General features: G+C 34.2%; 1 protein-coding gene across 1 annotated transcript; it reads right to left on the bottom strand.

The window, feature by feature from the left end:
- Positions 1-56211: 56211 nt before the first annotated feature.
- On the bottom strand, positions 56212-56700 carry LOC105786942 (uncharacterized). The gene has a single exon (XM_012613410.1). The coding sequence runs from the start codon at positions 56698-56700 to the stop codon at positions 56212-56214; it is 489 nt and encodes a 162-aa protein (XP_012468864.1).
- Between the last annotated feature and the right edge of the window lie 15389 nt (positions 56701-72089).

Raw genomic sequence — 72089 nt, 5'->3', positions numbered from 1 at the left:
AGCCAAGGCTTGAACCCCCTGACTTCTCAGACACTTCCAAACACTCCTAAATCACTTAACCACTAAAGCAGACATTCATTTATGTCACTTCCTTGCACAACTAAGTATTTATGTGCAGTTCCTAACCATTCCCTTGCTCAAAACCTATTTCTTCTAGGCCCAAAATTCGGGGTGTTACATTTTTGCTATCTTTCCCCTTCATCATCCTTGCATAAGGATTTTAGCAATTAAGTCTCTTAAAGAACCCTTGGTCGGCCACCTTGGAAAGCCATCATCAAAGGAGCAAAGCAAAGAAGCGAAGAAGCCTCGTCAGTCAGAGTCTTGGGTGACAGCCACTCTGAATTGGGTTTAATCTTTATTTTCTTTAATTTAATATAAAGATGTTTGCTGTGTGTTCTTTGTTCTTGTTTACAACAATGATAGCTTAATTTTATTTAAGCTAGGATGATTATTTTGATTAAATAATATTTATTTGATTCATGCTTATAATGTTTGTGCCTTAATCAATCATGTTTTCAACTAAAATCAAGTCTGTATTTCGTTCATACGTGATTGAAATGCACCTGAATTAGCTGAGCGATCCTAACCAGACGACGGCTAATGGACACATAATTGAAATGTGCATGCTCAATTTAGATTCTAACCCGATTAAATTGTAGGTTGCATAACAAATCTAACCAAGCTCTGTTATCTGCATTGTTTTTAGATTTGTGTGATTAAATTGTTTCAAACCTAACACGTCCCTGTTACCTCACACGAATGCTAAGAAACCCTTAGTAAATAAGGATCAGTAAAATGTGTATTTACTAAGTAAAGGATTCCGAAAGGACCTAATGTGGTTTCCAAACTCATGAAAGATCGAGTTGCTATGGAATGTTTTTCCGAAAGTTATTAAACATGTTGATAATAAATTGAGTTTAATTAAAGTAATTATCCTAATTTATTTATGTTATAATTGTTGCAAATTGTGTTTAATTATTCTAAAATCTATTTTTTTCATATAGTTTGCAGACTTAGGATAATTTGCATTTAGTTTAATATATTTTAATCACCACTTCTCAACTATATTGTGTTTTTTTATTTACCAAATTGTTAATATAATTTTACAAATTAAGTGACTTAGCACAAATACAATCCTTGTGGAGACGATAACTTGATACTTACTTATTACTTGACAATGATTGTGTACACTTGCACAAACTCGAGCGTTATAGCAACCCATCTGACCGAGAATATGAACGACACCTTCCAACCAATACTCTGCATGTGTCAGATCATCGCCCTTAACACCACGGAACTCCTTACCTCCAAGAGCTCGTGAAAGCTCCAGTGGCAAACCCTGACGTGTTAGGGCAACATTGGAACCAGGATAATTGTAGTGCTCCTACCATCCCAGACATGAAGTGCTTGACGTGGCCCATCTGAACATCGTTTCGTAGCGGCGCATCGTCAACCATACTATCCCAATCATGATGTAGAGGCATAATGACTATCATATACTAAAGATAAGAGTAAAGTAATCATACCAAGAATGTGTAGCGGCAAGAGGTCCAAGATTTAACTAAGTACAGCTCCTATAGGGCATTTTGTTCCCAATCCTACCCCAAGAACAACTTATATCACAAGGATCATGCATAGGCAAAAATATGAAAATTTTAATCATCACAAGCAAGCAAACATCATAATCCAATATCACTAATATTCAAGTAGCCTAACCAGTCTAGGCTAGTTTACAATTTTAAACTTGGCTCTGATACTACAAAATATGACACCCCAAATCCGACCAGGACAAACCAGCCCAAATTTGAAATATTACATGATACGATCCGGCCCGGGTTAATCGAGTCGTTTCGCGAAGTTGCCCAATCGTCGATGAGGAGTAGTTGGAGTTGTCAAAATTGGGTGATTTAGGCTAAGGGTTACGGAAGCTTTGAGAGGGGTTTAGATGAGTGGTTTGGTGTTGATAGGTTCGGTTTAGAATAGAAACAAGGTAGGTTAGAAAAAAGGTAATTGATGGAGATGGAAAATAGAACTTAAACGTCAAGAATGTTCAATACTAAAAGTATTGCCCGAGTCTTATATTGCTTAAGGTGAAATTTGATGAAAGATAGAAGTGGACCTTGACCCGTTACCTATATGGAGGTAAGAACCAAAGGTATAATAATATGGTTGAACGCCACACCGGTTCGGTGATAAGTTCAATGGAGTTCGGATTGACGCCACTAGCAAGCTAGATAAGTCGCTTCGAGACTCGAACGAAAGAAGAGAGGAGGTAACCTCACAAGAACAAAAGTTCTATTAAGTTTTAATAATCAAATTCTGTAACCTTTTACAATAAACAAAATAAACTATTTATAGGCTCTCTAATGCCTATTAAAATTCAGCTACTAATGTGTTCACACAACAATTAAAAATGTTCACACTTCAAGCATTAAATCTCTGTTCATGGATAGTGTAAGTTCATGCATGGTTGAATAATCATGTTTCTTCCCAAAACCCGTTCATGCATGCTTAACCAATAAGAAAGCTTCCTTGTTCCATGAATGTGCATCTTCAATTCATATCCAACCCCCCTTGGACGAATGCTAGGTGCATGGATCATGCATCTCTCTTAATTAAAGCTTTAATGATGGGCTGGTTCATGAATGGAAGCATGTACCTTGTAAATTCATTCTCCCCTTTGTACATGCACATTATACATTCAATGTGATGAATTAAGGTAATATTCCTCCTTTGGACGTTCATGAATCCACCCATACATGTATAGGAGTGATTGGTCAAATTGAGGTGTGAATGGCTTAGATCTTGCCTTGGGAATACGATCGCCAAGCTTGTGCTTTAAGTTGCTAGACACCTTTTGGCCAAATAGGTGCCTTGGGGAGCCAAATGGATCACCCACCATTCATTGAAAGAGGCCTTACATGCACCGTCCCATACATTGAACCTATCATGCATGAACCTTGTTTAATTACTCTCCAAATTCAGCTCACCTACAAAAACACATGAACCAAAATTAAATCACATAAAATTCAGCTGAACAAACATTAATATAATTTAGACACACTAATTAAAACATAAATTAAATTAGACAAATTTAATAAAGTCTTAACAAGACATATTAAATTCGCCAAGACACATTTAAAACATGTAATAAGTCAAAACATAATTATGAGTCAGTAGTAATTTAAGCTAAATTAATAAATTACTTAATTTATTCAGACATTAAAATAAATGAGTTGAAATAAACTTAAGCCAAGCTCAAACGAGCTAAAGTAACCTAAATTGAGCTCAAACGAGCTAAATTAAGCTCATGTGAGCTAAATCGAGCTGGGAAAAACTAAGATTGAGCTTGTTGAGCTGAGATTGAGCTTCATCTTGCACTTGGAGCCCTCGTGTTTAGGCCAATCACGATAGCAACGAGTGGTGCCACAACATGATGCGATTGAGATCACATCATACCCTCCCTCTTGAAGACGATTTGTCCTCAAATCGGGCCACTTGCTTGCGAAAAATTTTTCGAGATCACAAGCCCTTTTGTTCATGATCCGAAAAGTATTGTTTCTAAAACTCCAGGAACCACAAATGGTTTGAAAAGAAAATGATTTAGTTCCATGCCCTCCCTCTTTAGGAGGAAACCATTCTAAAGTGTCACCTACATAGAAATGGAACGAATTAGTGACACTAAAATTTATAAACTCAAACGATCTTTCCAGAATCTTATTCAAAATTAGAATCCATAATCCAATGCCGGGATCAAAAGTAGAAGTGAATCTTACCTGTTCACAATGGTTTTCCATACTTGGTAATAAAGGATGCATCAGAATCAAATCAAATTTGTAATCAAAATTTATCAAGGAGTCCTCCAAATGATTATGTAATCTAAGTTCCACTCGATCAATCTTACTTAAACATGCAGAATTTATATAGCAAGGCAGATTTGAGACACCATCTTCAAATTCAAATGCACTAACCATTTTACATGCCATCGTCTTATCACATATTCGGATCAAAAGAAAATTAAACAAGCATGGCTTTAAACATTCATATGTCTCGATTCTGTTAAACAAAAATAAACAACATTCTCCACAATCAAAAATTTGATTTTGTCTTAACAAGCCAACAAGATTCACACGTCTCATTTTCAAACTTAGTGACAAAGCATCATACAAGCAACGATTGTTTACTTGGTCATTCAAACAAAATTTACAATGCTTGCCTTCTCTCAAAGATGAACCAGAATAGCGAACTCCAGGGTTGAACACACGATATTGTTCACACGTTCCAAAATGCAGTGCGAATTTCTTAATTACCAACAATTCACACAAGTGGAACAAAAAGAATTTGAGCATGCATATGTTCAAACATTCATACATCGTAAATCTCATTCGAATAAACTTGTTCAGACATGGGGAATTTACGCAAAAAAATAGAAAATTCAAATTATCACCACACACAAGTAGACTAGGCATTTCACATGCCAACTTTTTATCACAAGAGTTCAAAATTTGTTTATGCGGATTTATTCGTACTTCAATAAAATTCTTGCCAATACCATACTCATCAATAGGAAAACACTTCTTACCACTATGGAACGTGTAATCACCATCATTCAGAATATGATAATCAAACAAATCAAACTTTGTATGTGAATAATCTTTATCGCACACTATCACACTTTGTTCATGCTGATCTAATCGAACGCCTTCAATAAAATTGCCAACAAAAAACTTATCATAGAAAAAACTTTTCAAAGCACTAGTTGAAACAAAATCATAAATAATAGATGAACGAAAATTAATCAAATCAATGGGAAAAACCCTTTCGCAAAAACAATTTTCAGCAATCTTGTCATAAACATGTGAGTGAATGAGTTGAAACTCGCTCAACAAGGAACCCTTACCTTGCTTACCATTGGAAATGTGACAATCATTTTTATCTTCCAACTTACCTCTTTCAATCAATTGAAATCGTCTCTCGGTAGAAAGGTAATGAAGTTGGAACCAATCCGTGGATGGAATCTTGCAAACTTGAAACAAAGAAAAATCACAAGGTAATTTCGAAATGGGGTTAGCAAAAGAATTCCTCTCTTTTTCGTGATTACTCACTTCACTTGTTTCTTTTACATACTCTCTTTCTTTTTCACTTGATTTCTTTTCAAGCTCTCTTTCAATTTCTTTTTTCACTTTTTCTTTTTCAATTTTCTTTTCTTCATTTTCTTTTTCTCTCACTTTTTCGATTTCTTTTTCTTTTTCGTTTTCTTTTTGTTTTCTTTCAATTTCCTTTTCAATCTCTTTCTCCTTTTCTCGCTCAATGGATTGCTTCATTTTGAATTGGTCTTCTTGCACTTGTTCCGGTGTGAGCGGCGCTAAAGTGATTTTCCTTCCTTGATGCTTGAAGGAATACCTATTGGTACGTTCATCGTGAATGACCTTGTGATCCGATTGCCATGGTTCTCCTAGCAACAAATGGCAGACTTGAATAGGCACAACATCACAAAGGACTTCGTCTTGGTATCTTCCGATGGAAAATGCAACACGCACTTGTTGAGTAACTTCAAATTTGCCTTCAACACCAAGTCCTTGCAGTTGATAGGGTCGTGGATGCTTGGTAGTGGCCAAGCCAAGTTTTTTCACCGTTCGAATACTAGCCATGTTTGACCTACTTCCACCATCAATAATGAGGCAACAAACTTTATCGTGGATACGGCAACGCGTGTGAAACATATCTTCACATTGTGGTTCATTTTCCAATCTTTGAAGGATTGAACTAATCTTGATGTCAACGATAGTAGATATCAAATCTTCTTTATCTTTGTCGAATTGTCGAAATTCAGATCGCATTATCCTTTGCATTTCTTGTCTCCACATTTGGAATTCAAATTCAGAAAATTCTTCATACATGCTTCAACAAAATATTAGAAAACAAAAGTTAAATTAGAAAGAAAAATAATTCTCACCACAAATCTCTCAAGTTCGCTCAAAAAGAAAAATTCACTCACTCTCGTGTTTGAACTCTCTTTTAGGCTTTTTTATTTAGAATGAACTCACGCTCTCTTGCCTTTTACCACTCGACCTCGTCTCACAAATTCGTAATTCGTCTCGATAGACTTAATTTGCTGCTTGAGGGTCGGTTTCAAAATGGGTTACAAGGGATAATGTCGGGTGTAGGGAGGTTGAACAAAGAAGAAAATTGGTTTAAAATGTGGCGTTGGGATGGGTAAATAATGGTAGGAAGGGAAACTTGATGATCGAAGTAATAAGTGATAATGATAAAAACTCGCAAGACTTTTCACTTTTTTTTTCTTTCTTCTTTTTTTTAACTCGATTTTTTTGTCACTTCTTTTTTTTCCTTTTTTTGATTTTTTTGAATTTCTTTCAAATTTCTTCTCTTTTTTTAAATCCAATACAATAGTAAACTAAATACAAAGAAGAAAAAAAATTAAATTCCAACTCAAAATTTTTTTTGATTTTTTTTGACTTTTTTTTGACGTTACGAACCTACTCCGAGCTTGATACGAATGTCGGCACTCCTCGTTTTAGTAGCTCTGATACCAAATGATATGATCCGACCTGGGTTAATCGAGTCGTTTCGCGAAGTTGCCCAATCGTCGGCGAGGAGTAGTTGGAGTTGTCAAAATTGGGTGATTTAGGCTAAGGGTTGCGGAAGCTTTGAGAGGGGTTTAGATGAGTGGTTTGGTGTTGATAGGTTCAGTTTAGAATAGAAACAAGGTAGGTTATAAAAAATGTAATTGATGGAGATGGAAAATAGAACTTAAACGTCAAGAATGTTCAATACTAAAAAGTATTGCCCGAGTCTTATATTGCTTAAGGTGAAATTTGATGAAAGATAGAAGTGGACCTTGACCCGTTACCTATATGGAGGTAAGAACCAAAGGTATAATAATATGGTTGAACGCCACACCAGTTCGGTGAGAAGTTCAATGGAGTTCGGATTGACGCCACTAGCAAGCTAGATAAGTCGCTTCGAGACTCGAACGAAAGAAGAGAGGAGGTAACCTCACAAGAACAAAAGTTCTATTAAGTTTTAATAATCAAATTTCGTAACCTTTACGATAAACAAAATAAACTATTTATAGGCTCTCTAATGCCTATTAAAATTCAGCTACTAATGTGTTCACACAACAATTAAAAATGTTCACACTTCAAGCCTTAAATCTCTGTTCATGGATAGTGTAAGTTCATGCATGGTTGAATAATCATGTTTCTTCCCAAAACCCGTTCATGCATGCTTAACCAATAAGAAAGCTTCCTTGTTCCATGAATGTGCATCTTCAATTCATATCCAACCCCCCTTGGACGAATGCTACGTGCATGGGTCATGCATCTCTCTTAATTAAAGCTTTAATGATGGTTTGGTTCATGAATGGAAGCATGTACCTTGTAAATTCATTCTCCCTTTGTACATGCACATTATACATTCAATGTGATGAATTAAGGTAATATTCCCTCCTTTGGACGTTCATGAATCCACCCATACATGTATAGGAGTGATTGGTCAAATTGAGGTGTGAATGGCTTAGATCTTTGCCTTGGGAATACGATCGGCCAAGCTTGTGCTTTAAGTTCTGGACACCTTTTGGCCAAATAGGTGCCTTGGGGAGCCAAATGGATCACCCACCATTCATTGAAAGAGGCCTTACATGCACCGTCCCATACATTGAACCTATCATGCATGAACCTTGTTTAATTACTCTCCAAATTCACTCACCTACAAAAACACATGAACCAAAATTAAATCACATAAAATTCAGCTGAAAAAATATTAATATAATTTAGACACACTAATTAAAACATAAATTAAATTAGACAAATTTAATAAAGTCTTAACAAGACATATTAAATTCGCCAAGACACATTTAAAACATGTAATAAGTCAAAACATAATTATGAGCTGTAGTAATTTAAGCTAAATTAATAAATTACTTAATTTATTCAGACATTAAAATAAATGAGTTGAAATAAACTTAAGCCAAGCTCAAACGAGCTAAAGTAACCTAAATTGAGCTCAAACGAGCTAAATTAAGCTCATGTGAGCTAAATCGAGCTGGGAAAAACTAAGATTGAGCTTGTTGAGCTGAGATTGAGCTTCATCTTACACTTGGGGCCCTCGTGTTTAGGCCAATCACGATAGCAACGAGTGGTGCCACAACATGATGCGATTGAGGTCACATCATTACATTAGCCACCTAAGTGACTCCCTAGCTAACAACCACCCAGGACACATCCCGACCTTATAACACCTCAATTATGAGACAATTTTAAACTTTTCCTAGGTAATTTAACTTAAGGGCATTTCTGTCATTTTACCACCTATGGTAAAACTAACTTGATTTTTTATCTAAACATTTACCAACCTTCTTTTAGTCAAAATTATGCAAGCCTAAAAATTTTAGCTTAAATTGAGTTCGTTTGCTATGTCTAATCCAAGTTTTACTATTATAGACTAAATTGTAACAAATACAAACTATCAGGACCTATTTCGAGTTACAAATTAAGTTTGTTTCTATCAAATTTTACCCATTATGAGACTAATCCTAAAATTTTATCAAGTTTCCTTATCATCTAGGGCTCTAATTAGACTAATCAATTTTCAAGACCAAATTGTAACATAAAATAATTAGAATACCAATTTAAAAAGAAAAAAATTCAAACCACCAAAAACCCACATGCCAGTGTCCCTCAGACTGTGTGTCATTAAATGACCATGTTCGCGTCGCGAAAAAAATTTAGGCAGATCGCACACGCTTGTGTGGAAATCCTACACACCCGTGTTACTTACCCACACGCCTATGTGGACAGGCACACGCTTGTGTGAAAACCATTGCACCTATTTTTGAAAAAAAAACTCATTTTAAAACTCGATTTTTTATATTTAAATGGCCAATTTAACCCACTTTAACTACGATTAACTAACATACATATACACACAACTTCAATTGAATTTATTAACATCAATTAAGCCTCAATTAAATAGAATTATGCAATTAATTTTATGCTCATCAAACACTGAATAAATCAAACAAGTAGCGTACCTTAGTCACTAGTAAACCACTCTATGGAAGCTTCGTTTAAACAATCGTTAGTATAAATTTCATGCTTCACACACCGTGTTATCAATCACCGTAATATCATGTAACAATACACCATAAATCATTCAATAATTAAACTCAAACATGCCTCAAAATTATCATAAAATCATCCAAAATAAATGTCCAAAGTCCAATTACAACCAAAATCAACCTAATTTTTGAGAGTTCCACAATGCACAATTACAGTCTCTAAAATGTATAATAAAGTCTCTACCAAGCCTAAATCTCTTGGAACTCTCTTGCTCGGCTCCTCAGCTCCTTAATCCTGATGATTATCTGCATGCATTGTATGGGTGTAAGCTTTGATAATCTCAGTGAATGTTAATAAAAATGACTAGTAAATTAACATCCAATCAATCACCAATTATCAGTAATAATTAAGAATCATGTCAATTTAATTTCCATATGCATTATCAATATCAATAACCAATCATTCATGGCATAAAAACATTGAATGATATAACAACAATCACACATAAATATATTGGCATACCCTTTTCATGGCTTAATCGGGTGATCATAAATCGAATAAACGGATCTTCGAACTTCCACAAATATCAAATATAGTCCACTGAGTTGAACGAGACGAAGCACACGCTCTCTTATAGTGCCTTAAATAACCCAATGAGTGGAGACTCATGCTCAACACTCTCTTATCTACTCAAAGCAAATCAGTCCAACTAGAGCCATATGCTTTAAATGTCACAAATAAAGGTAAGTACTCACAAATCCTATAGCATGCCAACTATATCCAATGGATCCACCATGCATGTTGCCAATATATTCAATCAAACATTGCATATAAATCTGATACAAACTTGTATTCGTTGACAAAATCAAGTCATTTGTTGCCCAACCGTAAAATTAAGCAACTTAGTTTTTGTTTATCAAAAATGTCGTTTTCAAAGGATGGCAGTTTTAAAAAAAGATAGTGAATGAAAAATAAATTAATGGAAAGATGGAATTTGATCGTAACAGGGGAAGAACGAACCTCTATTAAAGAATAGAGACCCAATTCTATTAAGGCTATCAAGGTGACAAATGAATAGATGGATAGGACCGTGACCTTCTATCTAGAAAGATAGGAACCAATCGGTATAAGGGGATTGAACGCCATAATCAAAGAGTGGTAAGTTCAAAAGAAATAGATTGATGCCACTAGCAAGATAGATAAGTCAATTTGAATCACCAAGAACAACGAGAGTTGAACAAGTTTGGGGAGAAACTTCAATCAGACTCATTGATCAAGCTTGGAAGTGCTCGTCAAGTGTCCCATGCAATTTACTTCAAACCGAATTTGAACTCATCTAGCTTATTTAGCTGCTAAATAATACTTCAATGCTCTTTAGTTATTTCCATCATATTATTTATGTTATAATTTCATACAGCATTATTACATGTCTGATTATCTTAGTGTTTTAAGTCTATTAATTGTGTCCTAGTTTGTACAACATTAATACATGTCTAAGTCAGACCTCTTAATTGTGTCTTAGCTTATTACACATTAAATTGGTTTTTTAGCTTGTCTTAATCGAGTTTTAATTTTTCTTACAGGTTAATCAAACAGTCGGCTGGACATTCATTCATTATCCCAGATTCATTGAAGCTGATTTAAGGAGAAACATGCACCCGATTGTTCATGAATCTTCAAGTTGCTTGGTACACTCTTTTAAGTTTCCATTCGTAAAACAATGAGACAATATGTGATCTTTGTTTGAGTTGATCAGCCAACACATCAATGGACTATTCAATACTTGGTGTTCACACCCAAAGAACCATTCAAATCCAATTGTTCACACCAAAGACCCTTCGGGCGCCACAAGTTACATTGATTAACTGATCTTACATTCGGTGCACTAAGGGAGCATTCACTTAGGATCATTAACACCATTGACCGATCAAATAATTTGATTTATTTAGCTCAACTCCTAAGTCCATTCCAATGGTTGTTCGGGAACTCCAAATGTCAAAGCTGATCAATTAATTTTATTCATTCAGCTTAACTTTTAAGTCCACTCCAATGGCTGTTCGGGAACTCCAAATGTCAAAACCGATCAATTAATTTCTTTAAGGACTTAATCAGCTGAATTAAATTAAATTCCAGCTTTCTTTAGTTGAAATTACATTTTGCCCATTCAGTTGGTACTTAGCAGCCTAGAAATAGTTTGCTTGTAATTTATTTCAAGAACTTTTGATCTTTGAATGAATCTTAGCATATTTGTGAGTTGTTCAACTCTCGATGTTCTTGGTGATTCAAATTGACTTATCTAGCTTACTAGTGGCGTCAATCTGTTTCTTTTAAACTTATCACTCTTTAAGTGTGGCGTTTAACCCCCTTATACCGATTGGTTCCTATATTCATAGATAGAGGGTCACGGTCCTATCCATCTATTCATCTATCACCTTGATAGCCTTATAAGAATTGGGTCTCTATTCTTTAATAGAGGTTTTTTCTTCCACTGTTGAGATCAAATTCCATCTTTCCATTAATTTATCTTTCATTCATTATCTTTGTTTGAAAACTATCAACCTTTGAAAACAGCCTTTTGAGAAACCAAAAATGTTATTACTTAATTTTACGATCGGGCAACAAGCGACTCAATTTTATCAATGAATATGAGTCGCATCAAAATCAGTCATTAATGTGCTCAATTTAATGTGACAAAATGCTTATATGTAACATATAACATAGCCATTTAACATCCAATTAAATCAAGCAATGCATTTTCCAATTTCCCATATTCAATTACCAATTGTAACACCAACATATGATGATAAAAAATTTCAGTACACATGCTTTAAATCGTCCAAAAGATTAATCTCATTAAATAGCAGAACACCACCCAAAAGCTTACTTAACCCTTTTTTTCCAAGACAAATTCAATTTTTGTACATTTAATACCAATCTTGTAAAATCAGCCATTCAACCATAATTAATTAAATGAAATCATTAGTTAAGCTACTAATTAAACATAATTGCAGGTCAATTTACCAAATTGCCCTTAGAAACACTCACCACACAATTTTATTCTATCACAACAAGTGATCAACTAAGTAATTCCAAGCTTTAATTTCGGTTATCTCAATCCATTTCAAGATTTAAAGCTTCAACAAAGGCAAAGTAGACATTACCACCTTTCCAATGCTATAATAAACACAAATTTTAATTAACTATGTTAATTGAAATTCTTTCACAAAGATACCTTATTGGATTTTTAACATCAAGTTGAAAACTCGATTCCTCACAAAATCAATCTCTCTAGCCCTCCTAATCAATTCCAAACATCAATACTAAACCAAATACACATATACTAAGCATCAATTTCACAAAAATCTAGAAAACCGGCTCATGAAGATGATGAAATTCGAATTTCTTCTAATTACCTCACAAATCATGTTTAATCTTGATAAATAAGACCAAAAACCTTTTAATAGATCCATTTTGAGTTGGAACATCCATTGATTTGTGGATTTCCTCTCAAAATTCAAGATCCACCTTAAAGAACCATGTGTTATTGGAAGAAGATGACATTGAGAAAAATCTTTTAATTGACTCTCAAATCATGTAAAAATATTTCTAATGCTCATAAAAAAAAGTTTAGGATTGAAGATTACCTTTGATTCGCTCTAAATTCGTTGATTGAAAATCTTGATTTAAGAAGCTTGAGAAATTTTAGGATGTTTTTGGCAACTTTTAAGAATAATTTTAGGTGAATTAAGAGAGTATTTTGAGAAGAAAATTGGTTCGATGTATTCTTTGATGATAGATCTTTAAAACCATGCAAAGAAAATGAATTTTATAGCTATCTAAGCTTATGTAAATGGTGTGAAAAGTAGGTCTGATGCCTTGTGTTTAAAACTAAAACAACCCACTAAAAATTTAAAAATTGGGAAATTTGTCTAATGGCCACTCCCACATTTCCCTTACATTACCAATTGATCATTTTCCTTAAAAATTATGAATTTTAAGGTTTATTTGCCAAATAGGTACTCCAAAATTTCCCTTATTTTACAATTAAGTCCTATTTAATTAATATTTAAATTTAACTCAAATTAACCCCCAATAAAAAATATTTTAAAATTCTTTTTCGACCCAAATTAATTATTCTCGCTAATAATTATTTAATTACTTTAAAATTAATTTTCCAAAAATATTTTTATTTTTTGGGTTATTGTTTAATCGATTTTAGATGAATTTAATCTCCTAAGTTAAATTAAAAAAATTACTAGAAACCCCATAAATTCCTAGTTTCACACTCGAAACCCAAAAAATATACTCGAAACTACTAGACTCGGTTTAAGGATACACCATCTTATGGGTTCAAATCAAACAACATATTTATGATGATTTTTTGGATCCAAATTAACTAAGTCTCTTACACTAGTTTGCTGCGAAATGTACGTGCGAATGTCTAATGGCTTCACTATCGGTTTGGGGAGTTTGGATCGACACCTAACAACATTAAATATTAAAAATTAGTAGCTATATAATCACAGAATTCTTCAATCCAATAAATTATCAATTTTCCTAACAATTAAGTCGAAACTCTGCACTAGCTGACAAACTACCACACTTACGCTTCCCGAATTGTCAAATCTGAATCATCAAATGATCAAGATTGAATTTCCCTAAGGCACACATGATTAAAGGCTGATTAGAAAGGGTTCTTGGGACAAAATTTTGTTGGAAAGAGATGGGAAATGTTAAAGAAAATTGCAGCCCCCTATTGGTGCCTCTAGGCGCGATGCACCACCACCAACGGTGGCAAATCGGGGCTGCTTTAAAAAGCCAATTGAAAACACTTTTAAAGGATGAAAAAATACCCATAAAATCAGTAAAATCTCCCCTAATTCTAGATCGAGAAATTTGGGTATTCCCTTGAAAGATTCATCAAGAAAAACAGAGAAAAAAGACCCTTACATAAGCTAGAAGAGAGGGGCTGATGTGATTTCGGTCACATCATGTGACTCGACAAGAAGGAGTCAAGATTGCCCTCAGCTCGAAGGGCCCAAATGCAAGATGAAATCATTCAAAACACACGTAATGTTTGCATGTGGACTTTTTGAGGCCAAACTGTCCATCTCATTTTATTTATAATTCCACAACTTTTATTAGTTCTTATTTAGCATGAGTCATTAATATGTGTCTTATGTCTTTTTAATGAGGTTAGCTTTTAGATAAGTTGTTAGTTTCAATTTCGTGTTAAATGCATCTTGAGAACTAGTTATTAATTAATGTCTTGCATTATTTTCTACAAATTTAAATTGTGACTTGAATTATGTGTTTTGCATTTAATTAAATGCATTAAAACATCTCACATGTTAATAAAGTTTGTGTTTTAATTATGTCATGCATTATGTAACTCATTTGTTGATTTAGTTTGCGTCTTCATTAATCGTTGCATTTAAGCAACTTATTTGTTCATTTAGTTTAAGCATGAGTTAGTTTCATAAGTGTGTGAAGTGTGCCATTTATTTTAGCTCTTACTTTTTATGCATAAGTTATAGTATGTTAATTTTCATTATAAATAAGGTGTTTTAAGTTGAATAAGAATATGATAAGTTTTCAATGCTTAATAACTAATTATTTGTCTTGTAAGTGGCTATTTATATCGACCAAGAATGACTTTTCAAGTCTATTTCAGTTTCAAGCACTTAAAGTTCATCCTAGTGGCTATTCAAATGGACCAAGAGTGGCTTTTCAACTTCTGATTGGTTTTGGTGCGCTTAAAGCTCAATCATGGGGCCAATAAAAGAGATAATACACAAGAATTAAGGCATTTGGTTTTTAGGGAGATGAAGGGACTACAGAACAACATAATTAAGGAGCATTAAGTCTTAATCAAAGTGAAGAGACATGGCTTTTCAACTACACATGAATTAAGTGAAAAGATATGACTCTTTCGCTGCCGACTATGAGTTATAATTGAAATTAAATGTTTGTTTTAATAGCTAGTTTAATGTTGAATATGAAAGGTCTTTTATAAGAATTTGAAAGGTCATTTTGGAGGCCTATAAATTGCGACCTAAGTTACTTATGTAAGGTTAGACTATGATGAATGAATATATATTTTGTGAGAATTTTCTCTTGAGCTCTTTAGAACATACAAACTAAGCCTATCAAGGCTTATTGCATTGCGGTGTTCTTCTTTCATTTCTATACCTTCGATTCTTGTTTCTTTCATAAATAATGGGTCATGGTTTATTCGAATCTAATTCTTGTTTCCAATTGTTTTTCGTATAGAAAACGAGTCACATTCAATAGAGTTGGTTGTTTTCTCGTACAAGTTGTTGATTCAAGGATTCTTATCTTATTTTTTTCGTAACAAGTACCTGTTTAGAAACGGTCAAGCAATCGAGTCACTTGTAATTCTAAATCGATTATGAGCTCACTTCATCGGTTCATGAAGATGACTTGTTCTTAATGAATTCCAAGCAAATTGAGGCTTCCAAGAAGGGAAACTATTTTATTAAGATCAGATCTAAATAGTTGATAAAGACGCATTTAGAATGGGATCTGATGCAAGTCTCAAAGCCCAATTTCAGACCTATAAATGTGATGGGCTCACACTACCTTAAGGCCCAACAACAATGTCACAGGTCAATCAAATCAAACCAATATTTGGTGAAAGACAAGATTCGAGGACGAATATTTTCGAAGAAAGGGGGAATGATACATGCACGGATGGGGTGAAATTTATTAAATTCCATTCATCGAAGCTGCCAATTTTCAAGTTTGGAAAATTAGTAAACTTACGATGACTTGTTGGATTGGATCCAGGCATTTCTGGGTTGATATTCTTCATGGCATTCGAAGATCTATCACTTAGCTCTAAAGCACACTTTCAATCACTCAATTTTGAGTTTGGGAGCTCAAGTTATGGTTGTTTTAATAAAGACTGCACGAGTAGAATTTCTAGACGTGATTATGACAGCAATTATGAGTTTTGGGCTTTTAATTCGACTTTAAATTATATTGGGATCAAGTTTTGGGCTTAATTTTATTATATATGAGCCTAAAATTGTATTTATCAGCTCTTATTATTTTATTATTTTATTATTTTGAATTTTTATAATTATTAAGTAGTTTAAGTTATTTTGGAGTTTTATGTCAACAAGAAAGTTTAGTTTAAAACTCCTTCTTCTTTAGATTAATTAGAGTTCTAGTATACTTAAGAGTTTTATTTATATTTATTTAGCTAGCCTATATATAGGCCTTTGCATTGTACACAAATCAAACAATTCATTATTATTCAACTTTTCTTTTGAGTTAATAAATTCTCTTTGATTTTTCTTTTTCAAGAATTTCTCTTGAGTTTCTTTTAGAAGAGTTTTAATAATTTTTTCAGATTGTGGGGATCATCTTCAAAATTTTCCTTGTCAAGTTTTCTTTCTTGGAGGGGAAATTAGAGCCGCTTAAAGGGGGTTGTGGATTCTTTGAGTTTTTAAGGCTTTTTAGGACTTATACATGCCACGTTCTATATTTTCCATCTATCTTCTTTATTTTCTTCTTTATTATTCTAATCTTTGATCTCATTATTCTATTTTATTCATATTGATTACTTATTTTTACTTGTTGTCTTTATTTTTTATCTCACTTGGATTCATTTTCATTTCATGTTGTTTTAAAATCCAAGTTTCTTTCCCAACGTCTAGAGCCCTAGGTCAAATCCGTGACTTGAATAACCTTTATGATTTACTTTTGCATTCCTCCACACTAATCCTTATCAGGATCGCAAGTTTTCCAAGTCGTGGAATTGGCCTAAGGTTATAGACGAAAGAGGAAACTTACATTTTGATAGAACCTAGAATAGCAACAATCCAAGTTAGATCTAATTTAATAAAAGGGCAAAAAGTAAGATAGATTGAATAAGTAAGAAAGATAAGACAAATTGAATTGAAAATTTGCAGTTATTGATAGCCCAAATTTGGAAAAGAAGATCTATTATTGATGAATTTGGAAAATTTTAAGGTTGTCAATGAGGGGAGAGCAATCGATTAGAATAATTTTAAAGAATAACGATTAAAAATTGAATGAAATCCAAAGAAAAGATCATAATAATATACTCTTTGAGTTTTCTATTCAACAATTTCTCTCGAGTCTTTTGAGGCCTCTCTCATTCCTTATTATTAATTTTTTCTTCATTCTTTTAACCCTAAACCGAATCTATTTTTTTCATTTGTTTAGATTTAAAGTTGACAACTTTTTTTCATCCAAGAATGGTTCAAATCACTTTCATATACTTGATTCTTCATTGTTTATGGCTACTTGAACCTTCCATTAATCTTTTTTTTCTATTCGATTTTGATCTTTGTTTTTCAAATCAGTACTAACTGTTTGTTTTCACTTATTTGGAAACCTTCATTCGTTTGGAATTCATAAAGAACAAGTGTGTCACTAATCGGCTTTAACTCATTCAAGAAACCCATATTATATTTAGTTTCCTTGTTCTTTTATTACATGATTTTTTGTTACTCCCCTTTTAATTCTAACTTAGATTGTTTCTATTTTAGGTTGTGTCAAACTCTAAGTTTCATACCATTCGTCAAGAGCCCTAAGCCAAAGTCATGACTTCGACAAACTTTTGATCATGTATCACACATGTCCCATCATAAACAACAATGTTAGATTTAATATCTAAAGATCAGTAAATAAAATCAATTGATTATGGTAGAAAAATAACAAGTAAACCGTGAAAAACAAGGATCTTCAAACGGTCCAAGTCGGTTCATGAAGACAACTTGTTCTTGATGAATTCCAAACAAATCGAGGCTTTCAAGAAGGGAAACTATTTTATTAAGAAAAAATCTAAATAATTGATAAAGATGTGTTCAGAACGAGATTGCAAGTTCATCCAAATCATGGAATTAGCCTTAGGCTCTAGACGAATGAGGAAACTTGCATTTTGACTAAACTTGAAAAAGCAATAATCCAAGTTAGAACTAATTTTATAAAAGGGTAGCAAGTAAGACCAATTGAATAAGTAAGAAAGATTAGGCAACTTGAATTGAAAAATTAAGGTTCTTGAGAGCCCAAGACGATTTGGAACAAAAGATCTGTTGTTGTTGAATTTGGAACAATTCAATGCTGCAAATGAGGGGAGAGCAATCAGTTAGAACATATTTTAAGTAATAATGATGAAAAATTGAATTAAAAGATCATATAAAATACTCTTTGAGTTTTCTCTGATGAGAGCACGGAAATATAACAGATGCGTTACAAGGTCCCATAGGTTCAAATACAAGATCAAGGGCTAAGAGGCTTATAGAAGCTTTTAATGGTTTGATAAAAGACATTTGGGCTAAGTATTCTGTGTCACAATTTGGGTCGAATGGTGAATTGAATCCTTGCAAGTTTTTGAATGTAGACCCATTAACTTTTGGTCCATTGAATAAGTGTTGTGTTTCCTATAACGTTTTAGTTGTTTGCTTATTTATTTTTCATTTTTATTTAAATAATAACAACTTGTGTTTTGATGTATGTTAACTTTTAATTTCATACATTTAAATATTGCCGAAAGGGAATAGAGTCTCTGATGATTTCTTTATAGCTTTTTAGGTAAAACGACTACATTTTCAAACACCAAGCATGGATGGACGATTTAAATAAAGACAGGTTTTTTCAAGCATGGAGCATGGTCAGTTTCAATGCATAGAGATGTTTTTCCATTTCAAATACAAAAGCAAGGACAATTTCATTACATGACGACATATCTTCTACTTCAAATGCATGAGCATGAACAGTTTCAACGAATGGACACATGTTTTTCATCCAAATATATTTACATTGGTTGTTACAAAGCTTGGATGGTTTCCCCTATTTAAATTAGACATTTTATACATTGAATTGCATGTTTGATGATCGTTTGAGTCGTCCTTTTACTTAATTTTCACCTATAAATAGCCATCATTTGTATGATTTAGAGATATCATATGAATAAATAATTTGTGAGATAATTCTCTTTTGTCTTTTTGAGTGTTTGTTCTGAACTTACCAAGATTACAATCTTGTGGCGTTCATCCCATTTTCTGATCTTATCACTCCCCATTTTCCTTCCCAATCTGTGAGTGTGGTGATCATATACTGATGGTTCCTATCTTTTTATAGATAGAGGGTCACAGTCTTCTTCTTTCAACATTCATTTCTGTTCAAACTTTGTAGAAAATGGATCATGTTCTGCCATAACGTTGGTTTTTTTCTAGGTTTGTTTCAGTTTGAAAGTTTTATCATTTGAACTTTTATTCTGTTATTTTGTTGTTTTTATTTTAAGTTACTTGTTTTAGAATGATCATACAACAAAATGTACTTGTATTCGTCAAACGAATACAAGCACACATCATTTGGTATTAGAGCTAGCCATATACTCAAGTGACTTTTTATTTTTTGATTTCAGATTTTGATATTAAAAAAAATTTCTATAGCAGAAAGTGAAGACGTGCAGAAGTAAAAAAAAGGAAAGAAAAATATGTTTTGAGATTCAAAAAAATAGTACAAAGTTTCATCTTTTTTTTAGCGTTTAGTGTTATTGAAGCCATTTTACATCTTTTGGTTAAATTTGGCGATAGTAAAAAAAATTCTATCAAAAGTACCATTAAAATTTTCTCTTTTGTTTAATGATTTTGAAGCCATTTTACGTCATTTGGTGCTATTTGGTGGTTGTGAATATAAAATTCTTCTCAAAATTCTTCATTCTATCAAATTGTCTTCTGTGTTATCCGTTGGTGTTTTGAGTTTATAGTATCCTTTGTTCATCATCTTGTTATTAATCTTTTAAGTTTTTGAATATTACTGTTCATTCTCCTCATTTGTTCTTTCTTCCTCAAGTAACCATAACCTTTCAATGCCAACAAGATCACAATTTTGATTAAGTTCTTACTAAACATTCTTAAAGAATTTAAGAGAAACGAGTGGAAAAAGGCAGGAGCAGTAAGCACATTAGAGTGAGTTAAAGATTATTTGAGAGAAACACGAGTGGAGTTATCATATTTATTCGAGTGAGATTGTGAGGGAGTGAAGTGGGGACAATTTTGTACTAATCATATTTCTATGTGTTTTAAAGAATGTCTAATAACGAACGTGGTATAGGTGAAAGAGGTGGAGTTCCCAACCTTCAAATGGAAGCTATGATGTAAGAGATGCGTTGGATGATGCAAGAACGGTTTGATCAACTTAATGAACATGTTGATCGTATGGAGGAAAGGAATGGAAGGGAAAGGCCTCGAAGAGGAAGATCCTCAAGAACCGCAAGTGTGTGAGAAGGTGATGCGTCTAACAGATCTGATAATGATGGATATTATGGTAATAATGATGAATGGAATTCTAGTCATAGCGTAAGAAGAATTTAACGAAGGCCTAGAGAAAGGTGAGATCGAGATCAGGTTGATGACGACCTTGGAAATATCAAATTGAATATTCCTTCATTCCAAGGGAGAAATGATCCAGAGACATATCAATGGGGAAAGAAGTTACAACTTGTTTTTGATTGTCACAATTACTCTAAATTACCATTGAATTTATGGATTATGCAATAATTTGGTGGAATCAACTAACTTTGAGCAAGAGAAGAAATGGCGAACGTCCAATACAAACTTGGGTAGAAATGAAAGCAACTATGAGGAAAAGATTCATCCCTAACCATTATCAAAGGGATCTTTATCAAAAACTCCAAAGTCTTACCCAAGTGTTTCGGGGTGTGGAGGATTACCAGAGGGAGATAGAAATTGCAATGATACGAGCAAACATTGAAAAGGATCGTGAGGCCACCTTGGCAAGATTTTTGGCGGGGTTAAACCGAGAGATTGCCAACATAGTAGAGCTTCAACACTATGTCGAACTCACAGACATGGTACACATGGCGACCAAGGTAGAAAGGTAATTAAAGAAGAAAAGAACTTCCAGAATGGGGAACACTTTTGGCTCTTCCTCTAATTGGAACCAACACTTAAGAAATAAGGATGTGGTTCTCTAGGTAAAAATTAAAGGATACATGCCTAAAGATAACAGAAAAAGAATCTGTTGCAAATAAAAGGCAAATCTAAAAATCAGCAAGGAAGATCCTGAGATGTCTGGTGTTTCAAATGTTTGGGGAGACGTCATTTTGCAAGTCAATGTTCTAATTGAAACATGATGATCCTTAAAGACAATAGAGAAATTGAACCTGTGAGTGAATCTGAAGAAGAGTCCATACCACCATTGGAATATGCAAGTGAGGTGGAATATCTAGTAGAATAAGAGTTGCTTGTTACTAAATAATCCTTGAGTGCACAAGCTAAGGAAGAAGAGTAGCAAAGGGAAAAAAATTTTCATATTCAATTCCATATCAATAGAAAGGTTTGTAGTATGATCATAGATGCAGGTAGCTGCAAAAATGTAGCAAGTAGGACTTTGGTAGAAAAGCTTGGATTGCCAACAACGAAACATCCACAACCATACAAGTTGCAGTTGTTGAATGATGGTGGTGAAATTAAGGTTGTGAAACAAGAGTTGGTTTCTTTTGCCACTTGGAAATATGGTTATAAAGTCCTTTATGATGTTGTTCCAATGCACGTGAGACATGTCATACTTGGAAGGCCATGGCAATATGATCAGAGGGTGGTGCACGATGGTTTCACCAATCGATATTTGTTCAAGCTCAACGGAATGCCAATAACACTTGTTCCCATGACTCTGAAACAAGTGTACAATGATCAAATTCGCTTGAAAGAATAAAGTGAGTAAGTAAAAAACAAAGAGAGTGATGTAACAAAATCAACAGAAAATGAGTAAGAGACAAAAGAAAATGAGAAGGCAAAGAAAAAAGAAAAAGAGAAATAAAAGAAAAGAGAAAATGAGCATGAGAAAAAAGAAAAAGAAAGAGAGGGTGAGCGAGAAAAAGAAGAATCGAGTGAAAGAAAAAAAGGAAAAAAGAAAGTGAATTTTTTCGCATGAAGGATTTTTGTTTCGAGAAAACAAATTATGTGTGCATAAGAGTTTTTTACGGGAGTTATTTGTTAAGGAAGCTCATGAGTTTTTTTACGGGAGTTATTTGTTAAGGAAGCTCATGAGGGTGGGTTAATGGGGCTTTGTGAAAATAATAAGACTTTACATATGCCACAAGAATATTTTTATGGCCTCATATGAGATGAAATGTGATGTGATGTGAGCATAGGTATGACCTTAAGACCAAACGTGAAGGTTCCAATACTTGGAGATGCGTTGTATGTACCTATGAGACCAATTACGAGGGCAAGGGCTAGAAAGATTAAGGAGGAGCTCAATGTTCTCATACAAGCCATTTAGGTTGAATTGAAACAATCCACATTTCACTCTGAATTAAACATAGAGCATCAACTTTGCAACTTTTTAACCATTGTTTAATAAGTTTTTTATTTGCATTTTAAGCATATTTTCATTCATAAATAAAGTTGTGTTTTTATTTATGCTTCATTGCTTGTTTCGTTGCATTCATAAATAAAGTTGTGTTTTTATTTATGCTTCATTGATTGTTTTGTTGTATTCATAATTAAAGTCGTGTTTTAGTTTTGCTTAAATTATTGTTTAGTTATATTCATAAATTAAGTGGTGTTTTTAATTATGTTTCATTGTTTGTTTAGTTGCATTCATAATATTTTTGATTATGCATTTGTTTTGTTTAAGTTGTGAATTGAAGCTTTATTTATAGTGTTTTTGCAGGTCACTATTGTTGAAGCTCTTTCTTATCCAAACCAGCATTTAAGACTTTTGGTAACTCATGGGTTAAAGACTCAACAATCAATAGTCGAATACAATGGAGGGGAGTTTTTAAAAATCAAACATTCAATGGATGAACTTAGTAGAAGGAATACCTAAAGATTCACTTATTTAAATGGATAGTTTCAATGGAGAGAATTCTAAAGGTTTCACATTTTCAATTGCCAACATTCAAGAAGGGAGTTTTTCTTTTCTGGACCTTTGGAGAGCTTCTAATTTAATGCATTTATGTACAACAAGTGACCTTTTAGTCACTCCCCATGTCTATTCACCTTCCACCATCCAGAGAGTGGCTGAATGTGTAACATCCCAAAAAATCGGGGTTAGTAGAATCGAATTTGTGAATCAACAGAGAGTGATCATGCCTTAATTTTTAAGATTATCTATGAATTTTTAGGAAATAAATGAGATATTGGTTTGTTGAATAAGTGTTAGTGAAACATTCCTTGAAACCCAAGTTCAAATCCCTTCTCTCTCACCATTTTTATTATTTTGTAAATTTTGTCTTAAACCCTAGTATGCGACATACCTTATTTTTAAAATAAATATTGCAAAATTATTTCAAGAATGAGGAAAAAGCCTAATGCTTAAAAGAAATAAGAGAAAACATGGAAATTAAATGAGGTTCGAAGTTGAAATCCTTTCCCTTGTGAAATAATTTAATTTTTTGCAAAAATCTCTTGTTTTTAATGTTTGTGCCACCCAAGCCTTGTAACCCTAGGTATAAATGTTAAATTTTCACAAATAATCAACCTTTAATCCTTCTTCTCATTGCCCTAGCCGTTCATATCCTCCTCTCCCTCTCTTTAATTTTATTTTTTTTCCTTTCCTCCATTAATGTCGTCGCCTACACCTCCCATTTACAATCTTTTTATTTTTCCTTTTGAGTCAAAATTGTGCACCATCTTATTTATTATATTTTTTCATTTATTCTCATCTAAATTAGCCCCAAATCTGAAATCTTGAACCCTAAGATCGATCCTGAACATTGTTGGTGGTGTGTGAGCCTATGTGCAAGAAAGGGGGTTGTTTTGCTTCTTGAATCTTGCCCAAATAATTCCAACCTTAATTTGATTTCTTTAACCATCCTAATTATCTTTTAAACCAATGTCAATTAGGGAAAAATGTTCTTGATCGATTGGTCATTCGAAATACACAAATCGTGAAGCATAAGTGCAATTAAGGATAACTAGTTTGTTTCGACGTAGTTGTTGGGTAAGGATTTTGAATTGATTAAATGAAGGAATTTAATCATTAATTAGGTACTTATTTTCCAGTATATTATTGAATTAGGTGCTGACCCAAACTCCCCAAATCATCCGTAAAGGTGAAGAACAAATGTACGTACGGTTCGCATCGGTAAGTGTAAGGAATCTAACTAGTTTGGATTCATAAAATAATTATAATTTCAAGGATTGGTTTGAACTCATAAGTGGGTTTTTGGGGGTTGGTTTAATAGTAAATTTATTGAATTTATACTGCATTTTTTTTTGGTTCATTTAAGGAATTATTAAGGAAAATTGGTAGATTCGCTAGTGTGTTGCGAGGAAGCGAAAAATAAGGTGTGGGCCCTAAACTAATAAAATTGTTTGAAAATGTTAAATATCATGTTATATTTGATAAATTAGATTGCTTATTGTATTGAATTAATAGTCAAATTATTGATTTTGTGAGTGGCTGAACCATGAATGTTTTGAGCCTTAAAAGATTGACATGTTGGCAAAATTGCTAGTTTGATAGTATTAATGTTTGATTAAGTTTGTAATTTCATATTTGAGTTATGAGATATGAGAATGTTTGACTAAATGATATAATGTGTTGAGATATTAAGCTTATGTATGATTTAAATGCATGAGATATTTGTTATATTGTGTCTTGGAAAGGGTGTTATTTATGCACAAAAAATATGTAAAGTATGTGAAATTGAATGATATTGATTGATACCAACACAATGGTAATTTGAAAGATTGGAACACTGTTTCCATTTACTGAAAATATGTGATTATTGAGGACATGATAAGCATGTCAAATGAATGTGAAAAGTATTAAGATATGATTATATATGAGATTGCGTGACATATTGCATATGCATCGGGTTGGGGTTTTGTAGTTGATGGAGGAGTTCTGTGGAGTACCGATGGCATATTAAATTCGCATTATTCATAGTCAGTGCATTGCACCTGGACTACCAAGGGGAATGACAATTTATCGCATTTTTACTGGCAGCTTGTCTACATTCTTACTAATAGAATTTTCTGCATATTGTTATAAGTGGTTTTAACCATAATAGGCTTAAGCCCATAATGTTTTGGAGTTCGGATGACAGGTCTAGGGAACTCGTGGTGTGTAGTGGATGGTATGGGTAGAACCTTTTTGCATTGCATCATGTCCACGACATAATCGAATGTTATTGATTTATGCTACATATTGTATTTTGTTGTATTGAATGGTATCAAAATTAATGATTGTCACTCGAATGAAGGAAAACCTATTCTCATACACCGTTTGACAGCAAATTGATAATGGCTATGTAACGTTATGAAATTCCTATGATGGTTCTATTTTCTTCTGTTAAAGCTAATTTGTTTCACTGTATTCGATATTTATGTTTGTTTAAATAATTATTCGACTCACACGAGCTTTTCATAAGCTCGTCCCCCAATAGTGTTTAACTTTTCAGGTAAACCTGGAAATTTGGATCAGACTCAGCATTTGGAGAATCACATTGGACCTTGGACTATCCTTAATAAGTATTATTAAGTTTTTTTTTTTGGTTTTGGCTTGTAATTTTTAGTTATTTCTGGTATGTGGCTTGGTAACTTTTCTTTTGGGGATTTTTGCATGCATGGATTACTCAAGCATAATAATCAGATAATGCATGATATCGGGCTTAAGTAAAATTTTATATTATTCCCTAGTTTCTGCTGCATTGCAAAGGAACTATTTTTGGAAAACAAATCGATAAGGCACGTAAGTTTCCAAAATGACTTGAAAAATGGTTTTTTTCGCTACATTAGTTTAACATCAAGTTTTTTTCAAGAAGAGCGACAAGCAAACGATTTTTCTAAAACAACACTATCAACAATAAAATGAATCCTAACCATACACGACCTAATCAATTAATGCTTTTAAGCTAACTCAAAGTACAACTACTATTTTCTCTAAAATGAGCTTATTTAAAGTCTTCAAAAGAAACGTAAGTTAGCTTAGTCATTTCAATGGCTAATGTAGCCTTCTCAATCTAGCCATAACGCCAAGGCCGGCTTTGGGAGGTTACAGAATGTGTCTTTTGAAATTCCTCTAATGTATTTAGTACATATGTAACGTTCATGAGGGAGGAAGTTATATGATTTTTCATAAACTACATTTATTCATGCATAATTAGGACATTAACTTCATAGTTGGTTTGGCAATTCGTCTACCTAGAATAAGCCTATAAATAATTGCTCACTTTGTAATTTGGAGAGGTTGATGAATAAATATACACTTTGTGAGATTTTCTCTTGAGTTCTTAAGAACACACAAACTGAACTTATCAAGGCTTATTGCTTTGTAGCATTCTTCTTTCTTTTCTATACATTCAGTTCTTGTTTCTTTCATAAACAATAGGTCGGGGTCTGTTCAAATTTAATTCTTATTTCCAATTATTTTTCGTATAGAAAATGGGTCACGTTGAGTAGCATTGGTTCTTTTCTCATACAAGTTGTTGATTCAAGGATTTCAATCTTATTTCTTTCGTAACAAGTACCTGTTTAGAAATGGTCGGGAAACCGAGTGACTTCTAATTCTAAATTGATTACGAGCTCACATCAAGATGTTGAATGATTCTATCAAAACTGCATTGTTTGTAAGAAAGCTAAGTCTAGAGTTAATCCCCATGGACAGTATAATCCTTTATCTATTTCGACTAAACCTTGGACTGATATTTCTATGGACTTTGTTTTGGGATTACCGGGGTCCAACCATGGAAAAGATTCCATCTTTGTTGTGGTGGATAGATTTTCTAAAATGGCTTATTTTATTCCATGACATTAGACTAACGATGCAAAACATATTGTAGATTTGTTTTTCAAAGAAGTTGTTAGGCTACATGGCATACCGAAGAGCATTGTGTTTGATCTAGATGCTAAGTTTCTAAGCTATTTCTAGAAAACATTATGGGGAAATTTTGGTACCAAATTACTCTTTTCTACCACTTGTCATCCCAAACCAATGGAGTAAATATAAATTTGTCTACTTTGCTTCGTGCCGTTATTCAACAGAATTTAAAATCTTAGGAAGAATGTTTACCCATGTTGAGTTTGCTTACAATAGGAATGTGCATTTTGCCACTCAGATTTCTCCTTTTAAAATTGTATACAATTTTAATCCTTTGACTCCTTTGGATTTAATTCCTTTACCTTCTAAAGAAACTGTTAATTTAGATGGCAAAAAGAAAGCTGAGTTGGTTCAGCAACTTCATTAGAAGGTACTAGAAAACATTGAGAGGAGAATGAACAATATGAGATGCAAACCAATAAGGGACAAAATAGAGCCATATTTGAACAAGGTGATTGGGTTTAGGTACACATGCGAAAGAAATTATTTCTAGCACAATGGAGATCTAAGCTCCTTCTGAAGGGAGATGGACCTTTTTAAGTTTTAGAAAGAATTAATGATAATTCTTACAAAATTGATCTCTCAAGTGAGTATAGCATTAGTGCAAGTTTTAATGTAGCTGATCTATCTCCTTATAATGCATATGGTGATTTAAGGAAAAATATTTTTGAAAAAGGAGGGGATAATGTGAGGACGGGAAATATAACAGATGTGTTACAAGTGCCCATTGGTCCAATTACAAGATCAAGGGATACGGACTTAGAGAAGCTATTAATGGTTTGATAACAGACATTTGGACTAAGTATTCTATGTCAGAATTTGGGCTGAATGGTGAATTGAATCCTTGCAACTTGTTGAACGTAGACCCATGAACTTTTGGGCCAAAGAGTAAGTGTTTTGTTTTCTATAATGTTTTAGTTGAGTGTTTATTTAATTTTTGTTTTTATTTAAATAATAATAACTTGTGTTTTGATGTATGTTAGCTTTTAATTTCATACATTTAAATATTGGCTAAGGGGAATTGAGTCTTTGATGATTTCTTAATAGCTTTCCAGTTAAAACGACTACATTTTCAAACACCAAGCATGGATGGATGATTTAAATAAATATGGAAGTTTCAAGCATGGAGCGTGGTCAGTTTCAATGTATAGAGATGTTTTACCATTTCAAATACAAAAGAGAGGATGGTTTGATGACCATTTGAGTCATCCTTTTGCTTAATTAGACATTTTATACATTGAATTGCATGTTTGATGACCGTTTGAATCATCTTTTTGCTTAATTTTTGCCTATAAATAGCCAATATTTGTAAGCTTTGGAGATATCATATGAATAAACACTTTGTGAGATTATTCCCTTTTGTCTCTTTGAGAGTTTGTTCTGAACTTATTAAGATTACAAACATTTATTACTTGTTCTTGATGAATTCCAAATGAATTGAAGCTTCCAAGAAGAGAAACTATTTTATTAAGAACATATCTAAATAATTGATAATGACGTGTTCAGAACAGGATCGCAAGTTTATCCAAGTTGCAGAATTGGCCTTCAGCTCCAGACGAATGAGGAAACTTTCATTTTGACTAAACTCGAAAAAGAAACAATCCAAGTTAAAACTAATTTTATAAAAGGGCAGGAAGTAAGACAGATTTAATAAGTAAGAAAGATCAGACAAATTGAATTGAAAAATTAAGGTTCCTAAGAGCCCAAGCTAGTTTGGAAGAGAAGATTTGTTGTTGATAAGTTTGGAAAAATTCAAGGCTAGCAACGAGGGGAGAGCAATCGATTAGAATAGATTTTAAAGAATAACGATTAAGAATTGAATGAAATCCAAAGAAAAGATCATAAGAAAATACTCTTTGAGTTTTCTCTTCAAGAATTTCTCTCGGGTTTCTTTTAGAAGAAGTTTTAACAACCTTTTAGATTGTGGAAACCATCTTCAAGCTTCTTTCTGCCAAGAATCATATCTTAGAGGGGGAGATTAGAGTCGTTTGAAGGGGTTTGTGGTTTCTCTGGATTCCACGACTCCTTAAAACTTCTTCATGTCATGAATCATTAAGCAAAGACATTCTCCCTTCTTAATACACCAAGAACCATTATGGCTTGAAAGTCCATTGTAACAAACTATTTTCTTCTTTTGATTTTGGATTCAGCTGAGGCCTTCGTTTGGTTGAAGAATGATTTCTTCTCATCCTAAAAACCCTAGCCAATTTGTTCTCTAACTCCTCTTTTAAGGCCTCTCTCATTCCTTACGATTTTTTTCTTCATTATGCTTTTAACCCTAAATCTAATATGTTTTGTTTCTTTTGTTTAAATTTTAAGTCGATATCTTCTTTTCATCTAAGAACAGTTCAAATCACTTTCATATACTTGATTCTTCATTGTTCGTGACTGGTTGAACCTTCCCTTAATCTTTCTTTTGATTTCCATTCGATTTTTATCTTTATTTTTCAAATTAGTACTAACTATTTGTTTTCACTTATTCAGAAACCTTCATTCATGATGTGATTCTGTGCACACTAGCTGAATCAATCTTTGTTAAGAAGAGTTATATTTTATGCTTTAGACCTAGTCAATTGCTTGTACTTAGGTACATTTAGTAGCATTTTAGGACATTTTACTAGTATTTTTTATCACTGCATGAGGAGCTTGAGCTGTGTTTACTTATTAGGTACTTTTAATTGCTTGTGGTAGGGTTGTGTTTGGTGGTTTGGCAAGTGTAGGTTGAGGAACAAGAAATAAAAGAGTGAAGGTTTGCCAGGGCAAAAGGTTGGACATTTTATTAGAATGAATGTCATGACAATTTCAGAAAGATCGAGTCAACACTCAACACAAACCAGTTTCAGCCCAATTATACTTGTACCAAAAAAATCTACTTAAAAAAGAGAAGAAGATAATCTTGGGTTGTTGGATTTTGTCCAAGAAAAAATATTAAAAAGGAGAAGATAATCTTAAGTTGTTTAAAAAAATTTTAAAAAGAGAAGAAGATAAACATGGGTTGTTGGATTTACCCTAGGAAAAAAAAGCTATAAAAAGCCAAAGGAGGAAAACTTAAATGATGAACAAGGGTGGAAAGCCTTAAGCAAAAATAGAAGGTAGAAGCTGAGTAGAGACGAAAAGAGGAAGATGAAAGCAGTCCCTCTCAGCCATCGTAGGACACAATGTTACTGAAGTGTGAACTAGACACGTGAAAGTTGTCTTCCTAAAGTCTTTCGTATTTCTTACTTTGTTCTTCCGTGAATTGAATGATGAAAATGGTGTTGGATGTTATTTTGGTTTTGAATTTTATGTGCCAACCCATGAGCTAAATCTCATCAGGTTGGGAATACATGGTGAAACTTTTATTTTCTTTAATGGTTGAAGCATATATCTGATTCAATTTATTGTTTCATTCAATTGTTTTATTTCCAAGTTGTATGCGTTTAATCCCTAGACATAGACGATTGTGCATGCCCATAAACTAATTTAATTTTGAAAATGTTGGATTAGTTGGATCGAAATTGAATGATATCAGCAAGTACTTGACTAACACTTGTAGCAGACTCTAGACATAGAGCAGTGTTCATACAGAAGGAAACTAAAATAGGGTACCGTATTAAGGCCTATAGACACAGGCAAGGTAACTTAAGGTTTTGCTCTCGAAAGAAGCAGACCATTTTAGAACTCTTTTGAGCAGTAAACTGAGTATGATTTTGCCGAGGCATTACTGACAATAAGGGTAGATTCTTAGTAATCCCAGCCTTCCAAATCAACATCGTCCTTTAGTATTTGCCAAAGTATCTTTACCATATCATTCTTAGTTATTTACTTGATTATTTACATAATATTCCCGTAGCAATTCTCATAATGCCCGTAGTAATTACTTTTCCATAGCATTTCCAAGTATTTATTAATTCCACATATCATATACATCATTATTCCTTTAATTGCCACTGCATACTTATCATTGTTTTTACCATAACATTACTCGCATTTTATTGTAATAACTTGACCACTTTTGTGCCTCAATCCAATCCTTGTGGGAACGATACTCACTCATCACTTTATTACTCGATCCATAGTGTATACTTGCACAAATCGCATATCATTTCACACGCGACACCAAGCAAGTCAATGACATGCTTATAAGCCTAATGTGTGGATGTTGTGAACAAGCTGAAATGAACCATGTCTTAATTGGGCCAAGACCATAACAAATGTTGATCCAAGAGTTGGATGAACATTTTGATGGGCTTAATTAATCATTGGGCCAATTCTAAGGACTTTTAGTTAGGTTTTCATTTTAATAAGTTGCATTTAATTTAACCCATGGATTTTTTCTTGCATCATATTTATATGTTTCATATGTTTTTACGTTCATCATGAATTGTGTTATAAGCTCACATTTGGTTCATGTGGAATATTATCATGTTATTTACTTTATATATATTTGTGTGTTAATTTGATGGATAAGTGTGTCATTTGTTCATATGTGTATGAGTGTGATAATTCTATGTATTTATGCTTGTGAGTCTAGGATATGTGTCTTAGTCAAATTGTGAATGGAATTATGCCAAGTGATACCTATTTATATTCGATGTAGGTGACTATTAGTGTACCATGAATGTCTCTTCAATTTAACCGAATGCATGCACAAAGGAAGCATTTAGAATCTTCATAAACCAGCCTTCAATGAAGATACATGTGACTGATCGTATGGAGGGCCAAGTACATGTCTTCATGCATTTCTTAATGAGGAAGAACTCATGAACAATCAAGGAGAATGTGCCTCATAATTTCAGCCATTTAATGGAGTACATTAAGGGACCTTTCAATTTAATGCATATGCATGGATTTTAGAAGCCTTTTAATTGCTCAAGATGAATCAAAACTTTTTCAATGGCTAAGTGTTCGTGCACGTCCAAGGGGGAATGATCAACATTAAATTCGATCATACATAAACTTTCCTAAGATCATAAATCTGATTTAATGCTTTGTTTGAACATGTTAATCGTTAGTGTGAACATCTCGATGCCATATTTGAAAGACATCTCAACCCAGAAACGCCAAGATCCCATCCAAAAAGTCATTGCAAGTATGCTAATTTCCCAAGCTTGAAAATTGGCAACTTCGGTGAATGGAATTTAATAAATTTCACCCCATTTGTGCATGTATCATTCCCCCTTTCCTTGAAAAGATTCGTCCTCAAATCTTGTCTTTGATCGAATCCTAATTTCATTTACTTGGCCTTTGACATTGCTATTAGGCCTTGAGGTAGTGTGAGCCCATCACATCCATAGGTCTGAAATTTGGCCTTGAGACTCATATCAATAAAACATGTAATTGGAAATTTGTGAGGTTAAACTTCATTTTGAATATTAAAACTTTTCTTTATGAGAATTTTCTCTCAGGTTATTCATTGAACTAAAATTTGAACTTATCAAACTTAACCTAGTTTCTGGTGTCCATTGTCTTATCATCCCATTCACCATCCTGGAGTGTGGCGACTTCATTCATACCAATGTTCTAGTAGGTTTGAGAGTGTAGAAAAAGAAAGAGTAAATCGTGACAAAATAAGGATCTTCAAGTGGACCAAGTCAGTTCACAAAGATGACTTGTTCTTGATGAATTCCAAACGAATTGAGGTTTCTAAGAAGGGGAAATATTTTATTAAGAGCATATTTGAATAATTGATAAGAACGTGTTCAGAATGGGATTGCAAGTTTGTCCAAGTCATGGAATTGGCCTTATGTAACATCCCAAAAATTAGGGGTTAGTAGAATCGGGTTTGTGAATCAAGAGAGAGTGGTCATGCCCTAATTTTTTAGATTACCAATGCGTTTTTAGGAAATAAATAAGATATTGGTTCATTGGATAAGTGTTAGTGAAACGTTCCTTGAAATCCAAGTTCAAATCCCTTTTATCGCACCATTTTTATTATTTTGCAAATTTTGTCTCAAACCCTAGTATGTGACACACGTTGTTTTTAAAATAAATAGTGCCAAATTATTTCAAGTATGAGTAATTGGCCTAGTTGTTAAAGGAAGAATAAGGAAGTATGGAAATTAGATTAAGGTCCCAAGTATAAATCTTTTCCCTAGCAAAATAATTAAGTTTTGCAAAATCCCTTATTTTTTAAAAATGTGTGCTGTCCATACCCTTGAGCCCTAGGCATAAATACAATGTTTTCTTGTTTTTTTCAGCCTTTAAGTCAAAATTTCCCTACCCTATCCGGTCACCCTCTTCCTCTCCTCTTTTCTATTCAATTTTCTTTCTTTCTTCCCTTGTGTGCCACCACCCAAGCCACCAAGATTCACCATCAATTTCTTTTCTTTTTGCAATGGGTTCTTGCACCATTATTTTCCTCTTCTTGCTGTAATTTTATCATAAAATTTCCAGCCTTAATTCTGAAATTTTAGCACTCAAGATCAGCCTCCATTGATGCCCTAAAAGAACTCTACTACCGCCCCTTTCACCTAGCTTGTGTAAGTTCTTGTTTTCTTTCAATTTCTTGATGACTCTTGTGAGTTAAAAACCCAATTTTTCAGATCTGTAATTTGTGGGATTTTTAAATATTTAATGGGTATTTTTCAAGATTTTTAATTGATCTCAAAAGTGATTTTAAATCAGCCCCAAACTAGCCAATGCGGGTGGTGGTGCACGGGTCGCGCATTATGGGCAGGAAAGGAGGCTGTTTTTCTTTAATTCTTTCCTATCTTCTTCCAACATGATTTGGGGTTCTTGAACTCCTCCTAAGTAGCCTTTAACCAAATGTTAAATAGGGAAATTCGGATCTAACAATTCAGGAAGCGTAAGTGTGGGTAATCGTAAACTAGGTTGTTGTTTTGACATAGATTTGGGAAAAGGTTATGGATTGATTAAGTAAAGGATTTTAATCAAGATTACCTACTGGTTTTCCAGTATTAAAATTTTTTAGGTGCTGACCCGAACGCTCCAAATCAATAGTAAAGTCAAAATTCGTTAGCGCATACAATTCGCATCAAACAATGTAATAAATCTATCTAGTTTGGATTCGATAAATAGGAGTATTTGTGACGATTGGATCAAACCCATAAATGGGTGTTTAGGGATTGTTTAAGAGGTGTATTAATTGAGTTCTATACTAATTTTTTTAATTTAATTTAATTTAGGTTTGTTTTAAAGTTTATTAGAAGAACCGCAAGATTCACTAGTGTGCTGCAAAAAAACATAAAATAAGGTGTGGGTTATAAACTCAATAACTTGATTGGTAATGATAATTATTATGATTTAATTGATAATTTAGCTTTCTGATTGGGCTTGGCTTAATTAGCTAAGTAATTAATTTGTAAGTGGCCGAATCAGGTACGTTTCGAGTCCTAATTGTTTCGCATGGTAGCAATGTTTCTATTGGTTGTATGTATAGTATGTTTATGAATGAAAATAAGGCTTATGCATGATTTATTTGTAAAAGTGATTTGTTATGATATGTTCGAAAGACTGCTATACATGCACACAAAGAAAAGTTGTATGAACATGAAATTGTGATTTGTTGAATGATACCATTTTATGGTAAATTGAAAGTTGGAATATCATTTCCATTCACTGAAAGTATTTGATAATTGAGGTCATATGTTGAAAATTCCAATTAAATTTTAAAGTATTGATTTATGGCTATGTATGAGATAGTATGACATATTGCTTGTGCATGGGCTGGGATTATGTGGATGACAGAGGAGTTTTGTGGAGTTCTGATGGCTTATTAAGTCCGCATTTATACGTAGTCAGTGCACTACACCTGGAGTACCGAGAGGATTGGCGATTTTATCGCATTATATGTTATACGGTAGATTTTTTTCATTTTAAGTTATATGGTGGTTTCTACCACATCGAGCTCTGCTCACAAACGTTAGAGTTTGGCAGACGGGTTCTGGGGAACTCTTGGTGTGTAGCAGATGGTTTGGGTAGGAACCTTTTTCAATTTCATCATGCTCATGACATATTCGAATATTATTGGTTTATGATACATATTGTATTGTGTTGTATTGTATTGAATGGTATCGAAATTGACAATGTTACTCAAATGAATAATGGCCCATGCTCATACATCGTTTGACATCGATTTGATAATGGCTATATAATGATATGAAATTCCAATGATGGTTGATCGACAGTTTAACGTCACAACAATAATGTGCAAGTGTACACTGTCGATGCAAATATAGTAGACATATATGAGTCTGTCGGATATCGATCCCATGAGGATGGTTGTCTTTTGTCTATCAATGTCAGTGTAATAAATAGATAGAAACGAGATAAATTGTGATAGTAGTTGTCAAAGTAATAACTTGAAAAAAAAAAGATAAAATATGATAATGATAAACTGGGATCCCTAACGTGAATATTCAACAGAATACTAAGTGCTCACAAGGTATAAAAGGATAGGTGATTGTCGATGCATTAAATTGCAATGAATATCTTACCAAGCTTAACTAAGACTTAAACATGCACATTAACCACATCTTCCGATGATGGAAATGGAACACTATTAAGAACTAGTGGATTAAATTCCTCTAATCCTCAAGCAACTTCCATTGTCATGCTTGTTAGCTTGAGTTGTCGCTGCACTTTCCAGTGTCAGTAACCGTAATAACTGTAACGCCCCAAAAATCTAAGTCTTTAATTTTTGCATGATTGGACACTGATTGCTTGTTTGCTTTAATGGCTAAGTGATTTGGGTGTGTATAGGAGTGTTTGAGGGGCCTGGGTTCAAGTATTGGCTTCTGCAATATTTTTAGTTTTGCTCTTAAATGAATCTAGACATTGGCATATAGGCCTTGTAAATAATAGTGCTTTTTTATGACACAAAAATAGCTTGTGGTCTAGTGGCAAGGTGGCAAGTTGTGTAACTGGAAGGTCTGAGGTTCAAGTCCTGGGTTGTGCAATGGAGTATTTATTTTACTACTTGAGCTGTGTAGGTAGTGGAGTTGGACTGAAACACAGCTAAGGGGAGTTTGAATGAAATTTGAATAGAGTTGTTGGGGGAGTTGAAGAGAAATTGGTGGAGTGATTCAAGGAGGGATAAGGGGAGAGATTTTAGGAGAAAATCGTGGAAATGGGGTGTTGAGGAGTGTGTGTGCTGAATTTGTACATTAGGCACTAGGATAATTGATTTTAGGGTTTTGAGGGGTTGTTTTCTCTCTCTGCTTCGGTTTCGGTCAGCAATCTTTTCACTTTTTGCTTTTGTTGCCGAATTTTGCTAAGACTTGGTGTACCTCTCGGGTTTTCTTTTACTGCTCTTCCCTTTTATCTTTTATCGTTTTCTTTGTTTTGGCCGAATAGTATTTTGGGTTTCCTCCTCTACTGAATTCTTTCTTTCTTTCTTTCATTTATCGGCTTTTGATTTTCCATCCCTTTTTCTTTCTTTTATCATCTAGCTGAATATTCCCTTTTGATTGTATCACTCTCTACGCTGAGCTTTTCTCCGCTACTTCTTGTTGTTTTCAGTGCTACAAGTGTTTCTGACTATCGGTAAAGTGTTTATACTCTTCACTTTTGATTAAACATGTTCTCTTCTTTTCTTCTTAAAATCAAAATAATTTTCTTTTTGTTCTTTGATTACCGACTGTTGATTCGTTCATTTTAAGGTGTTACTCGTTGCGGTTTTAGGGTTTCCTTCGAGGAGTGATGGATTGTATGTGGTTTGCAGTAGTCGCAACCCTTGTCCTCAAAGTTCAAAAAGGTAATATGCTACCTGACTTTTGGGTTTAAGCCGTATGCTGACTATGTTCCTTTAGGATATCGTTCGCGGTTTGAGGCCACTTATATGTCCTAACGTAGTTTGAGATCATTGTTTGTGGTGCAGATAATCGATAAGTGTGTGACAACTTTTGGTTGGCGGTCTCGGAGGGGTAAAGTCGCCCTCTTTCAAGCAAGGTAAGGATGATGTTTTGGATTTAGTGTCAATAAGAGGGTGTTTTACCCTAATGATTAAAGGACTAACTTTGGGTCTCGATTAAATCTAGGTTAGGGTACATGGAGATTTGCGCTCTTCTCGTAAACAGGTGTGTAAACACCCCATTGCAATCGTAAAATAGCAAAAAGTTGAAAAGGCAAAAATACGGCGTTTGAGACCACATAGGCGTGCAATCGCTCGTGTGGTAAGCCCAACCCGCGAAACATGGGCGATAGACTGTAGAGGCATCCATGAGCATTTTCATGGGCTTAGGCCGTAATGGACCACGTTGGGCCGAAATGGGCCGTGTGGGCTCAATGGGCTCATGGGCCCCACACAGATGAAATCCACGAATTGTGGCAAATACTAGACTGGGCGTTATAGATCCCTTAGTCGTGGCGAATTCTGGACTGAACGGGCCGCACGAACGTTTGGGCCCATTTACATTATTTTGACCATTTAGGTTATCTAAGTCATTCGAGGCGACTGCGGACCTTTTGAGAGGTTAATAAATGACTGAAATACCCCTATAGGGTAAAATGACCGGAATACCCCCATAGGGTAAAATGATCGAAATACTCCTATAGGATAAAATGACCGAGATACCCCCATAGGGTAAAATGACCGAAATACCCCCATAAGGTAAAATGACTGTTATACCCGTAGGAGATGAAATGACTGATATGACCCTATGTTATGTATAACTGATTTGCTCGATGATATGTATGGCTATGGTTGAGTATAACATTCTGCATACATGTATTATTTATGACATGACATACTACATGGGGTTGGGATACTTTATGGAGGAAATATATTGTTACTGGCAGCTTTGCTGCAATATTGGTGTGTTGGCTGGGTGGGTCGATTTTATCCCCACATGGTGTGTTGGTGGTACGAAGTGGTGTGTTGGCTGGATTGGGATTGGTTGCATTATTGCACTGTACTATTACTGTATTGGGCTAAGGCCTACCTTTATTACGAGATTGGGCTAAGGCCCACACTGCATCTTATTCTTGAATAGGGTTCGAGCCTAGATTCTTGCATGTTGTATATTGTTTGACTGATAGGGGATTACACACTGAGTTATTGTAAACTCACTTTTTCCTTTTAAATGTACAGGTAATCCTCAGCCTTAGGCGATTTGGTGCTGCGAGGAACTCGGAGGTGGCCACACAACTGTAGCTTTGCTACACTTGCTTTTATTTAAATTTAAAGCTTATGTTGGGTTTTGTCTATGTAATAAGGCCTTTACGTTTGTTTAAATTTTTAATTGGTTTTTTACTTATTTTAAACTGCTAGTTTAGGAGAGGACGAACTTTCAAAATAATTATTGTTTTCAAAGACACAAAATTTAAACAATAGAGTTTCAAAAGCTTCCGTGATTTTTAGATCAACTTATTATAACAATAGCAGACAACAAAGCAATCGTTTTGGCAAGATGTTTTGTTAAACACTAACAAAGAGGTTTTTAAATTTGGAAACAAATTTTTACCAACAAGTCTAATTTTCAAAAAACACTTCAATGTGACATGCCAAATTCGACCATAACGTCTAGGTCGAGTTTAGGGTGTTACAATAACACTTCCATGCTAAAAAAATTCAAACCCGAAGATTAAACAGTAAAAGCAAGATTGAATAAAATAACATTTAACCCAGAAATCATGTGTACTTCTGTACAAACATGAAATAGAAAGTAATCACCATCATTTAGAAAAGAAATATAAAAGAAACAAGTAGAGAATACTATTCCTAGACAATCTCAACTTGAATCTCTCCATTCCCTCTAGTGTCGCACTCAGGGCTCTTTGTCAGGAGTTAATCTGCTTCCCTTTCATGTCGGTTCACCCATAGGAGACTTAAGCCGCCATAGCTGAAAAGCTTCAAAAGATAGGTTAAAGAAGATAATACGCCCCAAAAAGCCTCCCCTTTTTTTTCCTTTTCACGTGAGTATATTTTATATTCTTCCAAATAGCACAGGTGTCCTTTCATCAAAATCATGTTGCCTCTGTATGTACGAGTTGATTATACCAAACTAGACAGCTCACACATTTTTGTTCTTACCTAGACAGCTGTTAGGTACGGCAACAATTCTGGGCGCAATCTAGAAATACTCATGTAGCGACATCGATACCAAAACATGACAATATTAAGGATAAATAGGCTAAGATCCATTGAATTATAAAATGAAATTTACTGAACTGGAAATGCTAAAATATGTGCTAAAAATAACTAAATGGGGACAAATTAACCAATAAGTAGGGAGAAAACATATGTTCTTTCTAATACTATCACACATCTAAACTTGAGTTTTTACTTGTCCTCAAGTAAAACAGAAACTAGCAAGGCTACACAAGAATTCACTAAGGCAAATGATCATTCTAGCAACTTAAACCACCTAAAATCCCAATGAATGAGTAATATTTAGATGATAGAATATTGCATCAACAATACATAAGTATGAATGAATAAGATTCCTACTTCATTGAAACTAGCATCATGCTTCAAATCCTAAATTCTATCTACCCATATAACATTTATTGTACAATACTAAGTATCTATGAAGATCATAAATATATGTCTCTTTTTTTCTTTTTTTTTGGGAATAAGGGATATCGTTGCATTACTGTACCCTTATTCCTGAGAAGTAACAATGGAGTGTGTAATTGCACCGACACACATTCATGCAGCGACAGCCTTTGGCCAAATTCATTTTTCTAATGCTTGATTTAGAGTGTTCCCTCTTTAACATTTCACAATACACCCACTTTGGAGTGTCTTTTATTCATAAGTATATATATATAAGTAGCTGTAAAAGGCAGATTCATTCAAGATTCAAGGAATGCTACTAGTCATCCATTAGTAATGCAACCTAAATCATTCATCAAAGAATTGAAGATACAATATTTAGTCAAATTTATCCAACTCATTCATTGATAATTCACATGATTCAAGAATTAAACATCGAATGTAACAAAATTTCAAACACATTTGCATTAACCACAAATAAACCTTGCATGTTTCATTAAACTCAAAAAAAAAATTTTAAATGTGAGTGTATTTTCGAACCCCATATGCATTCCCCCAAACTTAAAGTTTGCATTGTCTTCAATGCACTAAAATTAAAATGCAATGACAATAGAAATGCAACGATAATGTGTACTACCAAAATAAAAATTACAGCTACGTGCAATGGATGAACACTACAACTAAAAAAATGAAACTAAACTAACTTAATTTTCCCCAGTCATAGATGTGGCTGCACGACGTTTCTTCTTCCTCCACTTTTTCTCCTCCTCGCACTTTTTATCTTTGGAGCACTTTCTCTTCTTTTCATTGGGCTTCAAATGGTCCTCAGATTGCTCCTCAGGTTCCAGCTCTGCCCCGGCATTATCGGTTGCTTCTTCTGTAGCTTTCGCCGGTCTAGCTCCATCTCCCTCCAAATTATCAGTACTTGCACCCACAAACTGGGGTGCAGTGACAATGTTCTGATCAGATTCTTTCTCAGCATCATTTTCCTTGTCCTTCTTGTTCTTGCCATATTTTTCTGAGTGAAGACATTTTAAAGTTCTAAAGGTACGAGCTTGGGGAAGAGAAAGTGAATAAAAATGGTTGCTATGTAAGTGTTACAGTCGAAAAGGCGTGACTTTTGTGAAGGGATAAAAAGCTGGCGGGAATAAATATATCCAATGAGAATTGCGCCCGCTTAGGCAGATCAGACGGCTAGGTGACTTTTGATCAAACGGTGGGATCTAAAATTTCTGATATGCCCTTATTCTTGATGAGCCATAAGTGATAGTACAATAGTGTGAACTGCTTTGACAATAAAGCCCAAGTGTATCATCAATGGTTCCTAGTTATTCTGCAAAAAAAAGAAAAAGGTAAAACAAAATTGAACAAAAATAAAAAAATAAAAATAAAATCACATAACGATAAATTCAATAAAAATTAAAATTTTTAGACCAATTTAATGGTCTCTTCCTGCTATTGCTTAATATTCCCAAAATAATGTTTCAACCGTTGTCCATTCACTTTGAACTGGTGTTGATCATGTAAACCTCTGACTGTGACTACACCAAGAGGAAATACTTCGACAACTTTGAAAGGTCTAGACCAACGTGAGCACAATTTACCTCGGTGCAATCTCAAGCTAGAATTGAATAATAAAACTTGTTGACCCGTGATAAATTGTTGATACGATCTCGGTTTAGTAGTTGAACCCGAGTCGTTTAGTTCCCGATCGTAAACGTAGAAGTGTATTAGAAAAGAAGAAGAGAAAATGTAATTAAGTTCAAAGAGGTAAGGTAGGTTCGTTCAAAGTAGGTTGTGGAATTTGGTTTAAGTCTAAATGGTATGATTAGGTTGGTTGAGTTCGGTTTAGGAATAATTCAAGAATGGTCTTTAGTTTTGGTGCGATTTGGTATTCAAAAAAATGGTACGAAATGGTATGGGATTTGGTACGAAATGGTAATGGTTCAAAAAGGTTAAGAAAGAACCAACACTAAAAAGAGTGTCGACCCGAAACTTATAGGACCTAAATGAATTGGAATTGGGGTGATAAGGACCTTGACCCAATACTTAGAAAAGTATGAACCAAAGGTATCAATGGTGAATGCCACACTCGGGTTGGGGAGTGATAAGTTCGAAAGAAAGACTCGGAAAGATGCCACTAGAAGCTAGATAAGTCTTACGGGTCTCGAACGAAATTTGAGAGAAAATGCCTCACAAATTTGGTAGCAATTCGTTACTTAAAATGTCAAAAAGTCCTTTACAAATTGAATTTAACAACTATTTATAGATAAAGACTAGGCTAGTCGAATAGTCATATGAATGCTTAAGAATTAAGCAAATGAATTCCTTTAATGTGCTTAACTAAATTCAGCTGAATGGAGCTCCAATGGCCATCTTCTAGAATGAGCAATGAACTTAGAAGCTTGGAAAGATGCATGGCAGCAGCTAGGTTCGGTTAATGGACTTAAACAAGCTCAATTAATTGGCAACTTTTGTTGAAAAGTGATCAACAATTAAAGGAGGTAATGAGCGACCATCAAGGTGTGAAAACTCGACTTTGAAGAGTCATGGAATGTGAACATATAGAATAGAACACCAAGATGAATCCAAGAATGTGAAAATAATTTAAAAGTCATTTGAATGGTCAACTTGGGAGTAGGAAACCATAGCTTCTTTGGCGAATGGTCACCTAGGATACTTCAAACAATGACCAAATTTAATTCCCCAAACATGCATGTGCCGTCCCCTTACATGTATCTTCTTTTAATTCATTCATGCACCAAGGACGTCCAAATGTGATGTACCTACAACAAACTTTATTCAATAAATCAAATACATTTTAAACACATTAATTTGGCGACAAATGACACAAAATTATGCACATTAAATTCGCCACGTTAGGACATAATGAAAACATGTAATAAAATTGACACATTAAAACATGCATAAAAAACATATTAATGAGTGTAGAAATTAAGACAAATTAATAACATATAATTATAACTCAATTAACATGCATAATTAAATTTGTCCAGATTTTAAACCAAATAAATAATGAATATTAATTGAGCTGTAATAATCTAATTAAATGACTCAAATAATTATTTCAGCTACTATAATAAGGTCTTAATGAAATTGAGCTAGTTCGAGCTCATTGAGCTTGAAAGGAGCTGGAAACGAGCTAAATGAAGCTCCACAAAATAAGATTGAGCTAACGAGCCTCGCTTGTAGGCTGAAGCAATGGCCGTTCCCAAGGGCGGGTCGTATCAATTGTCGCTGCAAAATAATTCTGTCATGCCATCGTTTGACCTTTCCCTTGTAAATTGCAGTGTTTTCATAGGCATTGCGACTAATCTCCTCTAGTTCAGTGATATCCAATAGCCTTTTCTTTCCAGTAGTGAAAGAAGATAGAAAGGCATGACTTTTATGAAGGGATATAAAGCTGGCGGGAATAAAAATGTCCAATGAGAATTGCGCCAGCTCAGACAGATCAGACAACTAGGTCACTTTCGATCAAATGGTGGGATTTGAAATCTCTTATATGACCTCATTCTTGATGACTCATAAGTGATAGTACAATAGTACGAATTGCGTTGACAGTAAAGCCCAAGTGCATCGACAATGGTACCTAATTATTCTGGAAAAAAAAAAGAAAAAGGTAAAACAAACTTGAACAAAAACAAAAAAATAAAATAAAATAAAATCGTATAATGATAAATTTAATAAAAATTAAAATTTTTTGACCAATTTAATGGTCTTTGCCTACTTTTCATTAATATTCCTAAAATAGTGTTTCCACCGCTATCCATTCACTTTGAACTGGTGTCCATCATGTAAGTCTCTAATTGTGACTACATTATGAGGAAATACTTTGACAACTTTGAAAGGTCCAGACTAACGTGAGCGCAATTTACCTGGGTGCAATCTCAGTCTAGAATTGAATAATAACTTGTTGACTCGCAATAAATTGTCGCTGCAAAATAATTCTGTCATGCCATCGTTTGGTCTTTTCCTTGTGAATTGCAGTGTTTTGATAGGCATTTCGACTCATCTCCTCTAGTTCAGTGATATCCAATAGCCTTTTCTTTCTAGTAATAAAAGAATATGGAAAGGCGTGGCTTTTGTGAAGGGATATAAAGTTGGCGGGAATACATATGTCCAATGAGAATTGCGCTCGCTCAGACAGATCAGACAACTAGGTCACTTTTGATCAAACCGTGGGATCTAAAATTTCTGATATGCCCTCATGCTTAATGAGTCATAATTGATAGTATAATAGTATGAACCGTGTTGACTATAAAGCCCAAGTACGTCAACAATGGTACCTAATTATTTTCCAAAAAAAGAAAAAGCTTGAACAAACTTGAACAAAAATAATAAAATAAAATCACCTAATGATAAATTCAATAAAAATTAAAATTTTTTGACCAATTTAATGGTCTCTACCTGCTTTTGATTAATATTTCCAAAATAGTGTTTCAACCGCTATCCATTCATTTTGAACCGGTGTCTATCATGTAAATATCTGATTGTGACTGCACCATGAGGAAATACTTTGACAACTTCGAAAGGTCCAGACCAACGTGAGCGTAATTTACCTGGGTACAATTTTAGTCTAGAATTGAATAATAAAACTTGTTGACCCGTGAAAAATTGTCGCTACAAAATAATTCTATCATGCCATTGTTCGGTCTTTTCCTTGTAAATTGTAGCGTTTTCATAGCATTTCGCCTAATCTCCTCTAGTTCAGTGATATCCTATAGCCTTTTCTTTCCAGTAGTGAAAGAAGATGGAAAGGCGTGACTTTTGTGAAGGGATATAAAGTTGGCGGGAATAAATATGTCCAATGAGAATTGCGCCCACTCAGACAAATCAGACGACTAGGTCACTTTTAATCAAACGTTAGGATCTAAAATTTCTGATATGCCCTCATTCTTGTTGAGTCATAAGTGGTAGTACAATAGTAACTGCGCTGACAATAAAGTCCAAGTGCGTCGACAATGGTACCTAATTATTTTGCAAAAAAAAAGAAAAAGGTAAAACAAACTTGAACAAAAACAATAAAATAAAATCACATAATGATAATTCCTATAAAAATTAAAATTTTTTGACCAATTTAACGGTCTTTGTCTGCTTTTGATTAATATTCCTAAAATAGTGTTTCAATCGCAGTCCATTCACTTTGAACTGGAATCCATCATGTAAATCCCTGATTGTGACTGCTAAAAACACAAAAATTTACACATTTTTACACGCCCTTTTTAACTTAAAATCATACAGTTTCGATAAAATTCTTGTCGAAAAAATAATTAATTTTTAAACAAAGTGCACTTAAATTTTGATGAATTTTGGTTATTTCCGACAGATTTGCACAAAGGGCGAAAAATGGCTGAGCAGACACTGCTAGAAGCACAAAACCGAGAAGCAATTTGAAGTATCAAGGTGAACTAAATTTCAGCCTAAGACGGTCCAAAATTATATGTATTAATTCATAATATAATTAATTTTAATTTATATCCAATTTAATTTGGGTTAATAAATTATTATTAATTAATTATGAAAAAGTGGTCCAGTTGAACTGAACCGAGTGAATCGAACCAACCAAGAAATGGACAGCCCAAAAACAGTCACAAAAGCTGACCCAAATCAGCTTATTAGCTTATTATTTAAGCTTGCAAAGAGGCCCTTGAATACTTGTTCAAGTTGCATTCAAACCCCTCCACAATTGGTGGCTTTATAGATTTGCCCCAAGCCTAAATTAGCAAAGTTGAAACTATCAACCTTGTCACATGTGTGGCCGGCCAAGGGAGGGCTCTTTGGCTGATAATTTTAGCTATTTTTAGCAGCCCTCCTCAGCTATAAAAACCCCCTTAGGCTGGTCATTTGAGAAACACACCTCAAGCATTCACATCTTTCCTCTCTTCTCTCAACTTTCTCTCTTCTTTTCAATTCCAAAATTCCCTTGCTCTCTTTCCGATTTCTCCTCTTGGGAAAGGGGCATTCATCAGCTATTTGGAGTTGGAATTAAGTTTTCATAGTAGCCTTGGTCAATGAGGACAATGTAAAAGGAAGAACGGAGCAACTAGTTAAGCCACGAAAAAACACCGGATTTGATTCTTATTCCCTATCTCTTTAATTTTTATTGTTATGCTCAACATATCTATGAATATTTATGTTGCTGGAATGGTTAATTTAATCAATTTAGCTTGAATTTAATTTGTTTTATGTTGATTGCATTTTGTTTTTTAAAATTATTGAAATTGTGTTTATGTTGTTATAGGCCTCGGTAAGTTGCTTGATTAAGTAAAATGATGACTAAGTTATTCTTGCATTACAATTGTTAGGTAACTAATGAATTAATTATTTAAACGGATTGAAATTGTAATTAATGGACATAGTAATTAATCAGTGTATGTTTAATCATCTAAGGTAGCTGAGGGTTAGATTAGCAACGGTATCTGACGATACATTTGCCTTGCATAACTTGCAAGATTATTGTGATTAAATTGCTTCAAGGTAAGGATACTTTTTTACCTCACATAGACTTTTATGTGCTTATTAAATCGAGTTAATTGTTTGAATTGACATAGGGATATGTACAAGAGATTATTTCGGTTTAATAAGTATGTATATGCAATAACATATTCGCCTATTAAGATTTGTTTAATCGGTTGAATTGACATAGAGATATAGTCAAGAGATAAATGGATTTTGGTAGTGAGTATGTTCATAAGTTAGCAAATTATTGAGTTGTCGTGAACTTATCGTAACAATATAAACATGAGTTTAATAACTCTAAGTTAAGAAATGTAATTAATCTAACACAATTATGTCATCTTGATTAAAATCGTATTTTGAAATCGTGCATTTGAGATTTATTTATTTAGTTCACTTAGTTTAAAATCTTAGTTTTAATCACCCTCATCAAACAAAATATTTTTCTTCACTAAGGTGTTTTAAATAGTATTCATAAATAATTCTTTTCACAGTCCCTGTGGGTACGATAACTCAACATTTACTTGTCACTTTATTACTTGTTGTGATTGTGTACACTTGCACATTTTCGTCGTTCCAACTGCACCATGAGGAAATACTTCGACAACTTTGAAAGGTCCAGACCAACGTGAGCACAATTTACCTAGGTACAATTTTGGTCTAGAATTGAATAATAAAACTTGTTGACTGCGATAAATTGTCACTGCAAAATAATTCTCTCATGCCATCATTTGGTCTTTTCCTTGTAAATTGCAACGTTTTCATAGGCATTTCACCTAATCTCCTCTATATCAATGATATCCAACAGCCTTTTCTTTCCAGTAGCGGAAGAAGATGGAAAGGCGTGACTTCTGTGAAGGGATATAAAGCTGGCGAGAATAAATATGTCCAATGAGAATTGTGCTCGCTCAGACAGATCAGACAGCTAGGTCACTTTTGATCAAACGGTGGGATTTGAAATTTCTGATATGCCCTCATTCTTGATGACTCATAAGTGATAGTACAATAGTACGAACTGTCTTGACAATAAAGCCCAAGTGTGTCGACAATTGACGTGATTTGGCTCGGTTGATTGAGTCGAGTTCACTTAAGATGCCCGCTCGTCGACGAGAAGTTCGTTCGAAATTGTCTTAAAATGAAGATTATTTTCAGTTTAAGCGGAAGACTTTTAAAAGGGTTCAAAAGATATGCTAAATTTGGATATTTTTTAGGTTCGGTTTAATAAGAAAAGAAATAAAGTTTATATGTAATAAATAGGATGGAGATGGAAAACTGAACTTAAGTATCAAGAACGATTCAATACTATAGAGAGTATTGCCCCAGGACTTATATTGCTTAAGGCGGGTTAATGGAATATCGAAGATGGACCTTGACCAGTTACCTATATTGAGGTATGAACCAAAGGTATAAAACGATGGATGAACGCCACACCAGAATGGTGATAAGTTCAAAGAGTCGGGTTGACGCCACTAGCTAGCTAGATAAGTAAGAACGAGACTCGAACGAAATAAAAAATGAGGTAACCTCACAATCAAGTTTTTAATATTCAAGATGTCTAACCTTTTTACAAAGAGAAATAAACTATTTATAGTTTTCATATGATAGCCGAATGGACAAGATGGACAAACTTAAAGACTAAGTAACTCGGCTTTAAATGTATTAAACTAATCTAGAAATGTATCCCTTAAAGCTTTGTCTAAATTCGGCTGAATGGATCTTCAATGGGCAGCTTCATGTTTACGGAAATGAACTTGATGGCTGGTGAATGAATGGGAGGCCAATAGCCTTGTCTAGGCTCGGCCAAGGTGTGAATGGACACTCTAAAAGATGCCTTTTGGCCGAATAAGTACATAGGAGATTAATGGGCAGCAACCGATGCATGTAGATGGACATTCATGCACTCTCTTATTCAATATCATGAACCATTCATGTATCATCCTTAAGGCAACCATTCGTTGTAGGTAGTCATTCATGCACTCGAACATACATTGAACCAGCCCATTCATGAATCATCTTTAATGGTATTCCCACATTCGGTTGTACCTACATGAATCACAAATACATTAAATCCCAAAATATATTCAGCTAAACTAGACATATAAGCAACAAAACATAGAAATTAAAAAAAATAATTAATTAAAAACATAGCTATTAAATTCGGGTAGCTCAAAAAGATAGGAAACAATTAATAAACTGATTTGAGCTAGGGAATTCGGTCTTGAGCTGTAACAAGCTGAATTAATTAAGCTAATATGTAATTTATTTAAATGATAAAATTAACGAGCTGATAGGAAGCTAAATTAAGCTCAAATGGATGAAATTGAGCTCAAATGAGCTGGTTGGAGTTGAAATGAGCTAAGGGGGCTGAAATTGAGCTAAAATTAGCTTGCACTAAGGTGCATGGATTCTTCAATGAGTTGGCTCGAGCTTCTCCATCATCAATGAGCTGATTCTCCTTCCAAAATTTAAGAAATAAAGCTGAAATAGCTTCTTAGAGTCACTTGGACCGAGATCGAGTCATAGGTCCCTTTGGGAGCTCAATGGAGTCAAGAAGGGGCTTGGTGGAGATTGGGACTTGGTCACGTCATTCCCCCTTCTTCAAGATGACTTGTCCTCAGGTCGAGCTATTTGTTCACTACAAAATATTTCTTCTTATGCGATCTTCTTTGGAAAAATGGGACAATTAGTCTCTCATAGGCCTTGGCAAAAGAACTCACAATTTTCGGCAGTAGAGATGGTAACTGAATCAATAGGAAGGGACAACCATTAATCATCAAGAAATTATCAAAACAAACATGCAGATCATGCATACTCGCATCAAGACAAGCATGAGTCATGTAAAAGGGCAGATTTAAAACATCATTCTTACAATCAAATGAATAAAACATTTTACATGTCAATAACTCATCAAATGATCGAAACAAAGATCGATATGTTTAAAAGCATTCAAACATCTCAAATTGCTTCCACAAGTCATTGTTCAAATAAATGAATTGCAAGCAATGAGCCAAGAAATGTAAGTTTTCATCACAAATAGGCAAATGAAAAGATTCACATGATTCATGATTTCGCATACTTGAAACTTGCAATTATCGTTTGGCTATGTTCTCACCAACGAATTCATCACAATTTCCAAAAACAAAATTCTTCTTATCATCAACCAAAACAGGTATATTCCCTTCAAGCAAAATCGAACAATTAACCACAATAGGATTCAAGCAATTTTTAGCATTCAAAGTGTCTTCAAAAACTTCATCTACATTCGAATAAGGAAAAGATGGTCGCATAGCATCAGAAATCATACCTTGTCCACCTTTAGAAATAGGAAATTGAAGATCGATTTTAACTTTTTCGATCAAAGCAATCCTTTTCTCCTTGGAAAGGTATTGAAGTCGAAGCTCATTACACAGTCCTTGAGAAACCTGAAATAAAGGGTAAACACAAAGACAACTTGCACTTTTCGAAGTGTTGTGTTCATAATGTTGAAAGAGGGTAATGTCACCATGGATGTTGGACTCAAAGGAACATGCTAAAACACTATTCACATATTGAACATATGTAACGATACCAGGTTTGGAAACATGAGTTGATCTTACCTTTTCGAAATGAAAAATGAATTTCATGTACAGCCACATAAAATGATCAAAGAACAATTTTAAATTATAATCAGAATCTTTAAATTTCAAAAGCCAAGCATCAAACAAACATAAATTTGTCGTACAAAAATTAGGATGCTTGAGTTCCGCACATATCAACCTAAAATAATAAATTCCAGGTTTGAACACACGAGTTTGATTACTTATTCCAAGGTGTAACAAAGGTTTCATTAAATCAAACATGCCAGACCAAGAAAATTTGTGCTTACACAGAATGAAACAATCAAACTTCTTTACATTCATCAAAACAAGTTTGTACAAATTCAAGGATTTCTCTCACAAAGCGGTAATTGAGTCACAAAATCATCGCAATCAGACAATTTAATCGCTTGTCGTGGATAGTCATTATCATGCAAAATCTTATTTTGTGTGTGTTGATTTATTTGAACAACATGAACAGGGTTTTCAACACAAAACAAATCAAGGAAACAAGTCCTCATGCTTCCACTTAGAAGGAGTTTATCATCCATAAATGAAGAATAAGAATTAACCAGATCAAAATAAGGAAATCTTTTAAAAACTAAGTCATCGAAAATTTTATCGACAACTTTAAAAACTGTTTGTCGTGGCTTTATTGCTAAAAATACCTTACCTTGCTTATCTTGGAACACTTGTGGTTGGATTTCGCCTTCAATCTTACCTTCGTTGGTCAATTGGAATCGCCTCTCATTAGGAAGGTATTGAAGTTGAAATTTGTCAATCGGTTCTTCAAAAACCTGAGAAGAAACAAATGAGGAAAACTCATATGTTGGTTAATGGAGACAATCCTCACTTTTTCTGGTTCGCTCATCTCTTTTTCTTTCATTTCTTTTTCATCATCTTTTTCTTTTTCAATTTTTTTCTCAATCTCAATTTTTTTTCAACTTCTTTTCTTCGATTTCTTTTTCTCTCACTTTTTCGATTTCTTTTTCTTTTGCAATTTCTTTTTATTTTTCTTTTTCTTTTTCACATGCTGTTTCGATTTCATTAGAAAAGAAAAAATCATCAAAATGAGAAGCCTTTTGTTGAGAATAAGAAAAGGATTCTTCATACAAATGACAATCATCTCCTTGTGATAGATCTTCCGTGGCTGAGTACTTTGATGATCTTGATACACGTTCGCCTCTTCGTGAGCCAACCTTCACAGATGAATAAATTGATGCACTTGTAGAGACATGTCTACCTTTTCGTTTATCATCTCAGAAGGACTCAAACTCAGAGTTTGCTTCTGTTTGTCTCAAATTCCTTGACGAATAGGTGTCCCAATAAGAATCTCTTAGCGAGTAGTCTTTGGATGTGTATCGCCGTGATGATCTCGACTCCATTTCTCGACTTGGTGGATTTTGTTTCCGTTGGGCCTTTTCCTCCACTCAGTCCAATCGTCTTTTTAATGGGCTTAGTTTTTCCTCCAACATTCGACCCATCTCGTTCACCAAGTATTGAAATTCATCGGCAGAGAATTCTTCTTGAGACATGATTTCACAGAAAGAAGAAAGGTTAAAAGAATAATAACAGGAAATTAGTTACCTCACCACAAAATCCTCACCAATTCTCTAGAAAAGGAAATAATGATTTTCACTCGCACTCATGTTTACACTCAATTTTTGGTTTTTTCTTTTGATGTAATTCACTCTTGCCTTTTACCACTCTACCTCGTTTCACAATTTCATAATTCGTCTCGTATCGACTTAATTTACAGCTTGAGGGTCGGTTTCAAAAATGGGTAACAAAGGAAATAATGAGATGGTGTAAGGTAGGCTAAAACAAAAACAAATTCGGTTTAAGATGTGGCGTTTAAGAAAGTAGAATAAGAAGAATAGGGAAACTAACAATGAATAAACAAAAATTCCAACACTTCACTTTTTTTTTGAATTTTTTTTACTTCGTACTCCTTTTTTTTTCTCCATTTTTTCTTTTTTTTCGTAATTTCCTCTTTTCTTTTTTTCAATTAAAATAGATGAAATACAAAGAAAGAAAAAATTTACAACTTGAAATTTTTATTTTTTATTTTTTTCACGTTACGAACCTACTCCGAGCTTGATACGAACATCGATGCTCCTCGTTTTGCAAGCTCTGATATCAAATGATGTGATCCGACTCGATTGATTGAGTCAAGTTCACTTAAGATGCCCGATCATCGACGAGAAGTTCGTTCGAAATTGTTTTAAGATGAATATTGTTTTCAGTTTAAGCGGAAGACTTTTAAAAGGGTTCAAAAGATAGGCTAAATTTGGATATTTTTTAGGTTCGGTTTAATAAGAAAAGAAATAAAGTTTATATTTAATAAATAGGATGGAGATGGAAAAGTGAACTTAAGTATCAAGAATGATTCAATACTATAGAGAGTATTGCCCCGGGACTTATATTGCTTAAGGTGGGTTAATGGAATATCGAAGATGGACCTTGATCCGTTAGCTATATTGAGGTATGAACCAAAGGTATAAAACGATGGATGAACGCCACACCAGAATGGTGATAAGTTCAAAGAGTCGGGTTGACGCCACCAGCTAGCTAGATAAGTAAGAACGAGACTCGAACGAAATAAGAAAGGAGGTAACCTCACAATCAAGTTTTTAATATTCAAGATGTCTAACAACAAAGAGAAATAAACTATTTATAGTTTTCATATGATAGCCGAATGGACAAGATGGGCAAACTTAAAGACTAAGTAATTCAGCTTTAAATGTATTAAACTAATCTATAAATTTATCCCTTAAAGCTTTCTCTAAATTCGGCTGAATGGATCTTCAATGGGCAGCTTCATGTTTAAGGAAATGACTTGGTGGCTGGTGAATGAATGGGAGGCCAATAGCCTTGTCTAGGTTCGGCCAAGGTGTGAATGGACATTCCAAAAAATGCCTTTTGGCCGAATAAGTACATAGGAGATTAATGGGCAGCAACCGATGCATGTAGATGGACATTCATGCACTCTCCTATTCAATGTAATGAACCATTCATGTATCATCCTTAAGGCAACCATTCATTGTAGGTAGTCATGCATGCACCCGAACATACATTGAACCAGCCCGTTCATGAGTCATCTTTAATGGTATTCCCACATTCGGTTGTACCTACATGAATCACAAATACATTAAATACCAAAATATATTCAGCTGAACTAGACATATAAGCAACAAAACATAGTAATTAAAAAAATAATTAATTAAAAACATAGCTATTAAATTCGGCTAGCTCAAAAAGATAGCAAACAATTAATAAACTGATTTGAGCTAGGGAATTCGGTCTTGAGTTGTAACAAGCTGAATTAATTAAGCTAATATGTAATTTATTTAAATGATAAAATTAACGAGCTAATAGGAAGCTAAATTGAGCTCAAATGGACAGAATTGAGCTCAAATGAGCTGGTTGGAGATGAAATGAGCTAAGGGAGCTGAAATTGGCTAAAATCAGCTTGCACTAAGGTGCATGGATTCTTCAATGAGTTGGGTCGAGCTTCTCCATCATCAATGAGTTGATCTCCTTCCAAAATTTAAGAAATAAAGCTGAAACGGCTTCTTGGAGTCGCTTGGACCGAGATCGAGTCATAGGTCCCTTTGGGAGCTCAATGGAGTCAAGAGGCGGGCTTGGTGGAGCTTGGGACGTGGTCACGTCAACAATGGTACCTAATTATTCTACAAAAAAAATGAAGTAAAACAAACTTGAACGAAAACAAAAATAAAATAAAATAAAATCACATAATGATAAATTCAATAAAAATTAAAATTTTTTGACCAATTTAATGGTCTCTACCTGCTTTTGATTAATATTCCCAAAATAGTGTTTCAATTGTTGTCCATTCACTTTAAACTAGTGTCTATCATGTAAATCTCTGATTGTAACTGCACCATGAGGAAATAATTCGACAACTTCGAAAGGTCCGGACCAACGTCAGTGCAATTTACCTGGGTGCAATTTCAGTCTAAAATTGAATAATAAAACTTGTTTACCCGCGATAAATTGTCGCTGCAAAATAATTTTGTCATGCCATCGTTTGGTCTTTTCCTTGTAAATTGCAGTGTTTTCATAGGAATTTCGCCTAATCTCCTCTAGTTTAGGGGTATCCAATAGCCTTTTCTTTCCAGCATCTTCATAGTCCATGTTCACTTGCTTAATTTCCCACATTGCTTTGTGCTCTAGTTCAACTGGCAAGTGACATGCTTTCCCAAAAACCAATTGATATGGCGACATCTCTAATGGAGTTTTGTATGCTGTTCGCAATGCCAAAAAGTAGCATCCAGTATGGAAGACCAATCTTTCCTCGAAGGGTTCACAACCTTCTCAAGAATGTTTTTAATTCGTCTATTCGATACTTCAACTTGTCCATTAGTTTGCGAATGATAAGTAGTAGCCCTTCTAAGATTAACTTCATCCCTCTTCAGTGCGGCTGCCACTTGGTTGCAATGAAATTGTGTACCTTGATCACTAATCAATGCCTTTGGTGTGCCAAAGCGGGTGAGTATATGCTTGTGAAAAAATTTAAGCACTGCTGTTACATCTTCCTTTGGGACTACAACAACTTCAACCCACTTCGAGACATACTCAACAACTACTAATATATAAAGATTTCCAAATGAACTTGGAAATGGTCCCATAAAATCCATACCCCAAACATCAAACAATTTAACCTCCATAATTGGCTGCTGCAATATTTTATTGCGTCGGGATATAGAACCAGTGCACTGACACCTATCGCATTGATTCACAAAATTGTGGGTATCTTTGAATAATGAAGGCCAGTAGAATCCTGATTGGAGAACCTTAGTGACAATTTGCATGCCACCGAAATGACCTCCATAAGGAGTATTATAATAGTGCTTCAGGATTGAAAGCATCTCCTCTTCCGGAGCATAACATCGAATGATGTTGTCATTGCATACCTTGAATAAAGACGACTCATTCAAATGATACTTCACTACTTCACAAAGAAATCTTTCTTTTTTATGGCTTGTGACACCCAATGGGAGTTTTCCACACACTAGATAATTAACCAAATCCACATACCAAGTGGTTGCATCTACAGCAAATAACCTATCATCTGGAAATGCATCGACAATTTGAAGTATGTTTCCATCTTCGCTACCAACTTCCAATCGAGACAGATGGTCTGCAACTTGATTCTCTGAACCTTTGCGGTCTTCTATCTCGATGTCAAATTCTTGCAATAATAAGATCTAGCGTATCAGTCTTGGTTTTGCACCCCTCTTCGTAAAAAGATATCTCAACCCTGAGTGATCAGTAAATACAGTAACCTTTACACCGATAAGATAAGAACAAAACTTGTCGAAAGTAAAGATTACAACCAACAATTCTTTCCTTGTAGTGGTATAATTGATTTGAGCCTCTGTAAGAGTTTTTCTAGCATAATAGATGGTGTGAAATACTTTTCCCTTGCGTTGTCCTAGAATAGCACCCACAGCAAAGTCACTTGCATCACACATAACTTCAAAAGGTTGAGACCAATCTGGTGTAACGACAATGGTTGCATTTACTAAATACTTCTTTAATTAAATAAATGCATCCAGACATGCATCATCAAAGAGAATTTTTGATTCTGTTCCAGCAATGAGCATAAAGCTTTTGCAATTTTTGAGAAATCTCTAATAAATCTTCAGTAAAACCCCGCATGCCCAAGAAAATTGTGAATAACTTTCACATTTTTCAGTGGAGGTAATTTCTCAATGATTTCCATTTTAACTTTCTCTACTTCAATGCCTTGACTAGAGATGCGATGGTCTAACACAATGCCTTCAATTGCCATGAAATGATATTTTTCCCAATTTAGAATAAGATATGTGTTTTCACATCGCTTCAATACTTTATCCAAATTGTCAGCCCAATGATCAAAATCATTCCAATAGACTAAGAAATCATCCATAAAAACCTCTAAAGAATCTTGAATCATATACAAGAATATTGCCATCATGCACCTTTGGAATGTGGTTGGTGCATTGCAAGCAAAAGTACCAAAGGGACAGGTGAAAGTTGTTTTCTCCTGATCCTTCGGTGCAATAACAATTTTATCGTACCCAGAATAGCCGTCTAAGAAGCAGCAATAGGCTCTTCTAACAAGCCTATCCAATATTTGGACAATGAAAGGAAGTGGGAAGTGGTCATTCCTTGTGGTAGCATTAAATTTGCGATAATCCATATAGACTCGCCATCCCATAGGAATACGTGTAGGAATTAATTTATCTTTTTTATTGCTAACCACGGTGATGCCATTCTTTTCAGGAACACATTATACTGGACTTACCCAATTGCTATCAGAAATAGGGTAAACAATTCCAGCATCAAGCCATTTTATAATTTCTTTCTTAACAACTTCCTTCATCTTCCCGTTTAATCTTCTTTGTTGTTCAATCAATTACTTGCCTTCATCTTCCAACTTGATCTTGTGCGTGCAAAAAGATGGACTAATGCCTCGAATATTGGCAATACTCCAAGCAATAACTCATTTATGTTGCTTAAGAATATGGATCAATTTCTCTTCTTGAGTTACATCCAGTGTTGCTGAGACAATAAATGGGAGAGTATTGTTAGCACCAAGAAAGACGTATTTAAGATGAGTAGGTAGTGGTTTCAATTCCAGAGCAAGAGATTCGTCAATAGATGGCTTGAAAATTGAAGTTGTTCTATTGGCTAAGCTACGGATCCAATCTGCCATCCATGCCTGAGTTGAATATTATTAACTTCAACCATGCTGTCACAATCATCTAAGAATTCATCACCAGATGTCACTGCAAATCCTTAAAAAGTATTGTGCTTTAGTCATTGAATCTTCCTCAATTAGATCATCTAGCACATCGACAATATGGCATTCTTCTTTATCCTTGCATTGAATATATTCAAAAACACTAAAGGTAGCGTGCTCATCATTAAGTCGCATGATCAGTTCACCTTTATAAACATCAATAAGAGTTTGTCCCAAGATTATGGGAACCTTCTTGCCTGTCTCATAGTCATGTATGATAAAATCAGCCAGAAAAATGAATTTATCCATACGAATTAAGTTGTCTTTGATTTGCCCTTCAAGTTGAGCCAGGGATCGAACTGCTAGTTGCAATGTCACCGCAGTAGGTTTCATGTGACTAATTCCTAACTTTCTGAAAGTAGACAGTGGCATTAGGTTGATGCTAGCTCCCTCGCATAAAGCCTTTCCAAAATAATGGTTGTCAAATGAACATGAGATAGTAAAGCTCCCAGGATCTTTCATTTTAGGGGGCAACTTATTTGTCAAAATAACACTATAGCCTTCTATGAGTGCAATAGTTTCAATATCACTGACCTTCTTCTTCTTGGCGAGAGCTCTTTCATAAATTTCTCATAATTTAGAATTTGCACAAGAGTGTCTACTAAAGGAATATTGACCTGAAGTTGCTTTAGTGTGTTCAAGAACTATTGGTACTGCTTATCCTGCTCATTCTCCCTGAATATTTGTGAAAAAGGTAAAGGTGGAGATGCATCTGATTGCATCAACAGTTTCGGGGGTTGTACATTAGGCATACGAGTGACAATTTGTGGAACTTATTTGTCTGGTACATTCACAAGCTCTTCAGATTCAACGTTCTCACCAGGATCACTTCATTAGTATCTTGAGGTGCTACAGTAGAGTCTATAGTCGGCTCGCCAATTTGTCTACCACTCCTAAGAGTGATAGCCTTATAGTGTTCTTTCCCCTTTAGATTGGGATTTTTCGTGTCACTAGGTAGTGTGCCCGGTGGTCGAGTATTTAGATTCGAAACAAGTTATCCTAATTGTGCCTCCAATGTCTGAATAAAATATGAATTCCCTTGTAAAATAGCTTCTATGCGAGTAATATGCTCCCGCATTAAAGCCTCAAGAGCTGCTAACGGGTCAGAAGGAGAAACTTGCATATACTATTGTTGTCGATGTCCTTGAACATGCTGATTCGACATTGAAGAGTGTTGTGGCTGCATCTGATTCTGGTATGGATGCATTTGGCTTTATTGTGGATGCATCTGAGCGTGCTGATTGTAGTTCTACTGTTGTTGATTATAATTCCCTGTCTTGGATTATAATTGCCTTGAGTAGATATATTCCTATATCAGAATGTCATAGCATTTTGTCCAGCAGTCTGAGTTTCCCAAGATTGTTGATTGTGTGTAGAATTATTGTAAGAGTTTCCTTTAGAATTGTTGTGGATGTTACTAACATAAAAGGCATTCTCTGCATGTTGTGAACAATCTTCATAGCTATGGTTGTCACTGCAAATCTCACAACGAAAGGTAGGAACATCAACTTGTTGAGCAACTTGTATAGTGGCAACGTAACTAGTCCCTTGCATATTTTTATCATATTTGCAAGAGAAGAAACTTGCACACTAAATGTAGATATTACGTCCAATTCAATAACTCCCGGAGTAGATTTTGCTTGTGTAGCTCTAGAGATAGGATATTGATAATCATTCTAAGCAATTCTCTCAATAATTCCAACAGTATCATTATAAGTACAGGCCAACAAATGACCATTGGCTGATGTGTCAACAAAGATTCCTCATGTGTGAATTCAGCTCATTATAGAAATTTTCAATTTGTGTTTCCTGTTGAATGTGTACATGGGGCAATGTCGAAGCAAAGAATTATGATGTTCCCATGTAGTTTGAAGATTCTCATCATCCAACTGATGATAAGCTGTAATATCATTTCGGAGACGAGCATTCATTGTCGGTGAGTTAAAGCGCAAAACAAATCGTGTTGCTAGTGCATTCTAGGAAGTAATTGATTCGGTAGGTAGCCTAATGAACCAAGTACGAGCTCTTCCCTACAAGGAATAAGGAAATAATTGCATCCTCAAAGCGTCATTAGGAACGCCTTGTTAATTAAAAGAAGCACAAATCAATAAAAATCATTTAAGATGTTCTCGTGCATCTTCATGTGGCAATCCAGCATATCGCCCATTAGAATTCAACATTTGAAACATTACTGGCTTGAGTTCAAAATTCCCAGCTTGGGTTGCTGGCCTAACAACTCCCGGTTGTAAGTCATCCAAGACAGGTACTACAAAGTCTCGTATAGTCTTATTTTGTATTTGAGCGTCTTGCAGCAATGGTGGGTCATTAGCATTTTGGTGCTACACCTATGGGATGGCTTCATTGTTTCTTGGTAAAGTCATATTCCTTTGTTCTTGAAGTCTCCTCCGAACGGTTCTTTCAATTTCTAGATCAAAATCGGCAATAAACTCTGAATTGCTTCGGGTCATCAAACACCTAAAATAAAATGTGAAAATAGAGACAAAAAAAACAAGTTAGTGACAACTAAATATTATATAATAAAAAAACAAAGTGGAAAAAAAGTAAATATCAAACAAACGCCATCCCTGGCAACAGCGCCAAGACTTGATCGGTTGTTTAACGTCACAACAATAATGTGCAAGAGTACACTATTGATGCAAGTATAGTAGACATATATGAGTGTGTCGGATATCGATCCCACAAGGATGATTGTCTTTTGTCTATCAATGTTAGTGCAATAAATAGATAGAAATGAGATAAATTGTAAGAGTAGTTGTCAAAGCAATAACTTGAAAACAATAAGATAAAATATGATAATGATAAACTGGGATCCCCAATAAGAATATTCAACAAAATACTAAGTGCTCACAAGGTATAAAAGGATAGGTGATTATCGATGCATTATATTGCAATGAATATATTACCAAACTTAACTTCTCTATTTAGTCTAACACTTAAACATGCGCATTAACCACACCTTTCGGTGATGGCAATGGAACACTATTAAGAACAAGTGGATTAAATTCCTCTAATCCTCAAGCAACTTCTGTTGCCATGCTTGCTAACTTGAACTGTCGCTGCACTTTTTAGTGTCAGTGATCGCAATAACACTTCCATTCTAAAAACATTCAAACCTAAAGATTAAATAGTAAAAGCAAGATTAAATAAAATAACATTTAACCCAGAAATCATGTGTACTTCTGTACAAACATGAAATAAAAAGTAATCACCATCGTTTAGAAAATAAATATAAAAGAAACAAGTGGAGAATACTATTCCTAGACAATCTCAACTTGAATCTCTCCATTCCCTCTTGTGTCGCACTCAGGGCTCCCCGTTAGGAGCTGATCTACATCCCTTTCATGTCGGTTCACCCGTAGGACACTTAAGCTGCCATAGTCGAAAAGTTTCAAAAGATAGGTTGAAGAAGATAATACCCCTAAAAAGCCTCTTTTTTTTTCTTTTCACGTGAATATTCTATATATTCTTCCAAATAGCACAGGTGTCATTTCATTAGAATCATGATGCCTCTGTATGTACAAGTTGGTTATACTAGACTGGAAATCTCACACATTTTTGTTCTTATCCAGATAGTTGTTAGGTGCGGCAACAATTCTAGGCGCAATCTGGAAATACTCATGCAACGACATTGGTACCAAAACATGACAAAATTAAGGATAAATAGGCTAAGATCCACTGAGTTATAAAATGCGATTTACTAAAATAAAAATGCTAAAATATGTGCTAAAGATAACTAAATGGGGACAAATTAACCAATAAGTAGGGAGAAAACGTATGTTCTTTCTAATACTATCAATGGTGTTCTTTTGTTATGGCTAGCATGTTTCACTGTATTTGATATTTATGTCCATTTAAATAATTGTTCAACTCATACTAAGCTTTCATAAGCTCACCCCTATAGTGTTTAAATTTACAAGTAAACATCAAAACTAGGACTGGAACCGACATACAAAGAATCACCTTGGACCCCGGACTATTTTATTAAGTATTAATCTGTCTTTATTGGTTTGGTTTTTAATTTTTAATTATTTCTAGTCTGTGGCTTTGTAACTTTTCATTTGGGGATTTTCTCATGCATAGATTACTCAAGCATCATAACCGAAAAATACTTGATACCTGGCTTAAGTAAAATTTGACATTGTTCCCTAATTTCTGTTGCAATGCAAAGAAACCGTTTTTGAAAAACAAATCGATAAGGCAACTAAATTTCCAAAATGGCATCAATAATGGTTTTTCCGCTGCATTAGTTAACATCAAGTTTTTACAAAGTAAAACGATGATCAAACGATTTTTACTAAAACAACACTGTCAATAATAAAATGAATGTTAAGTACAGAAGACTTAATAAATGAATGTTTTTTTTTCTAACTCAAAAGTACAACTACGATTTTTCTCTAAAATGAGTTTATTTCGGTGGCAAATGTAGCCTTCTCAATCTAGCCATAACGTCTAGGCCGGTTTGGGAGGTTACACCTTGGGCTCTAGAAAAATGAGGAAACTTGTATTTTGACTAAACCTAAAAAAGCAACAATCCAAGTTAGAACTAATTTAATAAAAGGGCAACAAGTAAGACAGTTGAATAAGTAAGAAAGATCAAGCAAATTGAAATGAAAAATTAAGGTTTTTGAGAGCCCAAGCCGATTTGGAAGAGAAGATATGTTGTTGATGAATTTTGAACAATTCAAGGCTTCCAATAATGGGAGAGAAATCGATTAGAACAAATTTTAAAGAATAACGATTAAAAATCAAATGAGATCTAAAGAAAAGAATATAATAAATTACTCTTTGAGTTTTCTCTTCAAGAATTTCTCTCAGGTTTCTTTTAGAAGAAGTTTTAACAACCTTTTAGATTATGTTTCAAGTTGAGTTAAACTCTAAGTTTCGTATCGTTCGTCAAGAGCCCTAATTCAAAACACCGACTTGGACAAACTTTTTATCCTGTATCGCACGTGTCCCATCACAAACAACCATGTTAGATTTAATATCTAAAGATCAGCAAATAAAAGCAATTGATTATGGTAGACAAATAACAAGTAAATCGTAAAAAAAGGATCTTCAAATGGTCCAAGTCGGTTCATGAAGACGACTTGTTCTTGATTAATTCCAAATGAATCAAGGCTTCCAATAAGGGAAACTATTTTATTAAGAACAAATCTGAATAACTAATAAGGACGCGTTCAAAACGGAATCGCAAGTTTTTCCAAGTCGCACAATTGGCCTTAGGCTCTAAACGAATAAGGAAACTTGCTTTTTGACTAAACCTAAAAAAGCAACAATCCAAGTAAGAACTAATTTAATAAAAGGGGAGAAAGTAAGATAGATTGAATAAGTAAGAAAGATTAGGAAAACTTCATTGAAAAATTACGGTTCTTTAAAGCCCAAGCTGATTTAGAAGACAATATTTGTTGTTGATGAATTTGGAACAATTCAAGGTTGCTTGACGTGATCTCGGGTTCCTTAGTTGAGCCAGAACTGAAGCTGCCAATTGGGTCTAAAAATGTGATTAAACCTAAGAAGCCCAAAAAGGCATTTGTGGGCTCTTAAGGCCCAAAATCAAATATCTTAAATAATTTATTTTATTCCACATCTTTTTATTTATTTATGTTTTATTCGTTTTAGCATTTTAATATGTCTTTATGTCATGTGTTATTACATAATTAATATGTGTGTTAGTTATGTCCTAGTTTATTACATCTTTTAAATGTGTCTTAAGCATGTTTAATGTGTCTTAAAAGTATGTTAAATTTCATCTAAATCTACTATAGCTTTATTGTTGATTTAGTGTGTCCTAATGCATGTGTTAATTTGTCCTAGGGTAATCCAATGGCCAACCATCTATTTAAAGCTTCAAGGGTATTCAGTTTATCCTGAAAACTGACCATTCGATCAAGACTTTTGAGCCTTCTCATGCACCATTAAAGTCCACCTGATGTGATTTTGGTCACATCATGTGTTTCGAATCAAAAGACTTAAAATTGTCCCAAGCACGAGGGGCCCAAAACTAAAACGAAATTCTTCAAGTGAGTGATTTGTTCGATATTTTCATGTTTTATTGATCTAACATGTTAGATGTCAAGTTAATTATTATTTTGTTTTGCCCACAAGATGTTATTATGTATGTGTTCGTGTGTCAATTTGATACATAAGGGTGTCATTTGTTTTTATGCATATGAGTGTGGTCATGGTGTGCTAAACCTATTTATTTATGTGTGTGAGTCTAGAGTCTAGGATGTATTTGTCTTAGGTGAATTATGGAATGATTTGTGCAAGGTTTTGATGCATATTTATACTTGATGTAGGTGGCCATTCGTATGGGTCAAGAGTGACCATTCATTTTTCGAATGCATGCACATAAGAAGCTTCTAGAATATTCAAGATTCAAGTTTTCAATGCTGGTACATGTGACCATTCATATGGGAGAGACTACATTCATGATACATGCACTTGTTAATTAGAAGAGTTCAAGGTATAAGTGAGATGCATGGACGGTTGGAAGTAAGGGGAGGAGTTCCACATTTAATTGGTAGCATTAAAATTATGCTAATACATGCTAAAACACATGGTCGTGTCTCAGGCTGTGTAACATTCAAAATAGGGACACATGACCGTGTCCCAACCCATGTCTATGCCCATGTGTCAGTCGTGTGCTAGGTCGTGTAACTATCTATCTTGCAACCTTTAAAACCTACAGGGGATACACGGTCATGTCACAAGGCCGTGTGTCACACACGCTAAGACATACGCCTGTGTCTCAGGCCGTGTGGACAAGAAAATGGCTATAATCAAACCATTTCTTTCACCCTTCTCAAGCATAAGCCTAAGTAATTTTGCACACATGATCAAGACTTTTAAACATGCTCAAAACCTGCATAAAAAGGTTTATACAATAGGCTAATGATCAATGCAACAAATATGTCATATAGGCACCTCAAGCACATACATCAAACATACCTAAACATGTGCATATTTAACCATTTATCAACTAACTTGTTTCCATACCAAAACATATCACAATTGACACATATCAACCATACCATATTAGATTTATGCCATATCATATAACCTTACCACTTGGACCATTTCTCACATGCATCAAAACCATCTAAATGACACAAAACTAGCCATTTCCAAATGGTTCCAACAACCAACATATATACATACCATATTTCAATCATGCATCTATTCAAAACCTTTCCAAAGCATACCATAACTTGACCATTTTGAGGTCAATTCATCACCTACCATTTTAGCCATTCAAACATGCATTAATACATTGTCAAAATAACACACATCAATAAGGCATCAAAAGTACCAATGTTACATCAACCAAAATGACATATATATGCCACACTTATCAACTAACATAAACCACAAGTCCATCTATACATGCCATTATAACCTTGATCAAGACATCAAAATCTACCAATATAATCTCTAGATAGTATGATAGATCTCCGACGAGCTTCCAAACCGGTCGACCTTCCGATAATCTGTAAAGGAAAATAACTACGTAAGCAATGAATGCTTAGTAAGCTCGTATAAACTTTAAACATAACATTCCATTTCAAATATTAACTTCATAAGTCATGAATAAACATATATCAATGCCTCAAGATTTATCAAACTACATAACTACCATCTCACAAATGAATAAGTCCATTAACATCCCGAATACATTCCATTTAACATAATAGGGTCTTATAAGTTGAATTACATAACCATCAACCTTTTCTTAAAACAATGAACCATCTCATTTACTTACTTACTATTCCGTTACTTAGCATAAGCTTAATTACGTTATCAATTCATGAATTAGTGTACTTATTCATGACATAAGTAAACTCGCATATAGCTTAAGTAAATTTCTTCCTTACAAGTAAATCCTTTAACTCAACAATCCTTTTATTTCATCATATTACATCTCTATTATGAACATTCAAATATAAACATATTGTCCCTTAATCGAGCCCTCGAGGCCTTAGAAATACTTTAGAAATGATTGAGGACTAAATCGAAAACATTTGAAACATTATGAAAAAGGATAGAAAATTTTATACTGTAAAGGTCACACGGTCGTATGGCCAGGCCGTGTGACTCAAACAGTTGAGACACATGCCTGTGTCTCAGGCCGTGTAACAGTCGAAATAGGGACACACGTCATGTCCCAGCCCGTGTCCATGGCCATGTAACTCTCTGACTTGGGTCACACAGCCAAGCCACATGCCCATGTGTCAGGCCGTGTAACTCTCGAAATGGCATCACACACCCATGTGTCAGTCTGTGTGCTAGGCCGTGTAACTGCCTGACTTGCAAACTTTAAAATCTACAGGGGACACGCGGTCGTATAACATGGTCATGTGTCACACACAGCTGAGACACACGCCCATGTCTTAGGCCGTGTGGATAAGAAAAATGGCTAAAATCAAGCCATTTCTTTCACCCTTCTCAAGCATAAGCCTAAGTACTTTTGCACACTTGATCAAGACTTTTAAACATGCTCAAAACCTGCATAAAAAGGTTCATACAATAGGGTAATGACCCATACAACAAATATGTCATATAGGCACCTCAAGCACATACATCAAACATACCTATACATGTGAGTATTTAACCATTTATCAACTAACATGTTTCCATACCAAAACACATCACAATTGACACATATCAACCATACCATATTAGATTCGTGCCATATCAAGATAGCCTTACCATTTGGACCATTTCTCACATGCATCAAAACCATCGAAATGACACAAAACTAGCCATTTACAAATGGTTCCAACAACCAACATATATAAATACCATATTTCAATCATGCATATCTATTCAAAACCTTTCCAAAGCATACCATAACTTGACCATTTTAAGGTCAATTCATCACCTACAATTTTAGCCATTCAAACATGCATTAATAGATTTTCAAAATAACACACATCAATAAGGCATCAAAAGTACCAAGGTTACATCAACCAAAATGACATATACATGACAAACTCATCAACTAACATAAACCACCAGTCCACCTATACATGCCATTTAACCTTGATCAAGACATCAAAATCTACTAATATAATTGCTAGATAGTGTGATAGATTTTCAACGAGCTTCCAAATCGATTGACCGTCCGATAATCTGTAAAGTAATGGAAAATAACTATGTAAGAAATGAATGCTTAGTAAGCTCATATAAACTTTAAACATAACATTCAATTTTAAATATGGAGTTTATAAGTCATGAATAAACCTACATCAATGCCTCAAGTTTTATCAAACTACATAACTATCATCTCACAAATGAATAGGTTCATTAACATCCCAAATACATTCCATTTGACATAATAAGGTCTTATAAGTTGAATTACATAATCATCAACCTTTTCTTAAAACAATGAACCATATCATTTGCTTGCTTTCTATTCCATTACTTAGCATAAGCTTAATTACGTTACCAATTCACAAATTAGTGTACTTACTCATGACATAAGTAAACTCGCATATAGCATAAGTAAATTTCTTCCTTATAAGTAAGTCCTTTAACTCAACAGTCCTTTTATTTCATCATATTACATCTCTACTATGAACTTACCATTTCTATAACACCCCTAACCCGTATCTATAGCCGAAATAGGGTTACAGAGCATTACCAAAAAATCATAACATAAAAACATACATTTCCAATAATTTCATAAATCATAGCTTAGTCCATTCAAACACATACGTATCGTCCCCGATTTGAGCCTTCAAGGCCTTAGAAACACTTTAAAAATGATTCAGGACTAAACCAGAAACATTTAGAACTTTTCAGAAAAAGATAGAAAATTTCCCACTATAGGGGTCACACGGCCGTATGGCCTGACCGTGTGACTTACACGGCTAAGACACATACACGTGTCTCACGCCATGTGGACATTTGAAATAAAGACACATAGCCGTGTCCCAGCCCGTGCTTGTAACACTTTTAACCTGTATCTGTCACCGAAATAAGGTTACGGAGCATTGCACTAAAAACATAACTCAAATCATTCATTCTCAACTTTTCATAATCATTGCAAAATCCAATGAAACATATGCATAATGTCCCAAATTCGAGTGCTCGAGGCCTTAGAAACACATTAGAAATGATTCGAGACTAAATCAAGAATATTTAAAACTTTATGGAAAAAGATAGAAAAATTCATACTACAGGGGTCACACAGCCGTGTGGCCAGGTCGTGTGACTCACGCAGCTAAGATACACGCTTGTGTCACGGGCCGTGTGGGCATTCGAAGTAGGGACACACAGTCGTGTCCTAGCCCGTGTCTGTGCCCGTGTAACTTTCTGACTTAGTTCACATGGCCAAACCAGACGCCCGTGTGACAGGCCGTGTAACTCTCGAAATACAACCTTTTAAAAACTACAGGGGACACATAGCCATGTCGCGTGACCCTATGTCACACACGGCTGAGACACAAGTCCGTGTCTTAGGCCGTGTGGATAAGGAATAGGCCAATTTCAAGCCATTCCTTTCTCCCAATTTAAGCACATCCTTACAAGCCATTTGCACATATGACCAAGGTATTAAAACATGTTCAAACATGCATAAAACTATCGAACCAAGCTACAATGTATCGTGACTCCGGCCTCTACGTAATCCACCCAGTTGACAATGAACGAAAGGAATCCATAAAACTATTTTTGGAGAAGACTTTGCTTTGACGGCTGCTAGACCCCCAAACAAAGAAAAACGGGATTTTTATATCTGTTTTTTTAAGGTTTCTAGAAATTAAATAAATATAACAATGTTTTTAAACCGAAAATTATAATTACATTAATTATAATAATGATTTTGGTAAACTATATATTTATTTGAATTTATATACGAACCAAATTCATGTTCTCATTATGCGTACAACAACCTTGTACATATAATGTATTTGATATTTGATTACCCAATTAAATTAATTATAATTAATTTAATTCAAGCGACAACCAAACACAATACCAACTATGTCTTATTCCGTTCATTTCAACTATAGGGTGTGACCCTGTAGGTTCTTGTAACGTTAGCAGTAATACTAGAACGATTCCAATGTTACAAACAATGAGCGGCACCTAGCAATGCATCATTGCTACCTAAGTCACAAGAAATCATGATTCGACATAACCTTTTTATGATTAACGTTTCATGCAATAATCCTTAAGTCCTTTATCTTTGGATTGGACACAAGTCATGGAATAGTCACACTTGCCTAGTCCATTCCATGTTCCTTGATATCTTAAGTAAACTATGATATACAAATAAGTATGACATCTCATATCGCTTATTTGAGCACAGCCATGCATTTCTAGTCTCACTCAATCAAGTGGCCTAAGATATTACTCCCATTATGTAGGAGGGACTTATCCTATATCAATCAACCATATCCCTCTACACAGATCGTGGTATATCCAACATCATCCTTTATAGAACAACCAGCTACGGTGTATGTTTGACTGTATCAAAATATACAACTCACGATGTTGGGATTATGATGATCTCAAGTCTGAGGATCATATACATATTAATCACTATGAGTAATGTTGTGACAATTACATAATAATTCAAGAAACATACTCATAACGGTTCAGTCCAATATGTTGTTCTCTAACACACATATTCATGCATTGATTTTGACATTCCATATCAATGACAACTCTTTATCACCAATCAACTACATGTTAGCCTTAATGCATTGTTGTTGTCCTAGCCAACAATAATACTTGTCTAAGGACCTTTTAAGAATAATCATATTATTCTTAGGACATTATTATAAAACAATTTACTTATACACACAGAAAAGAAACTGAAATAATAATGGTAATGCCTTATATTAATAAACATGATAAATCAAGTATGTTATTACAACCATCTCATGATTGATCTTTGGACATACCTAACACAACCGACATTCATATACCATATTTACATCGTGCGCATTTAGTTCAATACCTTTACGACATGACCACGCCTCAAGTCCAACCTAACTCGAGCAAGGAGCCTTTGAGTCGCCTCAAGGTCCAATCACCCGATCACGAGCTAAACAATTCAAGGAGGTCTGTTTGACCTTAGTAGATCAAGTTTGGGGCGAGACTTTGGTTGGACGCATTGATGACGCTTGGACAAACTCGATGAGCCTTCCTTGCACTTTGTTACGAGTGAATTAAGCTCCACTTCACTCATTAAATTGAACCAGCTCAAAATTAGCTCAAAATAACTTAGTCAATAATATAGTAGTGAAATAATTAATTGAGTTAGTTAAATTAGTTATTTACAAGCTTAATTAATTTTCGTTATTAAATTGGTCTTAAATCGGTCAAACTTAATTATGCATGATATTTTAGTTATTATGACATGTTATTAATTTTGTCTTAATTTATCTGACTTATAAATATGTTTTTAAGCTTGTTTTAATATGTTAACTTTATTACTTGTTTTAATTATGTCCTAAGGTTTGAATTTAATGTGCATCATTTTAGTGTTAATTTAATGTGTCTAAACATGAATTTGAATTATTTGATGAATGTTGCTGCAGGTACATCATCCATGAACGTTTTTGGAGCATGAAAGGTATTAAAAGAGGGTACATGAAGGGACGGCACATGCATGAATGGGAGAATGAAGTTGGTCATTGTTTGAAGTCTCCTAAGTGACCATTCACCAATTTATTACTTACACATCGTTGAATACATCATGGCTGTTCGGATCAAGGTGTTCACATTCAAAGACTTTTCAAAACTTGGTTTTCACACTCAAAGTGACTACTCAACATCTTCTTAATTGTTGGTAATTTTTCAGCAATAGTTGCCAATTAAATGAGCTCCTTTAAGCACATCCACCGAATGTAGTGTTGCCATTTACTCCCTCAAGCTCCAAGTTCAATTGTCCATCTAGAAGGTGACCATTGGAGCTCCAAGTTCAATAGAATCTAGCTAGCCCATTTAAGTAATTCATTTGCTTAATTTTTAAGGAATTTAAGTGACCATTCGGCTAGCCTAGTGGATTATTATAAATAGCTGAATTTTCACTTTGTAAGGGACTTTTTGACATTTTAATTAGCGAATTGCTGCCAAATTTGTGAGGCATTTTCTCTCAAATTTTGTTCGAGACCTGTAAGACTTATCTAAGCTTTTAGTGGCGTCTTTCCGAGTCTTTTCCGAACTTATCACTCCTTAAACCCGAGTGTGGCGTTCACCTTTGATACCTTTGGTTCATACTTTCCTAAGTATCGGGTCAAGGTCATTTTCAACCATTTCCAATTCATTTAGGTCCTATAAGTTTCGGGTCAACACTATTCCTTAGTGTTGGTTCACTCTTGACCTTTTTGAACCATTAACATTTCGTACCAAGTCGTATTACCATTTTGAACCAAATCACATTACCATTTCGTAACAAACCCAAAATCGAACTCGACCAAATTCAAACCAATTCTTTCTCATCTAAACCAAAAACCATACCAACTTTGTTCATCCGACTTGCTTTCTTTGAACCCAATTTCTCTTTACTTTCTCTTGAATCGATTTATTCAAACATACTTCTTCGTTTACGATCGGGAACTAAACGACTCGGATTCAACTACTAAACCGAGATCGTATCACTTTACAAATTAAACCATATTACATCCATATATATATATTTAGCTTAATTCCATAACAAGTTATACCATAATTGACCATAATCCAAATTCACATTCAAACATACCAAATGGTTCATAATTCAACCAATTATGCTTAACTAAATTCCATATCAATTCACGCCCTAAATGATCATTTTGCAAACATGCCAACACTTACCTCTTTGATCATAAAAACCATGTGTCAATTTGATCATATAAACACCAATCATTAAGCATCAAAGTGCCAAAAGCACACCAACTATCATGGCATCTAAATAACATAAGTTCACAAATTCATAGCAATATTACATGCCGATATCATCAACTAATCATTAAACATATACCACTTATACATGTCATTATAACCACGACCAAAGCATCAAAATCTACCGATAAAATCAATGGATAGTGTGATGGATCTCCGACTAGCTTCCAACCAGATCGAGCTTCCAATGATTTGTAAAGTAAATGAAAATAACTACGTAAGCAATGAATGCTTAGTAAGCTCGTATAAACTTTAAGCATAATTTTCCATTTCAATAATGAATTTTATAAGTTAAATATAAACCTATACCATTGTCTCAAAACTTATCAAACCATAATCATCAACTCACAAATGAATAAGTTCATTAATTTCGCATATTTATTGACCATTCATAATATGATAGGATTTCATGAGACATAATATATAACCATAAACCTTTTATAAGATTATATATATCTTTTATTTACTTACTCTCCATTCCATTCTCAATGCTTATCATAAGCCTAAACAACATTACTAATTCCCGATTCAGTGTATTTATCCATGACATAGGTAGATTCATCCATAGCATAAACAATTTGCTCACATATAATTACCTCATTTATCACATTAAACCTTTTATAACATCATAACACATCCCAATTACATACTTACCGTTTCATTCCCTTTTTCTTATCCGTTTCATATGCATAGTACAAGCATAATCATAAACATCAATCATATCCACAAGCTTGGTATAAGCCTAAGCTCATCAACAACACAACGTTCATTTAAACATGATTCATATGAATTTGACATGGATAACCAATATACTTGAGCATGATTCAATTGGATTTATCATCCATCTCAACATAACATATTTTTCATGTAGCTCACTATTTCAAAGTCTTTCATACATGCATGTCTTGGTTCATATTGAAAACTTACCATTTCATTTGCATAACACATAACATTAACCAAAGCCACAAGCTAGTGATTAAACACATAACTTAGCAATATCATCATATAGTAAGGTATGGTACATAAACATAACATCACTTAAATAATACTTTCATAATTATGAATGCATACTTCATACCTTTCCATAATATCAAAGTGAATTTCATCGAACCTTTACTGAAGCTTACACAAAGTGTGCTAAACGATGGTCGAAACCATCCCTTTTCATTAATCCATTGTCGTCACCATCCCTTTTCATAGTTGATGGTTGTCACAATCCCTTTTCATTAATCAATAGTCGAAACTATCCCTTTTCATATTCGATGGTCGTCACCATCCTTTTTCATAGTTGATGGTCACCATCCCTTTTCATAGTCGATAGTCGAAACTATCCGTTTTCATATTCGATGATCGTCGATACGTCATTGGATTTCTGTTGAGGCATGATATAATAATATAAAATGATAGCATTTAAAACAAAAGTTTAAAACGCTATTTAAACGTACGAACTTACCTGGCTAAATTGCAGAAAAGACAAAGTACAGGGGCATTTTGATAATTTTCTATTCTCCTCGATTTTCCACTCGATCTTAATCTAAACTAATAATTTCATTCAATTTATTAATTTAGATAGTAAAAATATATTTCATGCAATTTAGTCATTTTAAATTGTTACAAAATTGACCCTAAAATTTTACTTTTATTCAATTTAGTCCTTGAGCCTAAAACATGCAAATTAACTATTTTTATTGAAATTTTACACTAGCTGAATATTCATAGCCTCCATTTTAGCCCATTTTTGCAACAATTTCACATTAAATCCTTGTACTTTTATTATTTTAGCAATTTAGTCCCTAATCGATAAATTTATCAAAAATCACTTAACAAAATACTTTTAAATAACAACTAATATTTCAAGTTCATCATTTAATATCAAAAATCACTAGATTCATCAATGGAAACATTCAAATCTTTAACAGTTTCAAAATCGAAGG

The sequence above is a fragment of the Gossypium raimondii genome, chromosome 1 (genome assembly GCF_025698545.1).
Source record: "Gossypium raimondii isolate GPD5lz chromosome 1, ASM2569854v1, whole genome shotgun sequence".
In the NCBI taxonomy this organism is placed as follows: domain Eukaryota; kingdom Viridiplantae; phylum Streptophyta; class Magnoliopsida; order Malvales; family Malvaceae; genus Gossypium; species Gossypium raimondii.
The sequence above is the reverse complement of the archived record's forward strand: the minus strand, read 5'-3'. Positions and strand labels throughout refer to the sequence as shown.

Excerpts from the sequence above, each read along its gene's own strand:
- LOC105786942 (XM_012613410.1), bottom strand. The coding sequence starts at position 56,700 with ATGAAAGATCCTGGGAGCTTTACTATCTCATGTTCATTTGACAACCAT.